Genomic DNA, 72,089 nt, shown 5'->3' with positions numbered 1-72,089 from the left:
TCTTCACGAGCTAATTTTGTTTGAATTCATCCTGTTTCACATTATCTCTGTGGTTCTTAGATTGCCACAGTTTATTGCGATAGATTAGACCAATGTAAAATCTGATGTGCATCTTGTTAGCAGGAGCTGCGTGCAAGAGTCGCTATCCATAAACTTTGGTAGAGTTGCCAACCCTCAATGCTTTAGATATAGGCAGCCTGATAGAGAACTTTACTCCAAAAGTGTGCAGTATTTCACTATTATAACTCCATCATGGTCAATTAGCCAGACATGTTCCTGGCTTTTATCTTCAAAAATGATGCTTCTTGATTATTTATGTTTCCAAAAGCTATTATTGAGTAATTCAGCATAGTGAAGGACTTCAATATGCTCCACCATTGTGACTGTAAATCCAGGTGTTAATACTCCCAGGTGGCTCATTATCTCACTGCAGATACCTAATAAAGTTGCCATTAGCTGGCAGTATACACTGAAGAAAGCAATACAGCCAGCTGATCTTCTCATTAAAGAAAGGGCTACTGGAGAATGCCAGGAGATTATCTGAGTTGTCCGAGTTTTTAAAGAGAGGAAGGGAAAGAACTAGAGAATGGTTATTTTCACAGATTGCTTCTAGGAACAATACTGGAAGTGGTAACCAACAACAGATGGAGGACAAAGAACTAATGGCTTGTAGAATAAGAGCAGACCACAGCTAAAGTAGTCAGGCTGGGTTAGAAGTCAGATATTGGTTCTCCAGTCTTTCTTCTGCGAATAACTTTAAAAATCATCTGATTCTGATAAATACAATGTAATTTGACTTATCTTGTCTCCTGAAAAGATATAGTCCCGAAAGACTCGCCATCTTCGACTGAGAGATGAAATTTGGGGAAAGTGGATAAAATATTACTAAGGAAATTGTTGATGACTTTTTTGCTTGCTACTTAAAAAAAAATATTAGATTTAATATCGTTACTGTGATAACATCTTAGCATGTATTAATCTTGTTCATATCAGGTGCAGGATAGATCTGGTCCAACTGGGGAAAAAAAGCTAACAAAAGTTTCTGTCCACTGGAATATGCTTATATGCAGAGACTGGAGAGGAACCTAAAATTTTAGGGTTTTTTCATTCCTTTTCTGATAGCAGTCAACAGATAAATTTTCTCATTCTTGTGTCATTCTGGTTTTCAAGGACAGTGATCTCCAGGGAAACCAGAGATGCTGCCAATTTCTTGGCTTGGAATGTCTGTCCTGGCTGTGCCACCAGGAAGATTTCTGGGTATTCAGATTTTCTGCCAAAACATCCTCATTTCCTAGCAAAGACAACTTAGTCATGCAACCCAAAAGGTAACCGGGGTGCACTCTGACCAGGTGAAGGTCTGGATGAGTATTGAAACACAAGTCAAAAGCTATCAGTGAATATGTGTCACATAGAGAATGGCTTCCTAATCTGGCCCAATTTTATTCCTTTGCTTCAAGTTGTCGTGTTTAAGCCCAGCCAGCAACAAAGCACCACAAGGCTGCTTGCTCACTCCTCCGCCACAGTGGGCTGGGGAGGAGAACATATAAGGAAAAGCTTGTGGGTCGAGATAACGACAGGGAGGGATCACTCACCACTTGTGGTCACAGGCAAAAACCAGATTCAACTTGGGGAAAAAACAATACCAATTTAATTTACTACCAATCAAATAAAAACAGGATAATGAGAAATAAACCCAAACCTTAAAAAACCTTCTCCCCACCCCTCCCTTCTTCTCAGGCTCAATTTTACTTCTGATCTTCTCTACCTCCTCCCATCCTGCAGTTCAAGGGGATGGGGAATGGGGGTTGGGGTCAGTTCATCACACGTTGTCTCTGCTGCTCCTTCCTCCTCAGGGGGAGGACTCCTCACTCGTCCCCTGCTCCAGCATGGGGTGCCTCCCACGGGAGACAGTTCTCCACGAACTTCTCCAACATGGGTCCTTCCCACAGGCTGCAGTTCTTCATGAACTGCTCCAGCATGGGTCCCTTCCGTGGGCTGCAGTCACAGCCTGCTCCAGTGCAGGCTTTCCCATGGAGTCCCAGCCATCTTGGGAGCATCCCCCCGCTCCGGCGTGGGCTCCTCTCTCCCCGGGCTGCAGGTGGACATCTGCTCCCCTTCTCCCCTCCATGGCCTGGGGGGGGACAGCCTGCCGTCTGGTCTCACCACGGGCTGCAGGGGCATCCCCTCCTCCCCGCTCCTCCTCCTCTCCTTCACTGACCTCGGGGTCTGCAGAGGGGTTTCTCTCACATTCCAATCTCCTCCCCCACTGCAGGTTCCCCTTCTTAAATCTGTTCTCCCCGCAGCACTACCACCGTCACTGATGGGCTTGGCCTTGGCCAGAGGTGGGTCCAACTTGGAGCCGCGCAAGTTTCTAGCAGCTTCTGAGGGGAGCAACCCCTGTAGCACCTCCCCTGCTACCATAACCCTGCCACACAAACCCAATACACAACTGCTCAAGGGCTGTGTAAGCCATGAGATTGTCAGCATAAGCACAGCATAACCACATTTCTGGGTTTCTTTTTTTCCCTCTTTGCTTTTTCAGAACTCTTTTTCTTTGCCTGCAGTGAACAGGTATGCTAAGACAAGCCCTCAAAAGTGATAAAATGCCCAAATTACGGTTATTATGCCATCTGAGTTTGCTGTCACTTGCTATCACATGCATGGAGATACACTCCTGAACACCATTCTTTAATTGAAAGCTCTTGTTTTCAGAGTGGCCACAGTCTTATTTACTGGAAAAAGGGCTGGTGCTTTGGAGGCTGACTAGGTCTTGACAAGGGGGGTGTTCATGTGGATAAACACATCGCCTCAAAAAAACCCAGGAAAACTTCTGCAGCTTCTAGAGTCAGGGTTCTGAAATCTAGTTCAGTGAAATGCCTTGTTTGTGTGGTTGGTGTAAGGATCAATAACAGTAAAGGGACAATTGCAGAGCTCATGGATCCAAAAATTTTCTCTCCCTGTCATTGCAAAAGCAGCACAAAACAAGCAGGCAGATAACCCTCAGTGACCAAATGCAGTGATCTGAAATATTAGCAACACAAATTTTAATATGCTTCTACCTGCCTGTAGCTGTTGTCAGAGTAGTTAACAAGAAGAACAACAGAAATAACTGGAGTTGTTTGAATATTCTTCTTTAAAACATTTGAAGTAAAGACTGAAATAAAAATGTAAAGGAGTGAGTGTCTGAGGCAAACTTTTTCCTGTATTAAAAACTCCTGGGCTCCAAACCTGCTCATTCCAGATGCACAGCTGGTAGCCATTGCAACAACAACTGTAATTCTGTAATATCCTCCCATGTAGGCTGTTGCAGCTTGTCTGTTTTGCATCCCCTGTTGTGTCTTAGCCTCTTTTTACTGTTTCACTGTTTATCCTAAGGAAAAGTAAACAGAGAAAATACATTGTTTTCTGGATATTTATGCAGGTTGCAGTAACAGATCTGCACTGTAGACATAGTCAGTTGGGACTGTAAGATTGACTAATATAGTATCTCAGGACTAACTTTTATGGTGTAATAAATTTTGATTTTGTTAATGAATCCTCTATAAAAGATTAACATTCATTTATAAATACTGAGTCAAAAACTATTGCTGTAATATTATATACATATAAATATAGAGTTAGTGCTTTGAGAGCAGGACAGACCTCATATAAGAAGCACAGATTGCAAAGGTCTTGTTTATACCTCTGTTTTCAGTCATGAAATCTTCACAAGGAATAAATTGTGGCTTCCTTGGCAAAATCATTAATGTCATACTCCAGCCACTATCAAAAAAGTCTAAGAAAAAAACAAACATTATGTTATAAAAGTATCCTTAAACATGACGTCTGGTGCATTCTGCATTTTTCCAAAAATTCTTGTAGGTCATTTGGGGTTTAAAAATGGCAAACTGTTGCTTTGAAGCATTTTGGTATATGCCCATATTAGAACTGATCAGAAAATAAAATCTCTGTCCCAATGTTTTGATGTTCCAGTACTTCTACATTTAATTCCACTCCAGATTGGGACAGAGTTGAAATCACTGCAAATTTACACAGAGAAGAAAGTGAGTTGGGGTTCTTTTGTCCTTTTTAGATCAATTCAGAGTGACGCCCCCAAAAAAGACTTTCTATATTTGCATGAGAAGCAAATCCAGCAAGTAAAACTGTTTTGATATTTCAGCCTGTCCAACTCTGTCTGACGTGCCAAATTGCAATTTATTGTGAAATAACTGTCCATTTTACATGCCATTTGAAGTCAAATTAACACTTTGAAATGCAATATTTTAATGTGGCTCTCAACATGTGGTGCTTGTTCAGTTTGAAATGTCATTTGGGAAAAGCAAAAGAAAAATTGTCAAAATCAAGACAGTGTTGACTAAAACACATTTTCTATTTGAAAATTATTTTATTTCCAAAGGAGAGTGTTCCAGTTGACCATTTGTATGCTTCTGAGGCCTGTTTTTTGGCTGTATTTTCATGTCAACACACCTATGAAGGGGAGATGTGGATTTCTGTGTAATCCAGGATGAACTTCAGGAAGAAAAGTAACACTCCCTGCACTTCTCCCAGCTCTTACCTGGGGATTTCAGAAAGGTAGGGAAAATCCTCTTTGAGCTGACAGATCACCCTACAGAGCTGTCAGATCAGTCATCCTCATCATCCTCCCACCTCCCAATTACAGAATACAAGTTGGAAGCAGTGATCAGTTTGAACTGGGGGACATTGGGTGAGATTGATACAGGAGAAAATATCAAAGAATGATGTAATTGGCTTAAGTTAAAGATAGCTGTGTGTAGCAAAGAGGGAAAGAGGCAGTGACTGGCTCAGGAGCTCCCAATTTGTGGTTCTGAATGGAAAGAGGATACAGTAAAAATTTAACCCATTTCACATACAGGGTCTTCACAGAGCACAGACTGTATCTTATTACCTACCTCTATGGCAAACTTTAGAATTTGCTAAAAATCCTTTAAAAGTGTCTCAGACTGGATATGTGACAAATCGACTATACTAAACATCAATTTTAACTGTGATCTCTCTCATTTGTAAACACCTTCACCCCCACAGGTCAGACGGTTTTGGAGAACTACTGCTTTGAGCAAAGAAACTTTGTAAGTAGGATACAAACCAGGCTGGGCCAACAAGAGCTGCAGAAGGTTTGACATGAGATAAATGTAAAATCCTGCTGCTAGGACAGAAGCAGAAGCAGTACAGGCTGAGGTCTGCCTCGATTAGGTGTATCTCTGCTGGAAGGACCTTAGGGTCCTGAGGGACACCAAACTTAACATAAGTCAGCAGAGTGCTCTTGCAGCTATGAAGGCAAACCGTTTCCTGAGCTCCATGAGCAAGAACATAGCCAGCAGATGGAGGGATGTGATTATTCTGCTCTGGTCAGCACTTGTTTGGATACACCTGGAACACGGTGTTCAGCTTCAGTTTGTTCTCTGCCCGAATTTTTGCTCTGAAAAAATAAAGTCCAGAGTAGGACCACCAACCAAGACGGCTGAAGGATTGCAAAACCTGATTTATGCAGGGAAGTGGAAAACCTTTTTTCAGTAAGAACAATTAAATGCTGGAATAGGCTTCACAGAGAAGTGGTGGAATCCACCTCATTGGAAATTCAGTTTGACAGCACCGTTGTTCAAAGGCCCTTCCTTTAATAGAAAGTTGGATGAGATGTCCAGAGATTCAGCCTGGATTTTTCAATGTTTCTATTCTATAATTCTAAATGTAATTATTGGTTAATAGGTGCAACATATACAAAGGTTGAATGAGCAAGGCATTAATAGCTAAGAAAAAAGAAATTTGGTGAGCCTTTGCTCAGTCAGTTGGACAAAGATCAGCTTCCATTGCTTTTATGAGTACCTCAACAATGCTAGGTTGCCACTTCTTGATTTTCTGAAGTTTTACTTAGAGTTTTTTAACTTTCTGTGTTAACAGATTTCCCCTTGAATCCTTACATATTTTTTTCTGTCTTAACAATTACACTCTGACTCTGTTTTAACCTTTCTTATCTTTTGTGGCATTTGCTCACTTACTGTCTCACACTTTAACACAAAATTTCTGTATAAAAGTGAACTAACATCACACTTGTACATCAAGCTAGAACTTGGATATCAGACAAGTGAACCCCTGAGCTGATGTTTGCCCACTTGATTTATGCTGGTCTTGCTTTGGAGTTTAGATACACAGGTATTTACATACACATGAATGCAAGTTTCCAAGCTTTTAATGTCTAGTTTTTGAGATATATGTTAATGGAAAACTATGTTTCTGTAAGTTAGTAACAATACTGGAAAGAAACCTATTGCTCTGTATGTGTATATGGTTCGGTGTGAGTTGAAAAGTATATATATACTCTTCTGGCATTCCTGAGGGAATGTCTTGGAAGCTTTTTTACCAGCTGCCCTTGGTATGTCACACTTGTTTCACAAGATCATTTTATTTGCAGTAGCAGGTTCAGGAACATCAACATGCCTTAATCAACATTCAGAATCCACTTGGCTATTCAGAAAACAGTGAAAAATGGTCTCTGGCAGAAAGAGCACATCATTATAGATTCTTACACAAAGCACAATGGAGTCAGTGGAAAGACTTAAGTGTTTCAAGTCTGTTGGCAAAGCCAGCAAGAGTCATATAAAAGAGGGAAGGAGGAATGATGGAAGGCATTCACAAAATTATTCTGTTTGGTAGAATAAGGAATTATATGACTACCCGCTCACACAAAGACATCACAAAACGGAGTAACTCTCCTGGTCTCTCTTACAGCACCAAGGACTCATAGAAGGATAAAAGCCAGCAGAATATGCTTTTGCTTATTTAACTGGGCTTATGTCAGTCACAGCAGATCTACTGAAGTCAATAGGACTGTGTTGATATATATTACCTCTAGCCATAATTCTGAAAAATGTACACTTTCCCCTGAATAGAAAGCATGATTACCTACACAGTGCATTAGCAGGCTCAGTACCAAGAGAATTCACACTGGAGTGATCTGATACTGGTAAGAAAAATTCATCTTAGTCGTCATGTCCTGGACAAACTTATAGATATAGTAAGTTTTCTTGTAATTATTACTAGGTACCAGCTTTTTGGCAAGTTTTATGTCAATTTGATTAGAGTGCTACTTCCTGACAGCTACCATGGTTTATGTTGCTTAAACATTTTCACTATCTAATCTAGGAAAAAAAGCTAATTAGTTCTAAGTATGAAACTGTAAGGCAAAGCTATCTTATACTACAACCGGCTTTTATACCTCACTCAATAATTTACTTCAGATTCAAAGAACTAAAAAAAAAAGCCCAAAAAGAATAGAAATGACAAGATATTAATTTCTTCTATATAAAATGGGTAGTTATATACAAGACTTTCCAAAAAAAGCCTCAAGTCCCTTATCCCTTAACTTGTTCTTGCAGCATGATCCATTAGTCCTTATGGACAGCGAACTATATGTACCAGCATATTTATTAATGTATTGTAATAGATCACCAGTCTATATTTCTTCAGCCCATCCTTGGTAACATATTCAGAACATTATTTAAAGCTCATTATTCACTGAAATAACACATGCAAAAGCACAAGTTGGTTAGCTGTGATATTTTATTAGAGTGAGCATTTTGGGATTTTATTCTCAGTCCCTCATCAACATAAAACATAGTAAAGAGTTCATAAATCTAATTAAGGACATTAGAATAAGGAAAAATCACTGAATATTTAGTTAGGATATGCAAGCCTCATGTACAAGCAAGCCATTAGAGGCAGTCATAAATGCCAATTGAAAAGCACTCAATAACTGCTAGTTGGTGGGAGTACAGCAAGACAGATGTACATGGAATGGTAGTCTGCAAAGGTAGAAGTGTTTTGTTTATCTGGTTGTTTGTCTACCTTCTGCCCCCCACCCCCCCTGCGAAGAACACTGGGAAATTAAAAAAAGCAAAAATCAGCATCATAGCATTTTACCAAGATGCTGTTCAGGTTTGGGCTGCCAGACACTTAGGAACATACTCCTGTTGTAAATGCTATACCAAATATACCAAGTGGGACAACAATTTAATCTAGACCAGTACCCTGCCCCTGAAAATAGCCAGTAACAGTGCCTAGGGAAGAGTACAAATATAGGCAAGCTTGCAGCTATGCTTTTCTACCTCATCAGTCTGTGATTCAGGGAGTTTGTGAACTCATGTAACTATCTGTCATCCACAGTATCCTGATGCAGTAAGTGCCAAGGTTTAAAGTGCCACAGTTTAGCTAGGAATCATGTAACCATGTTTTCTTTTTCTTTTTCCTTTTTCTTTTTCTTTTTTCTTTTTCTCTTTCTTCTTTTTTCCCCTTTTCCTTTTCCTTTTTTTTAAATATTTATGAACTGATATGATTGTTTCAACTGATGCCTCCAGTTCTTCTATTATTGCTTACAGAGAACAATAATTTCCTGTTTAACCTTTTCCATGCCATTCAGTATTTTGTACATATGGCTTTCTGCATTACTTAGAACAAATCCTTTACAGATTTTTGAAAGATATTCAAAGTGTAAAAGGTGTTCTTAATAAAAGAAATGAGACTTAGATTCTTCCAAGTTTCCTAAATGCTTAGGAGCAACTTCAACACAAATTCAGCAGCCAAGGTTCTGCACTTGGAAGCGATAAGGCCCTTAAAAGGTAAAGGTTTGGTTCAGCTAGGTGTAGGGACAGCTTTGTTAGAGTGGGATGGGAAGAAAGACTGGAAAGCACGTATTACTTACTGGCCACAGCAAAGCACTATACCATCCTGAAAACAAGAGAAAAAAAAGATAAATTCCACCCCAAATTAATTAGCAACCTATCGGCTAAGGAACTTGTCTTTAGATTTCTTTGGTAAAGGTCCAAAACTTCACTCTGCTTTGCCTCCGATTTATGTTTCTCAGATCAGATTCATACTCATGTCTCAATGCCCACAATAAAGAGATAAGGACAAAAAGAGAGAGATTAAATGTATGAGTCAGTGGAGAGGGCAGTCAGTTGGGTGGTAAGATATTAAAGTCTATTTTTCTGTTTCTAGAAAATTATTTTAATCAATGTTTCTCATACAGGCAGTCAAAATCCTCCATTGACCTACCCTGATGTGGGGGGACAGATGCAGTTCTTGTCCTACACTTTTTCTGTGAACGGGATCCATGACCACAGCACTGGGATCCTTATGCAAGACAGATAAAGAAGCTCCTTGTTTGAGGGTCACGACTATGAAGGCAGTTCTTTGCAGCTTGTTGAACAGTGAAGAGAGAGATACACTGTAGAGACCTTGCATAGGACCAACAGGAGAAATTCAAGTGCCATGGGAGTGCAGGTAGCCTTTGAGCCACTTGAGCAGTAGTTCTGAGTACATTTGTGACACATAATTGATGAAGTTAGGCACTTACACAAGCTGACAAGTCGTGAATTATCTTCGTTATTCTAGCCCTACATATTTGGGCCATGAAAGCTTAAGATTTTCCATTTTTTTTACTCATTTGCTTCCTGTTCCTTCCAAGGCAATTTCAAAGGAGTGTTCTTAAGCATACTCCAGTGAGAGTTTTGATGGCAAAACAGATGTGGAATCCCTGTACCTATGAACAAGGCTTCTCCAAGCCTGAGATCTGGAACTAGATTTGTGACTAAACACATCAGATTCCAGATGACTAATTTCCATTCAGAACACCTGTTATCAATCCTCTGCAACACAATATTGAATAAATGTAGCTTTGGTGCAGTCATCAGTCCTAGTTTTTCTAATAGTGCACTAAGATTCTTTCTCAGTCTAGATCCCAGCTGTTTGTTTGAACGTGTATATCAAACCTGATATCCATGAGCTAATGCAGTGTAGAGCAGGAAATCAGTATTAGAACAGATTTACTTTTAATCCTCTGCAATTTATTTAGTTTTTATGTGGATTTGGAGTTTGGGTTTGTTTTTTTCCTTTCTGCTCCCCCCCCAAGTTTTGGACTTTTATTTCTTTATAGCTCATAATTCTTGAAAAAAACATGATTGAAGTATCTTCTGCAATGGACCCAATCACAAATGTAATTGCTCCATTATCTTTTTTTTTAAATTATTATTGCTCTATGTAATATTTCAATTAAAATGTCCCCTCAGACTGCTCCAGTCTAAGTGATCTCAGGCTCCTCTGCCTTCCATAGCCTTATTGACTTGAAAAATAACAAACAAGTGTAAATGACATTTACAGCTCTTAATTGGTGTCATTAGCAGTTCTTATTATTCAGCAGGACAAGCAGTGGCCTTTTATTGAGAATTCAGTGATGCACATCTGCTTTGAACTCATCAGACTTAAAGACAAGTAATAAAACAGCTCAGTGAATGACTTAGGGCCATATCCATCATTAAAGGCTGCTTGCAGAAGATTTATTTTTTTTGCTTAAAAAAGATGACTTTTGGGACCATGATCATAGAAGGGTTAATGCTTCTTTAATAGAAGTAGATCTTGAAATAATGTTAATGTATTGAATCATTAATAATAACCTAAATTTTTATTGTTTATTTTATTGCCAGTGTTAATTGCTATAAACCAGTCCTTGAGGCAAATCAGGGGGGATTAGATTCATAATAGCATGTAAGTGCAAAAGGGCTATTGATACCAGTAAGATGTAGGACTGAAAAGCTGTTTGATCCTTTGAGTAAGTACTGCTGAGCACTAAAATTAATGCTTTAGATACCCAAGCCCAAAGTTTCATTCTTCAGAACACCTTTTTTAGACATTCACACTGTGGTACCAAAATTTCTTAGACTTCTAAATTTCTACTGTGAACATCTATCTGCATTTCTTCTGTGGTATACGCACATAACCAACCAGCCTTTTAGTGACATGGTTAGTGAGTTCCATTAAACTCCAGTGGAGTTCATAAAGTGGGAAAAAAAAAAATCTGATTTTTCTGTAGAATTCTTCAATGGAGGAGTCATGTAGGCTATCTACATGGTCTATGACAGATACTTCTGGAGGGCAACAGACTGCATCTACCTTTGGTAGCTTTCTTAGGGTTCTCTGGTTGACCTCATGGAAGTACCATGGACAGATTTAGGGAACGAGCATAGACTTGGTCAACTAAGGGGGCATTCATATACCCACATTTATGAATTTTAAAATAGCTTAGGCATCCTGTAAAGTCAACGGAAAGAGGCTCAAAAGGCTTATTCCTCTCATCCTAAGATGGGCAAACAAGATAGGTCAGATGAAATGTATTCCTGATTTGCTTTTGATTGTAAAAGTGTGGGTGTCCTGCTCAGATTTTATCAACCTCTAATGTCTATCATTAGATTTTTATTTTTATAACAGCAAGCTCAAGAATAAGCTGCAGTTCTAACAGACATTTCTATCAAACCAGATCAAAATGTCTTCACCACAGCTCTGAAATCACGCCTCATTTCACCCTGTGCATTTCCTACCATATGCATGTTTCTCAGCTTTATGTACTGCTTTCTTGGTGTCTGATTCTTCCCATACATTAGATGATACATTACCTAAATGCCTAATTCTGCATTTTATTAAGTGACAACTTCTAAAACCTTTATGGAGCTAATCCATACTGGATACTCTGGTAGTGGGATTCAGACAAATAGGATCTGGAGAAAAAATCTCAGAACAGATGTATTCCTTTAACAACAAGTGAAGTCCGTGAAATTTTGTTCATTCTGCATAACACAGTAGTCCAGTGTAACTACAGCCAGGTGTGAATAAAAATTAACTGACAAAGACCCAAAAAACCCTGCCAGAAATCTTAAGAAAAGTTGTCTCCTCTCATTGGAGCTATACACTGTAGCAGATAAATTACTGCCTAATCGTTCATTGCTGTGTTAACTGTCAGTGTGCTAACTATTGTTCCATATGAAAAATCCATGTTGAGAATCAAGCTCAAAAAAGTCTGAGAGTTCTGTAATGAAAAGGAAACATTTGTTAAGCAGAAGTGCTTTGTGACTCTCATATCACTTACCAAAAAAACCCTGCTCTGGTTCAGCTAATTTGTAGTGATGTCAGGCTGGGATTTTCAAAGGTGCCTAAAGAAGTTAAATGACTGGCTCCTATTGACTTTCTTTGCAGCTACAATCCTGATCAGACCTTTTTATGCTGCTTTCATTTTAATGAAGGAAAAAAAGTGAAGGAAAGGGCCAGCTAATAGAGAGAGTGAGAGATTTACTTTTCTTGGAACTTCACACATCTGCAAAGATTTTGCTCAATGCATCAGCAAATGTATTATTATTAATAGCAATAATAACAGCTACTTATCTTATACTCTGTAGGAGTACACTCAAAACCCCTCATAGAAAATCATGGTTATCTCTATTTTGTAGGTGAAAAAACATGATCTGGGTCAACAAAGCTCTATGACTTCTCTACAGGTGCCCCCCTGTGCACATACCACTTGGAAAAAGAGCACCTACAGATAGTGACTCTGCAGCAGCAGATACAATGTAAAATAGCAGCACCAAACCTTAGCTATTGGTAGCTTCTTCAGGCATCCATGCCCTTGGTCAAGGTCACTCAAAGATGTGCAACACATTCATAATGAAACGATGGATTCGCCTGGGTCCCAAACCAGAATCCAACTAGCTCTTATCTTTGGGGAGCTTGATGATAAAACAAGATCATCCTTGAACCCGGCATCAGGCTACCTCATAGCTTATACTCCAGTTAAGCACCATATTGATCTATTTTTAACCTGATAAATAAGACATGTTAGAATTCACAGTTATTCTTTGAAGGATGATGAAATTAATACAAAACTCTATGAAAAAAGAAGAAAAAATTTGGAAATTTAGATTGTTTCAAACTTTAAATTGAACCCATTAGAAAATAAAAGGTTGTTATGATCAGTTTATGAAAAAAAAAAATCCATTTCTAAGCTAGTATGAACTAGTTCTCTGAGAAAAAATCAAAGACACTATTTCTAAGTTAGATGATGGAAAATGGGTCCTGGTTTGAAGTCAGTGTTTTGAGACCATGACAAAACCAACATTTGTGGATTTTTTTGAAGCCAAAATCTGTTCCTTTCGAGACTTGAAAGAGCACAAATTTACCCTGGAGACTGTACTTTTATAACATTATTAATCCTCTACTTTCTACTGGCTTTAATGAAGGAATCAAACCCAATTTTATAGTTTGGCTTTTATTCATCTCACCTTGGCATTAGGCCAGTAAAAAATTTAAGTTGAAAGTCTTCTTGTCCTAGAGTGTAGTTAGTGGAGAAGGACAGGTATATCTGGAGAAAAATTCAATTTTTATCTGGGCTACTCATCCAGCTTTGAGAAGTAAATCTTTTTTTTCCTTCTCTTTAGTGGACCTACAGATGTAACCCAATTTAGGCATCTCAATAAACTGCAGAATTTTTCTATTTCTTGTACAGAAATTATTTATTTAGCAATTTACATAAATTCTTGTTTAAATACATTTTATGTACCAAAGAATTGGTATGATTCTGTTTTAAGAGAGCTGACATTCAATGTTTTTTTTAAACTTTTTTTTGTGTGTGTGTGTACCCAAACATGTTTTCTCTTTTCTGCACCTAACTTTCTATATCCTTTCTGAGGATGCAGTTCTTTTTTCCCTTTACATTTTCTATTTTTGTATAAAAACAAATCCATAAACACAAAGTTCACTTACACTAACAGTGATGATTATACACATATGCAAACCATTCAAAAATTTAATTTGTTTATGTTCTTGATAAGCAGTTTATTTCCTTTGTTGTTTCATGCTCAACCAGTCTTGATCAAGGTATTATTTCATCCCTAAATCCTCCTTTCTCAACCATTAGGGGCAAAAGCACAATCCTGCTCATCACTTGCCTGTAACTTAGCCATCACAGAAACATCTGAATGAAGGGACCACAACAGATCATGTAGAAAAATCCTTGTCCCAAGGCAGGATCAGCAAAACCCATATAATCCAAGAAAGCATATTAAACTTAATTTCCTTCTGGCTGTTAGTATGTTCCCACATGGATTTATTGATGTGTAAATAAGGATCAAGTACCTTCTACTATTTCCCTAACAGCCAGCCACCAGTAAGGTATGACTAGACTTCCTTTTCTCGAACAGTCTTTTTTTTTCTTTATTTTTCTTTGTTTTTCTTTTTGTTCTCATGAGACTTATAGGAAATAAGTATCTTCGAGCTGGTTACCTCCCTGTCAGCTTAAATTAAACCTGGTCAATTAGTTCATGTGTTCTTGGGAGGACTAAAGACAGAACTCTATAGGAAAATAGACTAATAACAATAAAAATAACAGAACAGCATAACAGTGTACAGCAGTAGTCAAAATGTTTCTTTAGTGACATCATGTTACTTTTAATTATTTCCTTTTTTCTTCCTAGTAAATTAATTTGTTCCCCAACAAAAAATCAGGCAGACCTGTATCCATTAGATAGCCATATTCTTTATGTTACATTTGGGTAGAAGACAAGATTTATACTTGTTTCTCTTATATAGGAAAACAGTTGAGAGAAGCACAGTTTATGTAATGTGAAATGTTTTATGTGATGCTGTTGAAAGGTAAATGGAGTTGTTGCAGAGAAGAAGACTGGAAGAAAAAAAGTAAAAATAAAAACCATAGTAGCAAATGCTGAAAAAGCTGGAATCTTTTTCACTGTTTACCATTAAGGCAGAGTACTGTGTATTAATTGGAAAAAAAAAAAAATTAAGGTATTTCCACAACATAGGCAATCCCTTAAAATGCTAGGTAAATACAGTATGAAATGAGAGTTCTATTTTTCTTCCTGTACTTCATATACAATCGAGTTGATCGTTTTCATTTGCGTGGTTTCAGATAACATCAGTCAAGAAGCACAGGACCAAATATATACTACACAAACAAGAATCTGGAATGACTGGCTTGATTTGATTACTGACTAACTACTGATTAAACTTACAGCCATTTTAAATATTTACTGTCTAAAATTAAGGTATGTTTCTGGTTTTCAGCATGTGTGCAGTCACTGGGAAAAACACAATGAATACATGGCTGTACGCATTACCTGCCATCTCCTCAGCCAGTTTGAGGTTTATGATTTCAGATATTGCCCAATAGAATTGTTCTGATAAAATCAATGAAATAAAAATGTTTCTAAAGTTTTCTTTCCTGGGGAAGGTAAGAAAAGAGGGATATGTAAGGTACTTGACATGTATGCAGTACTGCGGACTCCAGAGAAAGACAAAGAAATGATGAGGCCCTGTAATGATATTAATATTCTTAGCAGAGTACGTTTACTTATTCAGCTGATCAGAGTCTTGTTGTTCTGTATATACTCAGAGTATCAAAACAAAACAAAAAAACAACAAAGAGACAAAACCCCACATGCAACCTTCCGTAATGAAGTTTATGATCTAAATAGATAATGAAGGTAGAGGAGGCATCATTATCTCCATTTTGTTGATGGGCATAGGCTAGTGAGCAGCAAGATTGCAGCTGCAAGTCTGTATTGAGCCCAGACCTTCTGAATGACTATCATCTGGTGTCTTATCTAAAAAGAAAAGACTTCAAATTTGCAAAATGTCATGAAAGATGCCATAGACTTCCAGTGAAAGACCAGAAGTTAAGGCTTATCCTTGCCCACTAAGTGTTCTAACCATTTAAGCCTCTGAATATCAGCTGGTTTCCACATTCATGCTGATTACAGAGTTATTGCTCCTTGGCTGGTTAACAAAGGGTGATCTTGCAAATGGTCCCTGGCTGTTCTCCCTGGAAGTTACGTGCATGTGTGTTTGTTCTCCACGTCCTTAGACAGCAACAAAGCAATTCTATTGCAGTGGGAACTAGTTCAGAAGCCATTAAGTACCAATATGAGGATCTACTCAGATGGCTAAATTTACTATTAACAGCACAACAGAGATTGAAGCAGCCCCAACAGTAATTCTAGATGGCAAACAGCACCAGAGGTAGCATAACTACCACAGTTGTAAAAATGATGAGCAAGGAATGGGAGTGACAGTAGGGAATATCATTACAGTGGCTTGATCAGATGTGACTGAAGATGTAATGATATGATCTCTTTGTTACCACGAATCGTGTTGAAGACAGGTGCCTTTTCACCCTATTTTTGCCTTCCCTTTCCTTTTCTACAATGTTAAAGGAAACAGCTGGTAGCCCAGCTCTGGAAGCAGAGATTAGATTCTGTTGGGACAATCTCTTTATCTGATTTTTTGTGTTAATTATCAAAAGAGCTAGGAGCCCCTACTACATCCCTCTTCTCCAGGGAATTCTACAACTCAATTATGTAGCTCACACGAAAGGTAAGTTCTTCCAGTGAAGACACCTTGATTTGTAACTGCTAATACAAAGTTGTCTGAACAATTACCATTTCAAAGTCTATGACAATGTGCCATTCAAAATAGTATATATTGCATGTGACAACAGGACAATGGGATGGTAGTGCATGGATTAGTAGAAATATCTATAATGGAAATAGAAAACCTAGAAATGATCAGTGAAGGGTTCTGACTGGTGCTTGGTTGTCACATCATGATGAAATACTTCCTATTCAAATTGTATTGGGTTCACATGAGATTCCCTTTTAAATCATTAGGACTCACTAATTTTGTATTTAAGATTTTAAAAAGCTGGGTCAGGAGCTACCCAAACCATTAAAGTAGATTTAATCCAGTCTTTAAAACTTCAGGACATGCTAGGAGCATAATGGAAAGAATGTAGAGTAAGAAACTTTTAAAGGAAGAATAAATAGGATAATCCACTCAATTACAAGTTTCATTTAGATTCAAAGCAAAATGATGAACCGTTTGAGACAAGCCTGAATTAACAATGAATTAAAGGAAAGTAATGTATTAATGCTAGTGAATATGCACATGTTGGAAATAAATCTTTTCAAACCAGCTCATGTCAATGCTTTGACGAGAGGACTGATTCAATTCAATAAAGTTACAATGTTGAATAATAATGTAACTCCTGTAAAGAAGTTGACTTGTATACAAGAAACTGAAAAAAGTTAGAAACACATTGTTTTTCACATCACATTGAATTTTTAAAGAAATGGTTGATAGCTATGTCCCACAATGTAATTGCAAATTGGGAATTAATACTAATAAGGTGTGTTCTGACAGGGGTCTCCCTGGGATTGATTTTTGGCTCTATGCTAGTAAACATTTTATCAACAAGGTGGAAGAAAACATAAAATCATTACCAGTAAAGCTTGGAGTTGATACAAAAGCTAAAGGAATGATAAATAATGAAGAATACAGGCCACTGATACACAGTGCTCTCTGTCTCCAATAATCTAGGGACAAGGATACTATTAGACTCAGATATATGAACAAGTTATTCTGGCATCACATATAGCAAGTCAGCTGATTCATGGTAACTATCCATGGGAGTAGTCTACCCTGCAGAAAATCAAGGCTGTTCAAGGCTGTTCAAATTAGTTTAGCTCAGTGAAAAGAGGGCTAAGCAAACTCAGCTTATCTTATGTTTAACCCAGATTTATTGTACACAATGGAACAGACAGTAGAGATCAGCTGACATGCAATAATAGGTTTTGTGTCTAAGCCTGGTGTGTAATTTCAATGTAGCTAACAACAAGTAATATATTTAGGAGTGTCCTGGTTTCAGCTGGGATAGAGTTAACTGTCTTCCTAGTAGCTGGTACAGTGCTATGTTTTGAGTTCAGTATGCGAAGAATGTTGATAACACTGATGTTTTCAGTTGTTGCTCAGTAGTGTTTAGACTAATGTCAAGGATTTTTCAGCTTCTCATGCCCAGCCAGCGAGAAAGCTGGAGGGGCACAAGAAGTTGGCACAGGACACAGCCAGGGCACCTGACCCAAACTGGCCAACGGTGTATTCCATACCATGTGACGTCCCATTTAGTATAGGAACGGGGAAGTGGGGGCAGGGGATCGCCCCTTGGGGACTGGCTGGGTGTCGGTCGGCGGGTGGTGAGCAATTGCACTGCGCATCATTTGTACATTCCAATCCTTTCATTATTGCTGTTGTCATTTTATTAGTGTTATCATTATCATTATTAGCTTCTTCTTTTCTGTTCTATTAAACCGTTCTTATCTCAAGCCACGGGTTTTGCTTCTTTTCCTGATTTTCTCCCCCATCCCACTGGGTGGGGGGGAGTGAGTGAGCGGCTGCGTGGTGTTTAGTTGCTGGCTGGGGTTAAACCACGACAGTCCTTTTTGGCGCCCAACGTGGGGCACGAAGGGTTGAGATAACGACAAACCTGACCAGAGCTTGTTAAAACAAATTTGTTATAAGCATTCATTATATCGGTCTAATAGTTGCTGGTCATTATGTTGATTTATGTGTTCTTAGAGTTGTTGCTCTGGTTTTTAAAGTTCTGTTATGTATCACCTCGCTTGCTGTATGTAGTCCCTCTTCTGCTGCTTATCATCCGTGGGAGGTGGATTAAGGTTTTCGCTTTGATGTATTGTATAACACTGGTTTATGGTATGATAAAGTCGTCGGCTGTGGGATTAATCCGGTACTTGCACCCAGCATTGTCACCTTTATACTGTGGAAGCCATCTGTGGGAAACTATTAATAATTATACCATTTACCTTTCCTCCTTGGAAAACCAGTCTATGGGTGGGATACCTTTCTTCCCCTCTCCTTTCTCCTTCAGTCCAGTTACAATGGTGTTTGAGAATTTTGAAAAATTTGAATACTCTTGGGATGTTGGGACCAGCACGGTCCTAGCCCTACTGCTAGGAATTAGCATGCTTCTGAATGTGGTTCAGCTCTCGTTTAAGGTTAAACAACAAAACGATGAGCACTGCGGTCACTCAAACCTCGGCAACGGGCACTGCGGCCCCTCCAGCCCCGGCGATGAGCACTGTGGCTACCCAAACCTCAGCGACAGGCACTGCAGCCCCTCCAGCCTCGGCAATGAGCACGGCAGCTACCCAAACCTTGGCAACGGGCACTGAGGTCCCTCCAGCCCCAGCAACGAGCACAGCAGCTACCCAAACCGTGGCAACAGACACTGCGGTTATGCAAGACCCGGCGAGCGGTACTGCAACTGAACCAGCGGACCAACCTGCACCAGTATCAGTTGCCCCTGTACAGAAAAAGAAATATACAAAAAAATCAGTTCGCTTAGCGAAGGGTGAAGGCGAACCAGGGTCATCACGGGAACAGGAAGAAGAGGCAGAACCAGAGGTAATAACCCGGTCCCTATCCTTGAGTGAGCTGCGGGATATGCGAAAAGATTTTGGCCGCCGTAGAGGTGAGCATATTATCACCTGGCTCCTCCGATGCTGGGACAATGGGGCTAATAGCTTGGAATTAGAAGGTAGGGAAGCCAAGCAGCTGGGATCGCTTGCCAGGGAAGGTGGCATTGACAAGGTAATTGGAAGAGGGACACAAGCCATCAGCCTCTGGAGGCGACTCCTGTCAAGTGTGAAGGAAAGGCACCCCTTTAAGGAAGATGTTATATGTCAATCAAGCAAGTGGACAACCATGGAAAAAGGTATCCAATACCTGAGGGAATTAGCTGTGCTAGAGACAATTCATCATGATCCCGACAACCCACAATTACCCAAAGATCCAGACGAAGTCCAATGCACACGACCCATGTGGCGGAAGTTTGTACGGAGCGCACCATCGTCCTATGCCAACTCACTGGCAATAATGACCTGGAAAGACGAAGAGGCACCGACAGTGGATGAAGTGGCTCGCCAACTCCGTCAATACGAAGAAAATCTCTCTTCCTCCCTACAAGCCTGCATTTCAGCTGTGGAGAAGCTGTCTGAGGATTTCCAGCAATTCAAAGAGGAGATGTCCTGTTGCTCACCTGTAAGGACCAATGTCTCAGCTATTAGGAGTGAGCGCTCCTCTGCCCAAGAGAGAGAATATAGAAGGTACACACCGCGAGGTGCCCTGTGGTCTTACTTATGTGATCACGGAGAGGACATGAGGAAATGGGATGGAAAACCTACCTCGGTCCTAAATGCACGGGTACGTGAGCTGCGAGGAAAAAACACCACAAAAGGGGATTCTACCAGGAAAAATGCCGCTCCGGTTTCCAAACAGAGTAGAAGGGCTGATCTTATTTCTGATCCTCTTGAAGGGACTTCTGAGCCAATTTTACGAGAAGTGAATACTGGATACTCTGACCAGAATTAGAGGGGCCCTGCCTCCAGCCAGGTGGAGGAAAGGGATAACCGGGTCTATTGGACTGTGTGGATTCGATGGCCTGGCACGTTAGACCCACAGGAGTATAAGGCTCTAGTAGACACCGGCGCACAGTGTACTTTAATGCCATCAAGTTATGAAGGGGCAGAACCCATTTCTATTTCTGGTGTGACAGGGGGATCCCAAGAGTTAACTGTATTGGAAGCTGAAGTAAGCCTAACTGGGAATGAATGGCAGAAACACCCCATTGTGACTGGTCCAGAGGCTCCGTGCATCCTTGGCATAGACTATCTCAGGAGAGGGTATTTCAAGGACCCAAAGGGGTATCGATGGGCTTTTGGTATAGCTGCCTTGGAGACGGAGGGCATGGAACAGCTGTCTACCCTGCCTGGTCTCTCTCAAGACCCTTTGATTGTGGGGTTGCTGAGGGTTGAAGAACAACAAGTACCAATTGCTACCACGACGGTGCACCGGCGCCAATATCGCACCAACCGAGACTCTCTGATTCCCATCCACAAGTTGATTCACCAACTGGAGAGCCAAGGAGTGATCAGCAAAACTCGCTCACCTTTTAATAGCCCCATATGGCCCGTGCGAAAGTCTAATGGGGAGTGGAGACTAACAGTTGACTATCGCGGCCTGAATGAAGTTACGCCACCGCTGAGTGCTGCCGTTCCAGATATGCTAGAACTTCAATATGAACTAGAGTCAAAGGCAGCCAAGTGGTATGCTACAATTGACATTGCTAATGCGTTTTTCTCAATCCCTCTGGCAGTAGAGTGTCGTCCACAATTTGCCTTTACTTGGAGGGGTGTCCAGTACACTTGGAATCGATTGCCCCAGGGGTGGAAACACAGCCCCACCATTTGCCATGGACTAATCCAGACTGCACTGGAAAAAGGTGAAGCTCCGGAACACCTGCAATACATTGATGACATCATCGTATGGGGCAACACGGCAGAAGAAGTCTTTGAGAAAGGGAAGAAAATAATCCAAATCCTTCTGAAAGCCGGTTTTGCCATAAAAGAAAGTAAGGTCAAGGGACCTGCACGGGAGATCCAGTTTTTAGGAATAAAATGGCAAGATGGGCGTCGTCAGATCCCAATGGATGTGATTAACAAAATAGCAGCTATGTCTCCACCAACTAATAAAAAGGAAACACAGGCCTTCTTAGGTGTCGTGGGGTTTTGGAGAATGCATATTCCAAATTACAGTCTGATTGTAAGCCCTCTCTATCAAGTGACCCGAAAGAAGAATGATTTTAAATGGGGCCCTGAGCAACAACAAGCCTTTGAACAAATTAAACGGGAGATTGTTCACGCAGTAGCCCTTGGACCAGTCCGGACAGGACAAGATGTTAAAAATGTGCTCTATACTGCAGCTGGGGAGAATGGCCCTACCTGGAGCCTCTGGCAGAAAGCACCTGGGGAGACCCGAGGCTGACCCCTGGGGTTTTGGAGTCGAGGATATCGGGGATCTGAAGCTCGCTATACTCCAACTGAAAAAGAGATATTGGCAGCATATGAAGGAGTTCAAGCTGCCTCAGAAGTGGTTGGTACTGAAACACAGCTCCTCTTAGCACCCCGACTGCCAGTGCTGGGCTGGATGTTCAAAGGGAGGGTCTCCTCTACACATCACGCGACTGATGCCACGTGGAGTAAGTGGATTGCACTGATCACACAATGGGCTCGCATAGGAAACCCCAGTCGCCCAGGAATTTTGGAAGTGATCACGGACTGGCCAGAAGGCAAAGATTTTGGAATGTCGCCAGAGGAGGAGGTGGCACATGCTGAAGAGGCCCCGCTGTATAATAAACTGCCAGAAAATGAGAGGCAATATGCCCTGTTCACTGACGGATCCTGTCGCATCGTGGGAAAGCATCGGAGGTGGAAAGCTGCCGTATGGAGTCCTACACGACAAGTTGCAGAAACTGCTGAAGGAGAAGGTGAATCGAGTCAGTTTGCAGAGGTGAAAGCCATCCAGCTAGCATTAGATATTGCTGAAAGAGAAAAGTGGCCAGTGCTCTATCTCTATACTGACTCATGGATGGTGGCAAATGCCCTGTGGGGGTGGCTACAGCAATGGAAGCAGAGCAACTGGCAGCGCAGAGGTAAACCCATCTGGGCTGCCGCACTGTGGCAAGATATTGCATCCCGGCTAGAGAATCTGGTTGTAAAAGTACGTCATGTAGATGCTCACATACCCAAGAGTCGGGCCACTGAAGAACATCAAAACAACCAACAGGTGGATCAGGCTGCCAAGATTGAAGTGGCTCAGGTGGACCTGGACTGGCAACATAAGGGTGAACTATTTGTGGCTCGGTGGGCCCATGATGCTTCAGGCCATCAGGGAAGAGATGCAACATATAGATGGGCTCGTGATCGAGGGGTGGACTTAACCATGGACACTATTGCACAGGTTATCCATGAATGTGAAACATGTGCTGCAATTAAGCAAGCCAAGCGGTTAAAGCCCCTGTGGTATGGAGGGCGATGGCTAAAATATAAATATGGAGAAGCCTGGCAGATTGACTATATCACACTCCCACAAACTCACCAAGGCAAGCGCTATGTGCTCACGATGGTTGAAGCAACCACTGGATGGCCTGAAACATATCCTGTGCCCCATGCCACCGCCCAGAACACTATCCTGGGCCTAGAAAAGCAGGTCTTGTGGCGACATGGCACCCCAGAACGAATTGAGTCAGACAACGGGACTCATTTCCGAAACAACCTCATAGACACCTGGGCCAAAGAGCATGGCATTGAGTGGGTGTATCATATCCCCTATCATGCACCAGCCTCTGGGAAAATTGAGCGATACAATGGACTGTTAAAAACTACATTGAGAGCAATGGGGGGGTGGAACTTTCAAACATTGGGATACACATTTAGCAAAAGCCACCTGGTTAGTCAACACCAGAGGATCTGCCAATCGGGGTGGCCCTGCCCAGTCAGAATTTTTACATACTGTAGAAGGGGATAAAGTCCCTGTAGTGCACATAAAAAATATGTTAGGGAAGACAGTCTGGGTTACTCCTGCCTCAGGCAAAGGTAAACCCATTCGTGGGATTGCTTTTGCTCAAGGGCCTGGGTGCACTTGGTGGGTGATGCGAAAAGATGGGGAAGTCCAATGTGTGCCTCAAGGGGATTTAATTTTAGGTGAGAATAGCCAGAATTAAACTGTATATTAGTTGCTATATAACCCTGCTACTGTATGTTATCCTTACTATAATTGTTATATGCTATATCCGTAGTACTATAGTAAGAATCACTTAGATCAAGCAAGAAAAGAACTGTGATAAAACTGAGCAAAGCGCAGTAGCGATGGAACCAGAATTGATTCCAGCATGCAACAATCCAACGGTGCACACCATCCTCCTGCTGCGCCAAATGTCACCTGCTTGTCACACTGCACTGAAGCCCAATTCTGCTCTACCGACTGAGAGGACTTTGCACCATCCCTCCTGCCCAGAAAGACTGGTATGACAGATGGAGCCCAGAGTCGGAAACTAAATGAACTCAATGAACATTTTATGAACATGACCCATGAACTAAAGGAATGATATCTCTGTGTGTGTATACATATATATATATATATATCATTGCTCATATGTCTTAAAGGGATGGAAAGGTGATGACTGATCAGGATGTAACTAAAGGTATGGGAACTGTGCATGACGTCAATGGTATAGAATAAGGGGTGGATACTGTCCTGGTTTCAGCTGGGATAGAGTTAACTGTCTTCCTAGTAGCTGGTACAGTGCTATGTTTTGAGTTCAGTATGCGAAGAATGTTGGTAACACTGATGTTTTCAGTTGTTGCTCAGTAGTGTTTAGACTAATGTCAAGGATTTTTCAGCTTCTCATGCCCAGCCAGCGAGAAAGCTGGAGGGGCACAAGAAGTTGGCACAGGACACAGCCAGGGCACCTGACCCAAACTGGCCAACGGTGTATTCTATACCATGGGACATCCCATCCAGTATAGGAACGGGGAAGTGGGGGCAGGGATTTGCCGCTCGGGGGACTGGCTGGGTGTCGGTCGGCAGGTGGTGAGCAATTGCACTGCGCATCATTTGTACATTCCAATCCTTTCATTATTGCTGTTGTCATTTTATTAGTGTTATCATTATCATTATTAGCTGCTTCTTTTCTGTTCTGTTAAACCGTTCTTATCTCAAGCCACGGGTTTTGCTTCTTTTCCCGATTTTCTCCCCCATCCCACTGGGTGGGGGGGAGTGAGTGAGCGGCTGCGTGGTGTTTAGTTGCTGGCTGGGGTTAAACCACGACAGGAGCAAAGCATGTTTTTCACATTTACAAAATGGGGAAATACCACAGTAAAAATATAAAAATAAAAATAAAGTTAATAATACTACAGAGCTGATCTAGTGGACAAGAGAAAAGAAAGATTTATATTGGATTCTCCATTGCTGGAAATTTTTTTAACAGGATTGGATTTTGTTTTTCTCTAAAAGATTATTCTCTACAAAGCACTGCTATTGACTCGAAGCAGGAATTAAAAATCCTATGTTCTGTGCTATGAAGGAGGCTAAACTAAATAAACCCAGCGATATCTTCTAACTTCAAAATCTAAGACTCCTAGAAAGGTTCACCAGTGATTTGTCTGCATGAAGTAGTTGATGAAAAGCAGGTCGCAAATGAGAAAAGACAGCATCTGCATTCTCTGAAAGAAGTCACAAGCATTATAGTGGTGACATGGAGCAATGTAAAGCTTTATTTGCCGTTCCAATTAAGTGAAGCTGAAAGTAAATGACAGACAAAAGTGCTTTCAAATAACTTGTGATTTAGTCTCTAGAAAAATGCAGGCTTCATTCCAGGATATTTAATTTCTTATCTGACCCCATGAAAGATAAAAATCCTTCTTTTATAGAAGTTTATTGATAATAAGGGTGTAAATCATAATTCCAACTGAGAAAAAAGGAAAGTTTATGGTTTCATCATGGAATTAAAGTTCATTTTTACTTAAAAAAAAAAAGTAAAAATAAGAGCATATCAATATTATTGTGTAATTATTATTATTATTCCTACATACATTGATTTTATGTTGCACCAGCTGAAGCATTTTGCTTAGACAAAACTGAAGAATGAATCAAGGTTTTATTTTTAGACTTAAAAGTAAAGAAAAGTCTGAAAACTCAGTTTAAACAGCAAATGTGAAATCATACTGATTCACAGACTCCTAAAGTGGTGGGTTTGAATTTTTTTTGTTTGTATTATTTCCATTAAATTAAGAAGTGCTTGTAGAAAAAGAGATCCATTTCACCTCAATATTACTATTGAATTGTGATGTTTCTTGTCAGTCATCTTGGCTTCCTCTGTAACTGATGGAGAAACAAGGACATCTCATGCCTGGCTTGTAACCTTCAGGTGAGATGAATCAGCCTTTAAATATGGTTAGCTTTGTTTTCTGAAGAGGTAGTTTACAAGATTAACTAGAAGAAGATATTTAGTTTAGCTGTCTTAAAAACCAAACCAAACCAAACCCATTTAAAAACACTTAGCTGTCTTTGTACTGACAGATTGTAATTATTTTGTCTTTTTAATAGCAGAGCCTATAAGAAGTTTGCAAGTCATTGAGGTCTTCAGGTCAATGATAGGGGTCTCAGCCCATCATCCCTTATGCAATCACATCCAATGGTCTTTGGTTAAAGCAGGAGCTACATAAAAAATTATGTATGTTTTATAAGTGAAAGACAACTGATGGCAAGAAAATAGCTTTCAAGATGGACAGATACATGATCAGTTGGCACTTAGTATAGCATTGAAGCAAACTAACGGAAGAAAAATTTTGAAGTGGTCTCAGAATTTCATGTTAACCTCTGTAAATTTCTTATTTTTCTAGTGGAGATCAGTTATTTTCACCTGCATTCTATGGAAAAAAAAAAATTATCACTGTAGTTATCTTTGCTAATGTCTCTCTTCCAAAGAGTATTGCATTTTTGTGTTTTGATAAAATATATTTACACTTAATTTCTTTTTTCTTTCAAAATATATAAACCCCCCAACTCTAAATGTTGAAGAATACTTAAAATGGTTCTTATCACTTTTATTATTTTTACGTTTTTTGCAGGGAAAATAAAATATTTCAGTACCAGCACTAACAAAATGCCTGACAGGTCTGTGACAGGATGTCACAAATCAACTTCCACAGCAAGGAATGGACTTATGAACCTATTAAACTCACAGTCTTTGGCTTAGAAGCAACAGTCATCATCATTAATTGTTATTATTGCACTTCCTGACATTTTCAAGAAAAAAAAAGGCACAAAGGATTTTGTGAGAGCCATAGCTGGTCACCTTAAGACAAGAAGGCTGCTTTCACTTTTCTTAAAATGTTTCTTAAAAAAACAGTGAAATTGAAGACCCATGAGCAAATCAGATGCCCACTTTACATTTGCCTATAAGTCCTGTTGTTTCTTACCTTTTACATAAATTGTAACATCTCTGGGGCATCATTTTTTTTTTTCTTTTTTTTTTTAATTTCTACAGACAGAGCAAGGAATTTGTCTTTGACTAGGACTCCTAGACTGAACCACAGAAGAAGAGTAAACTACAAAGGAGATGCAGGACAAAGTTTTTCCATAGTTTTGGAATCTGCTTGTTTTGATCTTGAAATATTGTGCAGTTAAAGGGGTTTGTCATTTACAGGGCATTTTACCTAGATAATTCCAAGTGTCTTACATATAAAATTGGACACTCAATCCAAAAAACCATTTGCGTATTTCACCCAAGGTAATGATAATATTCAGAACTTAGTAATGAAGCAAATTTTCATTGAATCATAATGTGTATATTTCTCTCAGGTTTGAGAACTTCAAAGTAATTAATGTAAGAGTCCTGTATATAATCTGAATTTGCCATCTGGAGTCCCTACCTTAATCAACAAAGAGAGCTGGGTACCTCCACCGAACACGTCATCTCTTCCTACAACATGTACCTAGGCAGAGTAGGATGAATTGCACCCTGAAGCAGACTCTTCATCTCTGCTGACTATAGCTGACATTATAAGCATAGATCAAATTTTTAATTTTGGTAGTCTAGATTTAGGGGAATTGAAATTACTTTTAAACTTTACCTTTAAATATTTTGTTCCTGGCTAGTGGTTTCTGAAAATTATGTAATATTATTCAACCAAATTAGAAAACATTAATGAGTTTTTGATGCAGGAATGTTTTCTGCAGGTGTGTCGATCAAATTACTTTTTAAATGCCCAAGCTACTGCAGTACTAAATGAGTTGTCATGGTTGTGCCCACACATCACAGAACATCCACAGCTCAGACTCACCCCTCTTTAGGTTTTCAAAAGGTTATATATGAAAATTTATCATCTTCAACTTATTCTAGTATCAATGGAGAGAGGAAAAGGCAGCAGAGAGAGAAAGAGGCACTTCAGAGAGTGAATCTTATCTGAAACCTTTTATAAAAGATTTTTTATGAAAAGTTGTGTTAAATTTCCAGTTAATCATACTTTTAAGATTGTACTTTTTTACACATTTCAAAAACATATGTAGAGTATAACACAATGAGAAAGTCCTAGTGTTTGCTTGCCTACTACTTGTTTCACTGGGAAAAAAAAAATATTAGGGTGTAACAGGTTTATTTTTCTTGTTATTGTTCTTATAGCTCACAGACTTTTCAAAGTTTAAAACTTCAGGGTATACACACTGAAAAAACATTATTTTTAAATCACTGATCTGATTTTCTGCATTGATTGATCTCCTCTTACCATAAGAGACAGAAAAGACTCATTAGACCATCCAGTTCGTCTTAATACCAAGTCAAGATTGATTGATCCTTACATTGCATCGCTCAGGCATTTGTCATGATGAAGCACACCCAGTTGTGAAACTTGCCATGGCCAGCATATCACAATCATTATGATACATTGCATATACTCCTGCAATTGTTTATAAGACCAGATTTTCACTTAGTAAAAGCAAAGCAATCCCAAAGTGCTTCTAACACATTTGGACCTGGTTAGAAAGTCCATAGCTCACTTTCTTCTTTTTGGAAACTAAAATGTAGGGTAAGCAGAAACAAAGTGAAGTGTTGTGTGCTGGTGTCATCTTGCTATGGAATCGTGTTGTCCTGACATGCTCCTGAGTCTTCTATTTTAGCTATAGACACAATTACCTGGAAAGTGTTAGAACAATGTTGTCTCAACCTGGGGATATACCAGACAAAGCTTAAAATATTTGAATTCAAAAATTTGAGCCCCAATCCCATTAACTGAATGACAACAATAGCACTTTTGCAATCATCCTTTTATATTTCATGAACCTCAGATAAGCAACTCATTTATAATTTTGTGGCAATGTATCCCTTATAAAAACAAAGGTTATCTTTCCTATTTCTATTCCCTGTGTGTGTGTGCTGTTTTCCATGAGCCACTACAGGCATAATGTTATTTCCTCTTTCTTTCTTTAAAAAAAGAAAATATAACATTTCCCAGTATTGATATGTCTCAGGGTTTTCCCCCCATCTTGAGGAGTCAAAAGCCTGTGAAGAACTTATGTGCATTTCTACTTCCTCTGTTTAGTTTTCTTGCAGGCATGTTCATGTTGTGGTAAAATCTGAAGTCTGCTCCTTGCCAGACCATATCAGGTCTGTCATACAGCAGCAACTTTTTTCTGCCATTTCAAAGATCCCAATCTGCATGGTTTTGCTCCCTTTCTGTGTTTGTATGTGTGTATATGTAAGTGGTGAGACACTGAGCAACATATCATGTAACTGGGATGATCTGGACTCTATACTGGAACGAAACACCAATACTTCTTATTGAACACACTGATCTCAGTGTGATGTATTTTATTAATATTTTTTCTTTCACAAAAATATTACGTGACAACCATATCTTAATAAAATCATTTTACTGAGGGGAAAGCAATCAAGCAACAAAATTCAGACTCACATCCAACCTTGGGCCCATTGTTGAATCTGCATATATGTTTAAGCGTGCGTGTGTGTCTGTAGGAAATAGAGATTCAGTCTTGCATGATTCCAGTCAAAATTTCAATCCTGGCAAGAGCTCAGAAAGTTGTGGAAGGTACTTGCATCCTCTTTGCTGCACCTGCCAGGTCTAAATTCTGTAACCAGGATGTTAAATTCTGATGCCAGTAATGGAGAGCCCTATTTCCAAAGATTTCTGATGGTGCAGAACTCCTCTTTGTTTGGGGTGACGGTTTCTTAGCAACAGCTATTAGTGAGCAGCTGCAGACCCAATCAAATGGTGAACTTGGACAATCTCTTTTGTACACGTCTTGAAGAAAAATCCCTTGCTCAAGAATATAAAACATATTGACAATTATACACTAGCCCCGAATATAACTTTTCCCTGCAGTTCTACAGGCGGGTTAGCTGCACTGAGCAGTCAGCCTGCACACATGGAAAAATCAATTTCATAAGAGATATATCTTCATGTGTCATGATCCAGTGTATGATAGTGGCCTTTTATGTCTATTTAGCTTACAGAAAATTTAAAGCTATAACTTTTAATTCCTGGTGATATTAGCAGTAAAATAACTCAACAATTAAACAAATTTCTCTCTCTCTCTCTCATTTTCTCTCTCTCTTTCTTCGTTGACTGACTATAATAATCTTCCAGGAATGACCTTGAGAGATTGGACATTCTTCTTGGTTTAAGTGCCATTAGCAATATTTTTTTCAGAAAGCAAGCCACTTAGGTAGTTGGCAAAAAAAGTGCCGATAAAAATCTACTCTTGGCTACTCAGTAAATTGCATTGCACTATCTGCTTGCCAGCTGAGGGTGAAGAACATTGTATATTAAAAGATTTTCATTGTGTAATAATGTGAACACCAGCAGCAGTAATTATAAAATCAATAATTCGTAATAAATATGTCCTCCTTATATAATTACTAAATGATTGCAAAACCAATATTATGCACTAGTTAGAATGGAAAAGGTTGCCGCTAAAGACTTTCTATATTACACATTATTGTTCAACTCTTAAACACCCTTGGTCAAATGAAGCATAGCTTCAGCCTCATCAGAATTAAGCTAAATGCTATTTCAGTTTGATCTCCTTAAAAAGTATTTGATTCATGGAAAAACTAATTACCAGATTAAAATGCAACAAAAAATGACTTAAATGCACAGTGTTAAATACCATTTATTGTGAACTGGGAAACAAAGGAAGATAGTTTCTGTCCTGTAAGATGGTAAGGGTTTAGATATTTTTATTATTATTTCTTTTCTTTCTTTTCTTTCTTTACTTTCTGGCAGAGTGTTTTGATTCCCCAGGAACCCAAATAAACCTCAAGATCTCGTCATTTGTATCTGTCTTCGCATTTTTCATAGGCTTTTCTTTTTGCCTCAAGTGGTAATTTCTGCAGCTGAGATAACAAGGAACTGGGCTTTTTGTGGGTTTCACATCTTTCAGGGTACTGAAATTTAGCAAGAGCGCCAAATGTTTTATTGTTTTAGTTGTATAAATTGCTCCTAGGGCCATCAGAAGAGCCTAAAATTAACATAAACATAAATGCGAAGGAAACAAGCCCAAATGTGAATTCCAAGGCACTTTTCTGTGATATAGCTGCCCTACTCATCATAATCCCACCCTAAAGAAATAGCTTCTATGTATACAAAGGCATGGAGGTTCAAAGAACACCACCTGTTATGACAGACATTATATATGTACATTTGCATATACACAACCTCAGAGGATATACACAGGTCACTAGACTCCAAATACTGCCTTCCTTCCACTCTCCAAAAAAACACACGTATTTTTCTCCTCTTACTTTATCATTTTTATGTTCTTACTTTCATGACGCCTGGAGAAATTTTCATCTGACTAGCTATGGATCTCTACAGAGTAGAGGTCTGTGTCTCAGCTAATCACCCCAGTTCCAACATAGTAGTAATAATTCAAAAAATACAGTGAGAAAAATCCTTTTAGTGCAAAGTCTTATCCTAAATATAATATCTAGGAGAGGCCAGATGAATTAAGTCTTAAAATTGTTTATTTTGCCTCATAGAGGAGTTTAGGGTGACTAATTCAGATGTAGATATGTGCATATTAAATGAATCCCACCCCTTGCATCTATTCGAAGGAAGTGTTTTCCACAATGCAGTCATAACTACTTGTATAATATACTCTATTTTCTTTGCCTACTGCCTCCCAATAGGGGAAAGCATTGAATTTGCCAATGGCTTTGTCATGAGCTGTTCACTTCTGACTCCTCCAAATGGTATTCACCTATCTTCTGTAAAGATCTTTGGTTGCCTTTATGTGGAAACTCATGATAATAATACCCTTTTGGCAAGCCAGCTCCATCTCCAAATATAAAAATCTCGATTTGCTTCTGAGCCTAGAGTAGATAATTACAGACAATGGAGGGCATTAAAAGTGAGTAAAAATAGGACAGTATTAGATAATAAAAAAAAATATTCTTTCTTGAAAACAAGCTATAAAAAAACCCAGGGAGAAGTCATGCTGCCAGGCTTCTCCTCTTCTCCTCTTCTCTTCTCTTCTCTTCTCTTCTCTTCTCTTCTCTTCTCTTCTCTTCTCTTCTCTTCTCTTCTCTTCTCTTCTCTTCTCTTCTCTTCTCTTCTCTTCTCTTCTCTTCTCTTCTCTTCTCTTCTCTTCTCTTCTCTCTTCTCTTTGAATCTCTTTTCTCTTCTTTTCTTTTCTCTTCTTTTCTCTTCTTTTCTCTTCTCGTTGTCTCTAGCTAAGTTGGGAATATCTCATGCTAAGAAAATAACAAGGAGATAAGATTAATAACTCATTTTTATTGGGCAAACTGTTTTGACCAGACTCCTTTCACAAAGGACTCTGGTTAACTATTTCAGAGGTTTGGAAAGTCCTAATGATTATTGTAGTTGTCAGCCACTCAGCAAGTTTAATATATTTGCTTTTGTACTAGGCCTGTCAGCTAGGGAAGATGGTATCATTCCACTTTGCATTTGGGGCATGGAGATTTGAAAAGATTAAGAAATGTATTCAGACTTGCTAGTACAGATGCCTAAGTTAGGCAATGCAACTCATCTGAAATCCAAGTTCAAGCCAACTCTGTGATTCAGAGTATCTGTTATCTGTGTATGGCAGACCCTGGCTCTTTGCATTATCAATCAAGCCAAGTAGTCACAACCAAGTTAACCATCTGAACTGTGCCCAATGTAACTTACATGAGGCCTAATAAGGCATCTGTAGCAAACACAGCATTAAATCCAGCTCTCTGGTTTTGCCAGCTTCCATTCTTCAAGGGAATCAAGGTGAAATAAGGGTTAGGAACTATGCTGTGGTTAATTCATGTCTTGTGAGTATTTCTTGTGGGGCTTCAGGTATTAACTAATCACTTATTTCTCTCACGGATTCTTGAAACTTTAAATAATATAGAGAGTAATGTTTCTTTTAAGAGTTGATCTGACATGAATCCAACATTCCAGGGGGAAATTGGGCGCAAGGGATTTAAAATTGAACTTCCCTAGAATCCATAGAAATTATTAATGCCTAAGTCTTAAGGCCATCTCTAACATCAATATAAAAATATGCAGTTCTCATCTGTTAATACTGTTACATTACTTCTGTCTCTGGGGTAGTTAGATGATTTCCACATTAAAGATACCTATGATGAGTTCTCGTGAATACAATTCAACATTTGTTTATAATAACAGTTTTTCTAAGTACTTCACAATATGATCATCTTGGTGTGATGGGGTAATACTGTAATTTTCTTTTGTCAGAATGGAAAATGTATGTGGGTATGTCTAAACATCTAGATGAAGAAAAAGCAAGGTGGCGTAAGAAGAAGTAGCTTTTACTGAGTCGAAACAAGGATATTCCTTGTCCTTAATCATGTCTTCTCATGACCAGTGGTAAATATTTAGGTAGGATTCTGTCCGGGAATTACAGTTCCTAGACTGTTAAACTACATCTGGAGTTATAAATGCTTAAGGTCCTTATCATCGGTTAAGGGTAATTCAACAGCTTCATTCAAGACTTGGGTGGAAGATTTTTTCAGTCACCTTTCTGCATCAGGTTGCACAAAATCTTGTGGAGAGAACATTCAGTGGAATTAGCAAGAAAAAACATCTTAGATCCCACAACCAACCATGGAGGGGGTTAGAGGCCTCTACAACATTTCTGGCACAGGTTACATTGTAAAACTGCAATATGAAGGTGAAAGAGTTATATCTGAGCGAAAGCACAGATTGACTAGGTTGGCTTAAGGGAATTTACCTCCCTACTCCATTAGCTCCACTCACTGCAGTGTAGTTTGTCAAGGATTTATGAACATACAGAAGCCTCATCAGAGAAGACTTATGATCTCTGTGCCACATCCATGCGCCACTGAGTCAATGTGTGCATGTGCAGTAAGTCTGATATATTCAGAATGTGCCTGATTTATTGTATGTTCTTTCATATTTTTCTCTGGAATTTCTCCATCATTCAGATCAAGCCTCTCTTTGCCCTTACTGATGTGCACTTGTGTATTTTAGAACAACTAGAAGGTATAGGCTCTAAGCAGAAAAGGCTGGGTGAAATCTTGTCCCATGTGTCACCCAGGAATTAAGATAACATGATCAAAGTTGTCCCTCTGGACAAAAATGATAATATTCTATGTGGGAAAGATATCATTTTTCCTTTCTTTCTTTTTTCCTTGTATTGATTACTTTTAAACAGGAAAGAAATGGCATTTTAACAGCAACTGCGTATTGATATTTGCATCAAAGAGAGTAGACACAAAGAAACCATGCAGTTCACGCTGTAGGATTATAAAATGCAGGGCCATATAATACAGGGAAAAAATATAGAGAGAATTGCATTTGATAAGAAATATCTATAGAAATATGAACACATAAAACCACGTACTGTAGTAATATCAACTCCAGAAAGGGAAGATCTATCAAATTAAAGTATTTCCACTCATTTTAAGTTCATAGGTTTTAAGGCTAGAAAAGTACCTCTATGATCCCTTCATAATGAAGAGTAGAGCAGTGGCACCTCTGCATATCACCAGGTATAGATTTCATGCAGTGCTATCTGTCAGCCATCACTCTTCCGCTGAGGTGGTTTACACACTAGGTTTACCAGTAGAGCTAGATTTGCTGTTGCCAGCTAGACCAAAGCAATATGCAGCTGGATTTGGATAGCAGTGCTTTACAAATTTGGGTACTGTAGAAAGCAACTTTGGAAAAAGTGACATAATGGAGAAAGAGGAATATACCCCCACACAGATAAAATGATGTCTAGTAAAAAGACAAAACAATAAGAGGGTAATAGGGGAGTAAGAATGTGATTTGATAAGCAGGTTAAATGCCACATTAACTGTTCATGTGTGTTTGTGTGATTATTATTAACGCTGTTATTTGTGTGGTTTAACTATGAAGGAGACACAAGACAGAAAGCCAAGATACCCCTACTAGTTTTGTCATTGCTTAAAAGCCAGCACAGCTTAACGAGTAGGAAGTTCAGGCTCTGTGTGAGGTGAACATGGTTTCTCCTCAAGAGGAATGGGAAGACAGGTCAGGAGTCAAATGGTCCATGACCCTTGATTCCACTTGACATTAAACAGGAGAGTTAAACTCCCCTGCAGCTTACTGTACCCTGTACTATACCTGTTCCTTTTTTTGAATAGCAGTCCTGGAGGGATTTTAGCAGAGATGGAGCAAATTTGAATTTTGTCTGATCTTCCCAGTACAGCCAGTAGTTTAAAATCTAATTATGAATTAGACTGACCCAGAGCAATGTTTTCAGAAGCATCGAGGCAGCTTAAGAGAAAAAATCTCAATTTGAAATGCAACCTAAGTATATCGGAGCCTAAGTCCCTTAAGATTTCACCTTTGAAAAATGGGACTTAATTTAACTTTGGCCAACTGAGAGCACCTGATTTCACCTTGAAGTTCCCTCAGTTCCCCTATTTGTACTTACTGTAGGAAACATATTTTGAAATGGACCAAAAGACTGATTTTCTTCTGTCCTCTTTTTTCTCTAATTCTTCTTCTACATTTTATACTTTTAAAATATTATTCTAAAAGAAGGGTGAAGTTGTACACAACTCCTGTCCAGTACTTCAGTGATATTTTTTAGTTCTTCACCCTTAATTCAATTTAGCCTTAAGCTCAATTTTTTTTCAGTTAAGAATGCTCATCCTGATAAACTCCTAAGGGCCACCTCCTTGGAGAGCTTTGTTAAATCTAATTTTATTAAAACTTAGGATATGAAAATCTTGTTTGCATAATTATCTACATTAAATATTTCTACCTTTTTCTTTGGAGACCTCATTTGTAATCACTCTGTTTTTTTTCACCTTTACTTTTCAGACTATAGTTTGAAACAAATTCTGCAGGGTAATAAAGTCTAGCTACATTGCAGAACTAGACTTCACTTGTTGTGGACTTTGCCGCAGCTTAGTAGGAATTGTGATGGATGTTGTATCATTTTCCTGTGTAGTGCTGTGAAATGCAGTAAGTTAAGTGATGACAGTAATGAAAAATAAGTTTGTCAGAAGAGGATATCTTAATTCATAGAGAAAAAAACTGAGATGTTGATTCAAAAGGTAGATTTTTTTTTCTTTTGAACCAGTACTGAAGTATCATTAACGCAGCTGTGAAGAAGAAGAGCTGTGTCACAGATAAACCTGGGGTTTTTAAACCTTTAAGAGATCTTCAAGTACCAGTTTTACTCTCTGGTCAGGAGAATCCTTATACTTGAATTCTAAGGATCATTGGATTCCTGTAGATGAGAAGGTAATATGTAATGACAATTCTTGTTCTCCAGGGTTGGAAAAGATATAAAGGATGCTGTAGAAGTAATTAAACACAACCTACTCATAATCCAGAATCAATAACATGTGATTTATTTTCCTATCATACATCATAAATTAATAATAGCTAACATGAGTGGCTGGATCAATCTACCCTAGTTTTAATTTTCTAAAACTTTGGTATTTATTCTAAACCAGTTGTGTACTCTCCCCCATTAGGCACTGGAAGAATAGTCAGCTCCAAAGAAGGCACCTACTTTAGCACTGATTTTAGCTTTTCCTGGGTGACTCTCATTTTACAACAGAAAAAAAAAATCAGATTATTTGAGACAGACACCTAACTTCTTTATTATTAAAGGTGACATGAATTCCACCTTAAAAAAAAATCATAAACAGTACACAATAAATTATACATACTCATCAAATAGTCACAGTGATTATGGTTTTATAAAAAAGTAGAATCACTTAGCCAAGTTTTTGGAAGAAAAACACAAACCAAAAAAAAAATCCAGAATCTGTGTTCTACTAACTAACTGGTTTACTATTCATAAATGGCTGGCTGTAATCATATGAGTCTTAATTACCAATGACTAATTATTAACTTTTTACTATTGACCTATACAGCTGATTCAAAGTCTACTTTGAAAATATTTCAGCTGTTAAAAACCTACTCTGTTTTTCTTCCAAATTAAGATCAGACAAATAAATAAAAACAAAAACCTTACAAAAATAGTTAAATTAATTCCTGACACCTTAGAAAATAATATAATACATCTGTTAGAGTTGAGTAAAATGAGGCCAGAAAGTACTTGACAGCTCTAATTACATAAAGTTATACATTCAAACAATGGTGCAAGAAAGATGAGAATCCAGGTGTGGCCCTCAGATCCCTCTTCCATCTACAAAGCACTGTCAAGACCTACTTCATCAGTGTGTTGAGACTTCCTGAGATGTAATATAGTATTGTAATTGAGAAAACTACAGACCTCAATTATTCACTTACAACTGATCTGGGTGCTTGGTTGCTCAGGCACAAATGAACGATGTATAGGAAGTCTATGCTTTTGTATAGGTATTCTGACAGCTGATCATAACAGTGGTGTTAGCCTCACTGCTCTTTAATCATCAGCAGACCATACAGAAAGCAAAAAATCTCTGCTTTCTCCACCTGTGAACAGGATCAACTGGCAAACTGCTAGTTTAGGCTGACTTTCAATGAGGATGCTGTCACCTTTTTCCAAAGGCTGAAGGTTTTGTATTAGTCTGTTTAATGTATCATCCAATACATTGTAAAGTCAGATTACCCCAAATTTTTGAGTATACAAACCCATAATTTCCTTTAGGTAAAGTTATCTGCTCATCAGTTCCCTACTCCCTCCCTCCCATGATGGGCTCCCAAGTCAGCCCCAACTGACTCTACGATTTCCAGAAAATTGGCATGTCAGAAACACGTAGGTCTCTTGAACTGCGACTCAGATTCTTCAAGTTTATCACAGTGTGCTTAAAACACATTGGTCATAACCCTGAGCAACCTGCTCTAGCAGGGGCTTGAACCAGGCTTTGAACCTGGTTTGAAGCATGGATTTAAACCCTGCTTTGAGCAGGGGTTTGGACCAGGTGATCTCCAGAGCTTCCATCCAACCTCAGCTAGTCTGTGATCCTTGGGCAACTGAATACTGCTGATAAATTCAGAAACATCTGGAGACTTTAGACACTCAAATAATGGTATTTCTGTGAACTGTGTGTCTAAGCTTCTGTTACAGCTTATGACAAACCAGCTAATACAGTTAATGGAGACTGGGGAGGCACTTATCTGCCCACATGTAGGTGTCAGATTTGAGGTGATCTGTGCAGAACTCCCTGGAGGTACTTACAGTTATCTGGTCAAATCTAGGTGACTACAATTCTCACCTAATTCCACATTTCATTTTTTAGGGCGGATCACAGTTTCCATTTTGCCTCATATTAAGCACCCCAAAAATAAGGGCATCAGAATGAAATGGATGCTTTTGAAAACGTCTCAGTTTTTCCAAAAATTCTAGAGAAGGGAAATAATGGCTTCTCCATTTTGAAAATCTGTCAGGCTCATTAATCTTGAGATTTCTTCATGTTTTTAATCATTAAGGAAGAATTATCCTATACGTGATGTTCTATGTACATTAATTTAATACACATGAAAAAGTGACTTCTGTTCTGAAGACAGGAGTTCTAAGTTGAGTGATTAAAAAAAAATGAGATGACCAAACCAGCTTCTCTTCTCAGCATTTCCATGAAATGTAAAAAACTACTTTTGTTAGGGAAATGGTAACCTTGTCACTCTGGCCATTCAAAGGTAGGTGAAAATGTAACATACCAAGTTGCAATTCACTCCAAGTGCATCCCTCTGACAACTTTCCTTTCCATTAAATTAATTTTCTTTGGCCACTGAGATTATGAATATGATTCCCTAGAGTAGTGATTAGAACTCTTACCTGAGTAAGGTCAGCTTTCCAACCTTTCTTCATAGGTGTTTAATATCTTTTATCCAATTACTGTTTAATTTAAAGTCAATGGGATTTAGTGTTTTAAGTGACTTCAGTACTTCAGAAACTGTCCTTATGAGGAAAGTCCTTTCTCATTTACGTAAAACTAATAGCACTAGTATTGAAGTGCTAAATTTAGCACTTAAGTGTTAAATCAAGGCCCAGAAAAGAAAGAAAGAAAAAAGTTTGGGGCATGAATTAAGCAATTGTCTGTTTGGTGACAAAAAGGTCTGATTCTGCTTTAGCGTTAAGGGGTGTAAATTAGGATTAGGCTTCATTAAAGGCAGTGAGGATACATCTGGTACCAAACACACACCAGTAAAATCCAATTCAAACCTTTATTTGGGACCTTACTTTCTCTTTAATGACAAGAATTATTTCTATTTGAAATTATAAGGCAAAAAATCTCTTAAACAAATACAAAATTGATTCAGCAGCTTTACAAATAAGAATTATATTAATCTGTTGTTGTTGCTATGCACATTTTGAATTATACACACAAAAAGGGAAGTGACAAAGAAAAGAAGCAGGAACTTTATTTTTAGGTGTGAAGCCTTAAATTGGCTGATAAATTTCCTTTGCTTGCTTCAGCATATTTTTATATCTTATTGTTAACTATATATAACAAATGTCCAACATTTGTGTTTCTGCTAAATAACCTTGGAGATTTTTCATAAGTAATCACTCATAAGATATGCGTGTGGCTATTGGTTTAGTTCTTTCATTCTCCTGTGGATTGTAAGTTGAGTGTATGTGTGTGAGAGAGTGGCATTTTATATTGACTGAGACAAGTATAACAACATCCAGTGGCTCAGCTGCCATCACAGTAATTCCACATCTCATCCAATTTGTGAAGAAATGTAACTCTGTGCTTTTGAAGTTTTGATATAATAGAAACAGAATAGAAGGACCATCTGAAAGATCTGGTTAAGGTAATACAATGGGGCATACATTTCAATACAAAGGTTTGTTGTTATCCATCCTTCCCATTGCTTGAGGGAATTTGTGGCAAATTTGAGGAAGATAAGGTGATGGTTGGTGTGATGCAATGTAATGGTGCAGATCTGAGATAATGATCAGAAAGATGGGGATCTTGTCTATGGATCATAGTCCTCCTGCAAGATTTTCTTCTTTAGTCGAAGTTAAGTTAGGGTTTTGAAAACTTTATGGTACTTCTTTAAAATACAAACACATCATGCTGAACAGAAAAACTTCGTATTGCATGGATGAGTTCTGAGATGTTCTTTTTCTCTTTAAGCATGATATTTACAAAATAAAACAAAACAAACAAGCAAAACTTTGCAGCCAAAAAGCTAATGAGTACCAGTGTGAATCTGAGAAGGATAAAGTTGCTTCCCAGCAAAACATCTCCGGCCTTTTTCTAGACTGCCATGTCTCACATAGGCATGGAAAAATCCATGACTCCAATTCTTCACTGCATTTTATGGTTTGTAATTCATCTTCCCTCAGGAAGTCACCTGTCTAAGACAACATTTTCATACATTTTGCACTCATTTTGCTCAAATGTGGCTATATAAGCTGTGTGAAATGTATCTTTCAGTCAAAACTTGGCAAAATTGAACACATATAGAAAGGGTTTTATCAAAATAAACTGGGTAAAATTGGTCAATAAAGTAAACTTAGAGATCAGAGAAATCTTGAAAAATCACATCTAATTTCTCAGAGTTTTCTGTTCTTATTAATTATATTTATTATGATATTCACTAGACATGCTGCCTCACAAGTTTTTAGTGAATTTATCCTTCTCTGCAAGGCACAAGACAAGTACTAATATCTCAAGGAGTTAATACAGTTTATCACTGGGTGTTACCACTGAACATTTAAGGTCCCAGTTATCAACAGCTTTCCTCACTGTTTGTAGTCTGACTTACCTGCTTCCCTAAGTAGAGTGGTATTATACATCTGTGTTTTACTGGCACAAAAAACAATGCAAGGGGCAGCTTAACAGAGCAACAATTGTGTATGCATGTGTATGTGTGTCTATATATACACACACATATGCATGAAACCTAATGTGTATATCTGTGGTTTTATTACTTGTGTGTGCTAACATTGACTTGGATTTCCATCAGTACCAGTAGCACCTTTCTCTGCATCTCACCAATGTTCCTTAAGAGTAATACAGGAAGGCTGCTTGTAATCATGGAAATAACTCATCAGTTTATACTCACTCACTCCTTAACTGATGCTGCCAGCTATGGTGTGAGCATATATCCAGTAGAAAGTGGACCCAGACTATTGATTCATCTTGGTTAACAGACTCTGAGCAGAGTTTTCCTTTTAAAGACATGGAGTCATACGGCAGACACAAAGACCTGTAAGGTTAAGAAAGCACCTCTGCAGATTTAGCTGTCATTAAGGGTTATAAATGTGATCATGATGTTGTGTGGCTAAAACTAGGTCTCTCTCTTTTAGGCATTTTAATACTTATTCTTTGTTATCTAAACAAGGTATATAATTTCATGCAACTTTTCTTTGTTGGGTATGAAAATGCTAACACCGCTTTATTACAGCTGGAGATTCAGGGTTTGGACACAGTGCTGACTTACCACAGGATGCAAAACTAAATATGTTTTCAAGCATCTTACTTATATCAAATAAAAAGCTTAAGCATGTAACTCAAGCTTCTGAACAGAACACAGTATTTAGGCACTTCTGTTATTGGATCTATGATTAACTTTTCAGATCCTTTGGATAGCAGCATGCAAAAAAGCACTGCAGGATAAACTAGAATGCGAACATACAGCATATATGTTAATTTATAGACACTGCTGGAATATATACTGTACCTGCACAGTAAGTGCAAGTTGGTTTACTCCTGCCTCCGAGTGCCCTAACTTTCTTGTTACAGTGTTCCTTTTGTCTCTTTTTCTCTACACTTCTGTGTTCATCCCCAACTCCCCCCACGCCCCAAATTCAGATTATTAAATACTATAGCTTCAGCAGATAGAGTGAAAATCAGCATTCTCTATCTTTTGCCTCCAGCTGGAATGGCATGTTTCCTGTTGTTTGGTACATGCTTGATGGAGAAATGTTTGAACCCCATTAAAGTGTGGAATTGAACACATCTCCCACATCTTTGCAAAGTGCTTGAACTACTAAGATGTTAATTTAAAGAAAAGATGACAACCATTAATCTGCTTGAAAAGAGAGGTGGAAACCACTGCAGCGCATAGATATCCCTATTACTATAAATGCTTATTAGGCCTTTTTAAGATTGTCTTCTAGAATTAGATCCCCCAGGAGACTTGAGCAGAAGAAAGCCTAGTTGCTGCATTGTAATCAATATTAGGTATGAGTTAGGCTGCTCATCCCTGCCAAACCTTAATACAGTTATAGGTGCCTGGGGAACTTTAAACTAAAGAAGTCAGGTGGCAAAGGATTTTAAGCTCCTCGGACATTAGGGGTCAGCTAAGGATGACAGTTTAAGTGCTTACTGTACATTTTGTGTAAGTCCTAGATTAGATACTCAAGTCCTTATATCCCATTGGGTCCTAAGTCTTTGATGCATTGCACTAAGCCGAGACGTTTAGCTGACATGCTTAGTCACTTAAGCTCCTGATAGAGGGAGAGTCAGGCCACCTATAATCTGAATCACTCTTTTGAGTTCTCCATCTTTGTCAATTGACTGCAGGAGAAACCCAGGGAGAACAAGTTTTCAGGTGTAGGTGTTCTTTAGGTATGACTTTAATACAGAGTTAGGTGAAATGTGCCAAAGCATCAGTAACTTAGTGCTGAAAGTCACACAGGAACTTTGTGATGAACAGGAATTCAAAGTCAGCTCACAGAGTTGAAAACCCAGTGCTTTAACCTACCCGCGCACACACACACACACACACACACTTTGTTAGTATCTCCTTGCCTCAGTTTACGTGCTTTCATGGCTGTGCTTATACAGCAGGAATATTTGGAGACTTCGTTAAAGAAGTGGCACAACTCTTGAATGAAAGTTAGGACAGCGTGTGAATGAAGAGTGACAAAACATTCCCCACACATGCAAAATTGTTGCTCAGAGTACAGTTTTTATCACTTGATCTGAGTCGTCAGTGCAGCAGAAAAAGATTTTCTTTCATTTAAAAGTTACAAAGTGTTGCTATCTATTTGATCTGAAAGTCAGCCGTTGCTGCCAGACCACTGCATTTGTAACAGCAGCATTTCAGTGTGTGCAGTTTACTGAAATCTAGGCTGGCATTTTACATTATTAAGACTATATAAAAAGCTTTAGCAAATTGCCAAGACCCATTTCCCCTATCCTCCCACTTTAAGCATTACCTAGGCTTATATCACTGCTAATGTAAAACACTTGCTCACAGCAGCAAGTGGCAATTCTGGGTACATCAAACCCCAGGTGAGGAGTAATTATGATTCAATGTCAAGATTAATGTTGTCATAACTTTAAAATATGGCTGACATGACAAAGCCCCCCTGCTGTCTGAGGATAGCCCAGATACAAATGCGTTAGAACAACTCCAGCATTTCCCTTAGCACCCTTAGTGCCAGGCAAATCTCTAGCTGGTTCTCAAATAATGATGGAAAAAGCACTGTAAAAAAGAAGAAGAAAGATAAGGACAGATGGGATGAAAATAAAATAGAATGACCTATTCCATGCACAAGCTGCTACGTGGGGGCACGGGGAGAGGAGTGTTGCAAGATAAAACAAATAACTTTAGTTTTGTTTTAAAAGCACCCATAGTTAGAAATGTTTGGGACTTCAATGGGAAATAAATTCCAAAGAGTTTTGCAGGCTCTTTGATGAATGTGTGGAATTGTCTCCTTGTCTTCTCATTACCACTTAAAAAAAAAAAAAAAAAAAAAGAAGAAAAAAATAGAAGATCTGACAATTCAAGCGATCGTCTTTAGCTTCTGTTGTTTTCCATTAGCAACGGGAACATACTCTTTTAGTGAAACACAAAAGCTGGTTTCCAAAGCTACTGCTGAGTTCTGCAGCATGCCAGGACCTGATTCACTTGTTCTAAGAGCAGCTCAGAAAGGTGGTTAGAGACAGTTTTCAGTACTTTATTTGTCCCAATTATCTGTTCCTGCCTATTAGAGTGAATGAAACATCACGGCATTGTTTATCACAGGCTTTATATTTGCTAATAACACTGTTGTTTATTACTCTGAACGTGTCGCACACAGTCAATGCGGGTTCTGTTATTCTTTCCTGCTAATCCCCACAAGCTTTCAGACCCATTTCTTTCTTCTTTCATGATAAAACTGCACAATTCTGAATCCATGAAGCTTCCTCCCACAGTTTTTCATTTGAAACTTGCCTATGATCATTTAGATTAAGGTTTCTGGCCTTATTTCAGAGCTGTCCTTATTTATAATCCAGGCAAATCAAAATCCTGGACCTCATCTGTCCAGATATTTTGAAATTGCATGTTAATTCACTCATAATTATCATTGTCTGAAAAGTTCAACACTGTTTCACTCATGTGAACAGTTCCTGTGAGTCTGATTCTCTCTTTGGTCATTTGACTCCATTGTAGTTTCATCAGTTTCAGGAAAATACATAAGAAACTGGAGAAGAAATTGGTACAGATCCAGCTCAATAGTCCCATGGGAGTCTGAGCAGGCTTTCCTAAATGTAGAAGCAGAGCTAATGGACTTGAAGTTTAGCAGAATGGGTCCTCACTAAATTAAGATCTAATAGTATGGATAAATGGGCATAATTCATGACAACAACATGCAGAGCCATCTTGCTATAGTACTTTTAGGTTTTTACAGACTTCACAGCATGGATATCTGAATATGACTGTTCTGCAAAAATCATTGGACATAGCACCATCCTAATAGTGTAGTAAAAGATGCTGGCAGCTGAGGGCTGTGCCGCAGTGAGCTCTCTCACACAGCAGATTAATCAGAATATCATAATGTGAATGTCTGTCTCCTTTTTACATAACCTGATGAGCAGTTACTTAATCATGGGGACATTTATAGTATATCCTAAGATCTTTTTAGAAATTTACTGAGATGAATTAGTCTATTTTCCCCTAAAGTGGAAATTAGAGGGAAAAATGTGTAAAGCAATCTGTTTAGAACAAAAGGTTGGATTTGTGCAGGATGGGGGATGTGTCTGTTGTTGTTGGTTTTTAATGTGGAAACATTTCATTTACATATAGTCCATACAGTCAAGCACTTTTGTTTCAGCTGGTTAAATAATTTTATTTCTACTTTCTACAGTTGATGTATTTAGTTTCCCCTGCTTAGATTATCTTTATATGTATACCCACATAGTAATTATATTTACACACCTACTGTTATAAAATAAAACCTATATCATGTGCAATTAGCATTAATGTTTTAACAGAAACAAAAAAAAATCAACATTAGAAAAACATACTTATTTGTTTCCCTTTATTAAAATATTTTTCCTTTAGGAAAATAGAATGTTTCAACACTATTAGAATGAAATGGAAAAGTCAAAATGACTCACTTTAACATTCTCTGAGTAAATATTTCATCAAATTACAATCCATTCCAAAGAAAAGCTTCAATATAAAAAAAAAAAAAATGGACATTTTAATGCAAAACTGGTTTAGTACAGACTTTAAAGATTTTTGTAGTTGCAAATATGTCCTGTAAGCGGACAATATTTTGGTGATATTTTTCTGAGCATTATGCATATATCAGTCAGATTTTTAATGTTTCATTAAAAATGACAAACACTTTCTTTGTGAGTTAGGATGTAAAAACAGTTAAGTAACGTCTACAGAAATGTCAGACATCTAACATAACTGGGCTCTAGTCCATGACTAGGAGTCCTACAAACTATTGCACTATGAGTAATAGAAAGCAAAGTGACAAATGCACCCTTTACTCTCTAGAACTGTCGAGTGAGCTATCTCACAGTGTGTTTTACAGCTGCATGTCAATCTGGGCCATTATAGTAAAAGATCACACCACATGCTTCTCTAGGAAGTGACTTGGTTTGCTAGACCAGTTGACAGTTATCACCATTACTCTCTGAACAGAATGAATTCTAGAGAGCAAAAGACAAAGAATATGTCTACATTAAAATAAGATGTAGTAAATACATCATGCCTTTATTCTAATTAGCGGCTTTGCAGCAGCTCAGACTTCAGACAAGCTTGTACACGCCAATCAAGTCCCCTTGGCCTTGATATCAGTATTTAGATTGATAATTCTCGCTAAAGTCTGTCACAACATCTTCATTGACATTACTACTCATCCTAGAGACACTGAAGGTACCAGGTATTTCTAGTCTCATGGAACAATTCGGGTTGGAATAAACCTCAGGAGGTCATCCAACCCCTGTCAATAGCAGGGCTAATTCTGATGTTAGATGAGGTTGCATGGGGTTCGTACTTCACAGTCACATCTCCAGGTGCAGAAGCAAAGCAGAGTAATGATGTATTAAAACTGATACAGTCACTAGCAATCATTTGCTTTGTTGTTCTTTCTAATCCTGCATTTCCTTGTACTCCTTTGGAGATTGCTTCTCTCATAGTCTGACAATATGCTTCTCTCATAGCTTGAGAATGTGTCTGGCCAAAGGGGGAAAAAGTAAACACCATTATGTGAAATGGTCGGATATCTCTACAATTTTTTAGCTATTGCTCCTGTTTTTCCCACTTCCTGAATATCATTTGCTTGTCATACTTTCTAAAGTGATGCTGGTGGTCTTCATGCCATGTTTAGTTCTCTGAAGGGAGGTATTCTCTCTGCTGGAGATATTCAGCACGTTTTCTATTGTCTCAAGGCATTTAATTTACTATTTATTTAAAAATACTTTAAATAATGTCATGCATGTTACATGAGCAATAGCATTAGAAATGTTTCCCATTCTTCCACAGCCATTTTTATCTTTATCACACGGATGACTTGAATGCATATATATAAGTATCTTCTCATAAAATAAAAAGATATGTGTACCCATCCTCACAAATAGACAGCAAAGGATAGACAGTAAAAAACCATGAACACCCCCCAACCCCCCTTTTTTTGTGTGTGTGTCTCACCTGTGTCACCTTCTTCCTTTTGAGTTCCTCTATGTTATCTCTCTTCAGTTGCAAGGGGAAACAAACAAACAAACAAACAACCTTCCCTTCTATTTCTTAAACTTGAACAACATCATTAAAGCAAATCCTGAGCTGCCATTTTATTATCATTCTAGCAACAGTCAACAATGAAAGGTCAAAGGCAAAATTCAGGAAATAAGAATGTGTTCTTTTTTTATACCCCCCAAAATGTCCTTGAATGATTTTTTTGCTACCTGGTCAATGATGATAAAATACACCAACACAGAAAATACCTTTATCTGAGGGAATACCGCATTTTCTGCTGAATAAAATCTTGTCGTAGATTTTTTCACTGACTGTTAGAGACAAAACTGAGCAGAACATATTGGTTTTGTTTCTGCGCTAGATCTGTGAGCTAATCCAGCTGACTGCCCCATCTTGGCTCTAGAAGTACTCTAGCCTTGATGTCTTGCACTGTTAAGTCCTGAAGACTGGGAATTCTCACTAGCCAGGATGGAGGATCATGGGAATGTGGTAGGCTGAGTTGAGCCTTCAGAAGGCTCTGTGCCACGTTCTGTAGACTTTGAGTTTGAGCACACACGAATTTAGGGCTTACAGTTCCTGTTTGCCCTATAGACATGTATGACCCTTGACAAAATACCTTTCTCTGTGCATCAGACTTTACCTTCAAAAAGACAGGAATCAACTCCTATCTCCTTTCACCTCTTTGGGGCAGAGCCTTATTCTTTTCACATGTGTAACATGTTGGTAAACAAGACCTCAATCTTAGTGGACATCTAGGAGCTCCTATTTTACCTCTGCTAATGATACAATTCTTAACACATGTAACAGGAGCAGCTTTGGCAAATATTTAAAGAGAACCACTTTATGGTAGGGACCCGAGTGAAATAAGCAGTACTAGACAATGTTTTTTCCTATTAAATATGCCAAGGTAAGTAAACAGATTTGAATGGAGGTGTTTGTAGCACGTACACTCAGTGCTCTGGGCTGATACTTTTCGGGGGCTAAATTCTACTCTCAGTGTAGCCCAGACAAGTTTACAGGCTTTGTATCTTAATTAAATCTTTCTAATGATTCAGAGCAATTTTTTAACTCCCACTTTACATTTGTTCACTCGCTAACACGTACTGTATATATGCCTTCAGATCCCAGAATCACATTATGGATAAAGAATGGTTTGGAACTTAAAACTCAATTTAACTATGACTTAAAGTATTTATTTATTTATTTCTAAATAAAACATATTGGCTGATACTTTATTGTAAATAACCTAGCCATTCAATTCAGAACCCCTACTGAAAATAAACAATCTTGATAACAAAGCTTATTTAGGAAGTTACAATAAAATACTGAGTGTTTTTTACTTAATGTAACTCCATCTATCTGCATGGTAATTCTCAACAATGCTAACTTCTATTGCCCATTTGTAAGTTGATACAGTTACATAGTACAAACAGATGTTAAATTAGTTTATAAAAACACCTAGGAACAACTGTAGCAGCAGATTGCTTGTAAGTAATAGGCAAGATTATAAAATTCAGATTACAACAAAATGCAATATCTTCATGCACTGGCACAAATTAAAAAATATATATACCATGGACAAGGTGCAAAATGGATCAAATTAAGATAATGCCAAAATAAATGGACTCAATATTATGTTAATATTAAAGAACTTTACTAGCAATGTGATCCTGCCAAGGAATTTTAATGTGTCTTCTATCTCTACTGGTGATGGTGCCTGCAAAGTATTAGTTCGAAGGTCTTACTAATATTCTCTAAATACAAAAATATTTGCAGTGTATTCAAAAGTAAATCTATACAATGGGAAGATGGCATATCTATTGTCACAAGTATAGGAAGAAAACCTGAATTCACTTTGTTCATGTAAAAAATTTCCAAATAAGAGGCTATTTTATTCGGTAAAGCAGAGGAATTACATTATAATAGAAACACTGACATAACCCTAACTACAACAGCACAAATGTCAGTTCTGTAATGAGGCAGAATTCTCTGCTGCTTTGCTAATCTCTAGAGACATGATTCTACAACAAAACAAAACAAAATAAAATAAAATACAAAAAACCCCCTAGAAAATATACAAGAAACAGGCTGGTGTTGTTCTTTTTTTCCTTCCTAAAGGACATGTTGCCAATCCAAATTAGGTTAAATAAGATTTGAAATTAGTTCAGTCTCTATTAACAGCCTAGTAGAAAGAGATATGCATGGGGAGAAATGTGATTAACTAGCTGAAAGGTATTACAAATTACAAAAGAAGAATGGACCATTGGACAAGTGCTGGGTGTGTTCAGCTGAAATCAGTTTGGCTACTGTGCAAGGGAAAATTTTGAAGGGGAGCAGAGGAAAATGAGGTTTATTCTTACCAATTTTAAAATATACATAGACTTGATTCTAAAGCAGCTTTTTAATTCTGCCTCAGAGAAGTGTTTATTGCAGCTCCTACAAAAGGACCAGCCCTGTTGATTCTATGAGTCTTTTATACATTGTGACTAGCATTACAATGACTGACGCAACATGGTGAGTAAAAAAATAAAGTTCTCTTTCTCCCCCGATCCCCCACCTCTCTCTCCAGCAGATCAATATGCTTGAAGAAAATGTCACAGACTCCATTGAAGGTAATAGGTTTAGATCACCATTACATTTTCTATTCAATGAACTGAGTCTGTTTGGTCCATTTCTGTTGGAAAATTCACCTGTTTGAAAAGATTCATTTTCTTCAATGCAGTAGAACATAACAGCAGAGCAGTGATGCCTGCAGTATATATATATATATATATATACACACACACACACACACACACACCTGTGTTTCATGTGCTCTCTTTCTACTACATCAGGAGGGGGACTGGAGAAACAGGGAGAAAAAGAAAGAAGGGGTAGAAAGGAAGATTTAGCCAACTCTAAAATATAGTCCTGAAAAGTAAAATAAACTGAGCTGCTGCTCTGGGTTCCTAGTGCTGTCCCGAAGCAGTGGCATTTGTTTGGAAAGAGAGGGTGTGATCTTAAGACATGGTGTACCTGTTTGAGGCCTGGTGCTCCGAAGTCAGAATAGTGAATAATTTGCCTAGAATTTAATGGTGAGGGCTAGACTTTTTTTTTTTTTTTTTTCCCTTCCCCTGACTACAAGCTTATTTCTCAAATGTATAGGGTAAGACACTTCAGTACATATCTGTAGGGACTATCAGACTTCTGTTGCATGTATGGAGCAATAAACAGTTCCACACCAACTTAGGATATTATATAGGGAAATAATGTGTGGGAAAAAAAGGGCAAGAAATAGATGCTTGGATTTTTATTTTCTAAATTACAAGAAATTGCAAAATCAGACTCTCTAAACTCTTGCACAACACAATTGCCCCCGGTTTTAACCATTTTTTTATATGTTTAACATCTTTTCCAAGAAAATTTGCAATCGTGATGTGGAGACACCCATGACGGAGAATCTAGAACTCCTTGTGCAGCTTGTTCAGTCTCTCTCACTGCTGAAGAAGTCTGCTTTACTGCTTGAATTTGTATGACTCCCAGCACTTTTAAGGGCTTTCTCTGCTAAATGAAAGTGCACTTTACTAGCTAATATTTTTCCTGTCAAGGTATGTGCAGATTGCAATGAAATTACCCCAATCTTTCTCTCTCTTTTTGTCTTTCCTTTTTTTTTTCTTTTTCGTATGCTAAACTTGTCTGAATGGTTATAAACTTAGAATTATTTTTTAATTAGGTCAGGGTACAGGTATGCCCTTTAACTCTAGAGCTTTAGCATACAGACATCTCCACCAAGACAACTCTACAGACTATGAGATATTAGATATCTTCATAGCAATAGAGAGGTGTAATAAAATAAACAATATAAGGTATGATTCATCTCTTTAGTCTGTTTACTAAATCAGAAATAAATTAATTTCCCCTCAAAATGTCTGCTTCTCTCCATGAACTAAAAGGAGAGTCAAGGGCACTAACTCAGATGGACACGTATACACTGCAGTCCAAACCAGTGTCGATGGGTAATGACACATACCACCTGCTGCTGGTAGAAATGGTCAACATGAGTTTCCTTTCATTGTATTTTTCTTTTCTGCAAAGGCAAAAATATGGCTTTTTATTATTTTGTCAAAGTCTTTTTCATCAAGAACATTGAACTCCACAAACATATAAGCTTTATTGCCAAAATATCAGTATTTTTTAGTGATTTTTGACAAAAAATACTTTTATTTATAGGGCTTGATTACTTCCTCTAGAATGTTTTGTATTTTCAGTTTTTGACAAAAGCATTTTTATATTAAAGTCATTTTATTTTATTTTTACATTTTGGAAGGGTACAAGCTACCTTTTGAGGGAGAGAGATAAAAGATTGTGGGGGTGTTCTTTCTAATCCTCCTTTTTCAAGATGTTTTTGTGAGTCCACATCAAAGGGTCATCCAACATCCTTCCCCCTTCATATTTATCCAAGATGCCTATTTCTTAAATTTAATTAATTTCACATTATGTTTTACAATTCCCACCAGTCGTCTTTCCCCTTCAGCTTATTTCTAACCATGTTAGAACAATGACTTACAGGTGTATGGTGACCCAGGAGGAGTCCAGTAGCAGAAATGGGATATGATTCAATCAGAAAAACACTGTTTCGTAATGTATACATGCAAGAAAGATGAAGTAAGATCAAATAAGCAATGCTGTTTTTTTTAATATTTCCTAATTTTGAGTGCTTACCTTCATATTTTGGTATTCTTTTAATTTAGTACTGCTGGATATAATAAAATATTGGAATGCACGCAGGAATGTGTGAATATATAAATATCAGGCAAAACTGAATGGTTGTTAACAATTAGACTGGATAATTTTAAGGATGAAACCTCCATTACCCATAATTCCATGAGATCATAGTGTAACTCTTACTAATTCTGAAAACACAGAGAGTCAACTTCTTTTTGGTTATGAGTTCTGTGTGAGCTGTGATGATTTTTTTTTTTTCTTTTTCTTTAGCTGTTGGAGGGAAAGGAAGGGAAGGGAAGGGAAGGGAAGGGAAATTTTCAAATTTTATGGTTCAGAGAAAAACATGAAAAATGGGAAAAAAAGTGCTAAGCAATTAAAACCTGAATGAAAGGAAGCATTTAAAAAACTGCTTTCATTTTTGAGTTGAACTCATCACAGTGGCTTGTGGTGCATGACTATAAGGGACTAGTATTGGTTAAATTCTCTTCTCTCTGTTAACAGAGTTTCTAGATTATGGTGACTAAAAAACAGGAGCACTTTTGATTACAACTTAACTATATGGTCTCTGTGCTGGTTAAGGATCAGTAAAAGTTCAACACCAGATGCTTTGGGCACATGCACGAAATACCTGAAATCATTTAGCAGTACAAAGAGAATTCTGATGCTAATGAGGGCTAAAAATTGGATTCACAAGTTTACAGAGTACACCAAACTGAACAAAATTGTCAGCATAACATTTAAATTACTTTTTTGATAAGCTTGGCTATTTACAAATCATCAGACAATTACATCTTCCAAAAACTATTTAACATCAATTCACTCTGCCTTTTCAACAGTGCACTTGACTAATTCCAAATAAATTGAAAAAAATTACCTTGCAGATTGCAAGAAACTGACCAAAAACAATTGCTACAGTTTTAAATTGTGTATCGTTAAACTAACTCTGCATAATAGTTTTCATTTGCATTATCTTCCCTGCTCCAAACGTTAACTATTTCACAGAAAGACAGAAGTGTTTGGGCTTGATTAGTTTGATACACTGAAAGGACTGTGTTTACCCCTGAATTATCTGTTTATTTTGCCAATTAAAACAATGCCATTGAGTAATGAAAGTATTGAAAAACTACATTTTATCTTTTCCTTTATCCGGCTGTTATTACCCCAGTGGATCTTGCCTTGCTTCTAGCTGGCTTTCTAGAAGGTTATAGATCTCCGCATCATGTTTTCCAGCATCATATACTTGTCTTCCTTGACATCAGCCCCCATTTTTACAGTCTTGGATGAACGGGTACCCTAACAATTCAGCATTATAAATGGTATTTGGACTTTGCAGTTGCTGCAGTTGCACAACTGCAGTTGCTTCAGCTTAGCTTTACATTAAAAGAATAATTTACACTAAGTAAAGACATATTGACAGTCTGTACTTTAAAGTAAAAAAAGAAAAAAAAGAAAAGGAAAAAAATGTCCACTGCAGACATTTTCAGTTTTAGTGTAAATGTAATTAGTTTGATTTACTATAGCTATAGGCCACCAACTCCACCTAAGCTTCCAATGAATTACTAAAAAGGAGAGGCAAAAAGCCAGAGGCAGCCAGGGGAGTAAAGAAATGTGCGGGACCAGCTCTGACACCCTTTCTCAAACATCGCAGTACCCTTGGAAAAGATTTTCATAAAAAGGACCCAGAGGGGTTTAGTGCTTGCATTTCTTTTTTTTTTTCCTTATTTGAGTGCTTAAAACTCCTTAAGACTCTTTGTATTGGGTTTGCGTGGCAAGGTTTTGCTAGTGGGGGGGCTACAGGGGTGGCTTCTGTGAGAAGCTGCTAGAAGCTTCCCCAGCTCCAAGTTGGACCCGCTGCTGGCCAAGGCCGAGCCCATCAGCGACGGTGGTAGCGCCTCTGGGAGAACAGATTTAAGAAGTGGGGGAAGTTACTGTGCAACAAAAAAAATGGAAACAGAGAGAGAAGTGAGAACATGTGAGAGCAACAGCCCTGCAGACCCCCAGGTCAGTGCAGAAGGAGGGGAGGAGATGCTCCAGGCGCCGGAGCAGAGATTCCCCTGCAGCCCGTGGGGAAGACCATGGTGAGGCAGGCTGTCCCCCTGCAGCCCAGGGACGTCCACGGGGGAGCAGATCTCCACCTGCAGCCTGGGGAGGACCCCACGCTGGAGCAGGTGGGTGCCTGAAGGAGGCTGTGACCCTGTGGGAAGACTGTGCTGGAGCAGGGTCCTGGCAGGACCTGTGGCCCCATAGAAAGAGGAGCCCACGCTGGAGCAGGTTTTCTGGCAGGACTTGTGACCCTGCGGGGGACCCACGCTGGAGCAGTCTGTGCCTGAAGGACTGCAGCCCGGGGAAGGGACCCACCCTGGAGCAGTTTCTGAAGAACTGCAGCCAGTGGGAAGGACCCACATTGGAGAATTTCGTGGAGGACTGTCTCCCGTGGGAGGGACCCCACGGCGGAGCAGGGGCCGAGTGAGGAGTCCTCCCCCTGAGGAGGAAGGAGCGGCAGAGACAAGGGGTGAGGAACCGACCCCAACCCCCATTCCCCGTCCCCCTGCGCCGCCGGGGGGAGGAGGGAGAGAGAACCGGGAGTGGGGCTGAGCCGGGAAGGAGGGAGGGCTGGGGGGAAGGTGTTCTAAGATTTATTTTTTTGTTTGTCATTATCTTACTCTGATTTGATTCATATAAATGAAACTGATTTCCCCAAGTCGAGTCTGTTTTGTCCGTGACAGTAATTGGTGAGTGATCTCTCCCTGTCCTTATCTTGACTCACAAGGCTTTCATTATATTTTCTTTCCCCTGTCCAGCTGAGGAGGGGAGGTGATAGATCAGCTTTGGTGGGCACCTGGCATCCAGCCAGGGTCAACCCACCAAACTATTCAAAAAAAAAAAAAGAGGGGAAAAAAAAAAAAAAAGTGATTTATTCCAGGTATAGTCTATGTAGGATATTTGCAGAATAATGCTCAGTGATGTTAAGAATAACAGAAGCCTTGTTTTTTGGGAGAAAGAAGAGGGAATACAGAAGTGCACCACCAGAAATGCTATTAACTAGCAAATGTGAATATAAAAACATATAATTATACCCCTTCACATTCTTTGTTTCCTAATAGAAACGACACTGATCTGGCCTATAGTCTTGCAGTCCTTACCATGTAAAATATCCCTGTTTCGCAGACAGAAAGGGCAGAAGGCACTATTTCAGAAGTCCTTTCAGGTTTTCTTCTTCTTGTTTAGCCTTAATTAAATCTTTTCTCCCACTGCAGGACAGCAATAGTTATCTCATAGTTAACCAGTAATGAATAACTGCTACTGGTTAATGAGTAATCATTACCTCAGCTGAAGCCAATGGGAGCCTGGGGTTTCCTAAAGCAGGCCCCCTTCCTATTTGCATGCTGCAGGGTAACATCCCTCTCAATTTGGCCCAGAGGCTTCACTTGCTGCCTACCTTATCAGCTGCATAAATGCCTCTGTGGTAGCATGGGGTATTTGATAAGACTGTGTGTCACATAGCACTCAAACTCCATAATCATCTCTGAGCCACAGGAGCTTAAAACCAGAGTGTGAAGTCATCTTTCAAGTTTGAATGCACAAGTAAGCAAAGACAGTAATTAAACTTCAATTGGTATTTTATTTTTAATTCAGCTGCAAAGAGCAGAATCTCGCCTTCAAATTTAATTAACAGCCTTCCCCTCAGCCCCCTCCCACATACACAGCCAGCCATCTATCAACAGGGAGCTAAATTCTCCTTTCGCACAACCCCACTGAAACCACGGTGGAGAATTTGGTCCAGCAGTTTACAGAGTGCTGATGAGAGCCCTGTCATAAAAGGAAGCACATAACTTTAAGCTGAGACTCCCTCCTACTGTTAAGAAGTAACAGAGGATTTTTTTTTTATTATTATTATTAAGGATCAGTGTGCCCTGCCTCACACCAAATGAATCTTTCTTATCCACTGATTTTAGTGTGTCTCTGTTTAGTACATTGCAAAGCAAAACAACAATAAAAAAAGCCTTTTACATCTTACTATTCAAAGGTGCTGTATCTGCATTTTTTCTCCTTGAGACTGGCCCATAATATTACAGGCAGATTCTCATAGACAGGATTGCCAAGTATATGTCAGAAATGATTAGTGGGAAAGAATGGAAAACTCCCTCTATTGACACCTTGGGATGGGGCTAAGAAGGAGGAGTGCTGCAAAGCTGAAAAAAAAAAAAATTACTCTTCAAGTCAGGAGCTATGGATTTTCCTTCGACCCACCTCCTTTTCTGTGTGGATTTCAGACCTGTTCTTTAGGCAGTTAAGACTTCTAAAAAGACGGGTTTAAGACTTTTTGTCAAACTGGGGTCAAACACAGGTGTCAGAAGGTACAGTCAGCTTTGCCTCAGAAATGGGATGAGAAGAGTCTGTAGGAGTGTTCTCAATGTAAATGGTGGTGGAGCAGGGGAAATAATGGTTATCAATGGGAAGGCAGGGGTACGACGTGCCTTAGCCATCGGCTTTCTGTTCTGCTATTCCTTCTGCAATATTGGCACGCAGCACTTATGGATTGCCTGTTGTCATGCAAATGGCCAACCTGCCCCCCAAACTACCTTTTTTCCCCTCCAGTATTCGGAATTAGTGTTCACTGTGCTTCCTTCTTGCACCTCACTGTTGAGGAGACACTGGGAAGTTTTTGTGCTTCAGAGAATAATTGAATGCTAGCAGCGTATATATCCATAGGATTTCCCAAGGAGATCCAAGAAAGCAGTGCCTAAACTTTAAATCAGTCACTTTAAATTATCCAGGTTTGAAAGATCAGCTGTGTAGCCATGTTCAGCACAGATGTACATTCAAGCTGTGTAAGTCTGCAAAAAAAAGTGCTTATTGGGATTCTGGTGAAGAACTGGTTATGTCTGGACTGCTACAAGTCCAAGCTCTCCCTTGCCTGCGATATGTTATGCAAGCAAACACAAAAAGCTTGAGGAAGATATGAGATTTAAAGGAAATTATATATGGCAGCTGTTCATTGCAGGGTTTCATGTACCATCTTCCTGCATTCTTATAACTATCTGCTGTCAGAAGCAAGCTGCTGAAATAAACAGGCCAATGGTCTGGTCCACTCTGCTAATCCTTGCTTTTGGATATACCAATTACAGTGAGTTCAGACTAGCAGCAAAATTAATTAGAGGAAGAAAGCTATTAACTTGTGCTGCAAAATTAGGTGAGTTAAGCTCCCTCTCACACACACCCACACATAGGTACAGCTTTGCTAATTGATTACTGAGGAAGGCACCTGATATTATTACCTATATATGCAGTGTACGTTTTAAACTCCAAGGAGGGATTGAATAATTTTTTTGTTCCTGAAGGCACTACTAGAACTAATATTAAAAATGAGAGAATTGAATTCTGCAACAGCATGGCGTAGCACTTTTGGACTAAATCCTCCAAAATCTTGTGCCTATGTAAATCTAACAACCTACAAGCTAGGCCTAGCTCAAATTGCTGGCATTACCTTGATTGTAGTGTATTTTCCAACTATTTAACTTTTATCAAACATACAGGCTCAGGATGGCTTGCTCTGTTCACCTTCCTCCTGTTAAGAGGTCTGTTATGTTCCAGGCTGCCCAAATCTGCTGAAGTCATGAGAGAGCCCTCCAAGATGGAAGAAGCTTCTTGTTTGGTTGGTTTTTTTTGTTTTGGTTTTTTTTTTGTAAAACAGGCTGTTGCTTGCAATCTTCACCCAGACTGAAAAAATTCTAGTGACAGACCTGCTTACTGTCTAAACCATTGACTAAAGATTAAACGGGAAGGGGCTGTCCCCAATATTTTCTTTTAATTGATGAGGTCCATTAGGAATCAATCTTCAGAAGAAGACTGATCAGATTGGATCCCAGCAGTAATTACTACCTAACTTATTGTATTGGTATCCTATGCAATCAATAGAGAGAAACAGGCATTTTAAAAAGCATATGCTAGTGTAGGTTATTTTAGATATCTCCAGCTCACATCATCTCAAAGAAAGCACACCCATTAATGCAAGTGCAGCTTGTTGATGTATCAGTGAGTTCTGATTTGTACAACTTTCTGTATTTAGACGTGTTGCTTCAAACAAGGAGATATTAGTAAAAGGTATAATTATAAGAATATTTATTATAAAAAGTATTCAATATAGAAAAATCTATTAAATGGTCATGGCATTATGAGAGGTTATAAGGGATACCAATAAAAGCATGCACGCAATATTCTCACATGTATGCCATCAATTAATCAAAGATCTAATCAATGTCAGACTCTAGTTATGGTAAATGCAGTCTTACACTACTCTTCTTTTTATTATTTTTGTTTGTACTATTATGTTCTGAACGTAAGCTTGAGAAGTTTATAAACATGTTTATATGACTGTGTTAAGATAATTTCTTTCCTATCAAGGTCTGTAGCTAACAGGGTGACACTCAACAGAATCTTGTTTAACCGGCATTAGGTAAATATAAATAGCCTTCTAATAATTATAATATGTTGAATAGCAAGAGAAGCATATTAGAAGTGAAACAATATTGCCAGCCTAATTGAGTAGTGGAAGTAAGTTAACAGTCCAATAATGCAATATAAATTAAAATGCCATGAAATCATGATAATATAATAGGAGTCTAAATAAGATTCAGTGACAGTAATATTTCAGACAAAAAGCTTCTTTAAGATAGTTCTGTCTAAAAATACACATACAAAACTGCATTAAAGGAACATTATTAAGGTTGCAAAGTCAAGCACTCAAAACAAGTTAGGGAATGCTCGAATTAAGTTTGCCTGCACAACATTAATTTGGCACCCTTGTGTGGGGGCATTATGGCACAGTCTTTAATTACATCATCACATGCTATTTTTTCCACAGGGTGCCTGCCACCTTCAGCTAATTAAGGTTCACAGGAAAACTTAATTTTCACATTCTCTAATTTCTGCAGGCTTGACTTTGCAACCTTAATGATGTTATTTTAACATAGGCTTTTGATTTTGTATCTGTGTGTGAGACAGAAAGAGAGACAGAGGAGGAAGGGTGAAGGGGCAGGTGTGCATGTATTTCCCTAAGTTAAGAAAACAAACATTTTAAAGGAGATCACCATCCCATGGTCTCATACTGATAGTCAGCTAGATTTTTGGCAAAGATGAAAATATAAAGTTAAGCTCAGAAATTAAGCTCATTTTCCTCAAAGCAGTGCTACTAAGGAAAATAAGTAAGGGGTAGAAAAAACGGTCTGTCATCTCCATTTGGCTAAGGAGTTGAGGATGCCTATTTTCCATCACTTTCTACCAGTATTGACTGGCTTGCTAGAAATGGTTGAATTCAATATTCTTGGGCTCTTTATTACATTTTAGGAAAAAATATGAACGGGACTGTTGTAGGCCTGTTCACCCTGCCCTGGTCCAGTTTCTCTTCTGTGAGGGCTTTTAAGTTCTTTACATATCTTCTCATGGCAGTATTTATATACTGTAAGACCATTCTTGATCTCCTTCTAAGTAAGTTTAACAGTCTGAGTCCTTGGAGTAACAATACATATAATTTTCTCCTCCTTACATTTCTTACATCTCTTTACTCTATCTTCTCTGATTTTAACATTTTCACTAAAAATTTGCTATGGCCGCAGGGTGGAGTATTCCAGCATGTAGTGGGTTGACCCTGGCTGGATGCCAGGTGCCCACCAAAGCCACTCTATCACTCCCCCTTCTCAGCTGGACAGGGGGGAGAAAATATAACAAAAGGCTCGTGGGGCAAGACAACGGCAGTTTTGCATTAAACGTGCCATAGCTAGTTATTAAGTGGCAAGCTCCTGTGCAGGTCACGGAGCTTGTTGGCTGCTTGCTTATCTCTACCTTGCTGAGTTTGGGAACATGGTAACGCAAATAATGGCTGTGTGCTTTGCCCTGGCACTGATGGCTTTGTTGTGCTGCGGGAGCTATCTTGTGGGGAGAATGAAGGAACTCGGGAACATGCTAATACAAATAATATCTATGTGCTTTGTCCTGGCACTGATGGCTTTGCTGTGTTGTGGGAGCTATCTTGTGGAGGAGATGAGGGAACACATCTCCCTCTCCCTACCGGGCATTGATGTGAATGGTTTTATTATGCAGGCTCCTGAGGTCCTTGTTCACCCTTATGTGAGTTGTTCAGTACTAATAATTAATACTGGTGGTATATTATGGGTATTGTGGAATCTGGTCTCGTCCTGGTATAAGAGAAGACAAGTTTTGGGTGAGGCAATACTGAAATGTGCCCTCAAGCGACCGGTCCCTGGGTGGCAGGGTATATGGAAGGATTTGGGCAGATTCCTAGGACGGTTATCACCTCCCATAATCTGGGACTTTACACCTGAACAGGCAAGTAACCCTGGCAAACTGACGCGCCACCTGATAGAAGGGTGCCTTGCCTATCCCAATGAAAACCAGCAGCTTCTCGCACTGTACTGGGGCCTGGCCTATGCCTACTGAGCCATATTTCAACACTCTCAGAGGACCACGGTTGAGGCAGGGACCCAGACTGCATCTGAGGACACCATGCTCGAGGCAGGGACCCAAACAACAACAACAACTACAGTAATTGCCCCAATAGTGAAAAAGAAACAGTGGACAAGGAGATCAACAGGTCCATACCATCGATTAGTGAGGGAAGAAGAGGAGGAAAGGCTTAATCTAGAAGCTGGTCCTTCGATAAAGAAATTGGAGGAAGGAGTGAGGGAACTTAAACAGGAAGCGGAAACTACCCGGTCCCTGACGTCCTCAGAACTTCGGGACTTGCGGAAAGACTACAGCCGCCAGCCAGGTGAGCAGATTGCTGCCTGGCTGCTCCGATGCTGGGATAACGGGGCCGACAGTCAGCAACTGGAAGGCAAGGAAGCCCAACAACTGGGATCCCTCACTAGAAACCAGGGAATTGAAAGAGGAATTGGAAAAGAGGCAGCAATTTGCAGTCTCTGGAGCCGGCTCCTCTCAAGTGTGAGGGCAAGATATCCATTCAAGGAAGATCTTGTGAATTCCTCAGAAAAGTGGACTACCGCAGATGAAGGCATCCAGTACCTGAGAGAGTTAGCAGTGGTGGAAGTCATCTACAGTGATCTAGATGATAAGGAAGTCTCCAAAGATCCAGAGGATGTCCTGTGCACACGGGCCATGTGGAGAAAGGTGATTCAAGGTGCCCCAGCATCGTATTCTAACAGCTTGGCAGCAATGTATTGCCCAGATATGGAAACACCAACTGTGGAGAAAGTGTCGTCTTGGCTCCAAAACTTTGAAGAAAATCTCTGTGTCTCCTCATCCCTACAGGACAGTGCCTTGGCTTTTAGGGATGCTCCAAGAAATCAGTCCTCTCCTGCCCTGGTCAGAGGGAAAGGGAGCCCAAGGCGTATGCCACATGGTACACTCTGGTTCTTCCTGCGTGACCAAGGGGAGGACATGAGGAAGTGGGATGGTGAACCTACCTTTAAGCTGGAAGCCCGTGTACGTGAACTGAGAGGGAAGACAGCTGTTAAGAAGGGGTCACCCAAGAAGAAGGCTGTCAGTGTCGTTGCTGTAGAGGCCCAAGAAAGCAATCAGCGATCCTCCAGGCATAGAAGAACTGAAACGACCTCCCTTGACTCTGGTGAGGGGACTTCTGGTCTGGCACCGCAAGGGTCAGACAGTGAATACTCTGATGAGGAACAGCAATAGAGGGTCCCTGCCTTCGGCCAGGAGGAGGAAAGGCATGAGCGGATATACTGGACTGTGTGGATTCGATGGCCTGGCACATCAGACCCACAGAAGTATAAGGCTTTGGTAGACACTGGTGCACAGTGTACGCTGGTACCGTCAGTGTACAGGGGCACAGAACCCATCTGGATCTCTGGAGTGACAGGGGGATGCCAGGAATTGACTGTATTGGAGGCTGAAGTGAGCTTGACAAGAGACAAGTGGGAAAAGCACCCCATTGTGACTGGCCCGGAGGCCCCTTGTATCCTTGGCATAGACTACCTCAAGAGAGGGTACTTCAAGGACCCAAAGGGGTACCGATGGGCTTTTGGTGTAGCCACTATAAACGCAGAGAAGATCAAACAGCTATCCACCCTGCCTGGCCTCTCGGAAGATCCCTTCATTGTGGGACTGCTGCAAGTTGCACCGCCGGCAATATCGGACAAACCGAGACTCCCTGGCTCCCATCCATGAGCTGATTCATCAACTAGAGAGCCAAGGAGTCATCAGCAAGACTCATTCACCTTTTAATAGTCCCATATGGCCAGTGCAAAAGTCTGATGGAGGGTGGAGGTTAACAGTAGATTATCACGGCCTGAATGAAGTGACACCGCCACTGAGTGCTGCTGTACCAGACACGTTAGAGCTCCAGTATGAACTGGCATCAAAGGCAGCCACGTGGTATGCTACAATTGATATTGCCAATGTGTTTTTCTCCATTCCTTTGGCAGCAGAGTGCAGGCCACAGTTTGCTTTCACATGGAGAGGTGTCCAATACACCTGGAATCGACTGCCCCAGGGGTGGAAGCACAGCCCTACCATTTGTCATGGACTAATCCAAACAGCACTGGAACAAGGCGATGCCCCTGAACATTTACAATACATAGATGACATCATCGTGTGGGGCATTTTTGTCTTCCAGAGCAACCACTACGCGTTCTGAAGCCCTGCTTCCCAGGAAGTGGCTAGACATCGCCTGCTGATGGGAAGTAGAGAATAATATCATTTGTTTTTCTTTGCTTTCGCGCGCGACCTTGGCTTTCAGTTTATTAAACTGTCCTTATCTTGACCCACGAGCCTTTTGTTATATTTTCTCCCCCCTGTCCAGCTGAGAAGGGGGAGTGATAGAGCAGCTTTGGTGGGCACCTGGCATCCAGCCAGGGTCAACCCACTACACAGCAAAAGCCTCACACCTGGTGGTTACAGCATACTCCTGACTGCATGCTCAAAAATCACACAAACTTTTCACACCGACACGTTTTTAGTAAGAGTTTATGTTTCAACTGTTGAGGCTGGCTCTTCCCCTTCCGTAAATATGCCGTTGTTTCTTCTTCACGTTTTGTATCTGTATCTATAATTGTTCATTAGTCTGTATGTCAGTATGCATGTGCATGTCGTATATATTTGGCATTTTGTTATATGTGTATATTGAAAGTATACACACATGTAAAAGCACATGGACAAACCTTACGTCTGACCACCTTAAAACACATCTCATTTGAATGCACTTGTGGCATGCTAAGTAGGATTTTGGATTTCAGGTACATCCAGCAGCCTGGCTGGATTAATTTACTGACAAACGTAAGCAGAATGAAATTATGCTGGTTAAGTTTATGGTCTCTGGACACCTCAAGGTGTGGCTGAGGGTAACTGTGTGCACAGTAGAGGTGGGTGATGTTAGGCTGTGCTGTGGACCCTGTTAGGGAGCTCACAGGGTTTTCTTCCAGCTCACTGTGCAGCCTGAAGATGCGCTTGATTCTGCATGATCCCAGAGTCACCTTTTCACTCTTCCACCAGCTGTACTTGGACAAAACAGTTTGGGAATAGTTCTGGTGAAGCTACACTTTTCCAGCATATATAAGGTCTAGGAATACCCTGCAGTCATATGGCTATTTGAAGCATAAATTAGCTTTAAATCAACAAACTCCAGAACTGACTGCTCACAGGAGCTGAAACTTAAATGTGGACTATTTTTCCATGTATGTATTCAGACACAAAGTAGACTTAAAAGCTCACGCTGGTTTGGTGGTAGGATACTCGCACAACTTGCAGCATCTGAGCTAGTATCTCTTATATTTCTGTAAAAAACATCAGTCATTTCATAGATTTCAGCAACTGATGGAGTCTGACTTGAGCATTTGGGGAAATGGGAACTGGAAAACCAGAGTAAGATACTGAGGCACCCTCCAGTCACCTGAAGATGGGTGAAAATGTTCAGGGAAACAATACCTAGCATCCTTTAGGACTACAGCATGGATCACATAGTGGTCTTGTATAGTGGCTGTTTATTCAGCTAAAACCAGAGTAAATAAAGCTTTTCCCTCTTCCTTCCCCTCTCCTGCATTTTTGGAGGGTTGGGTTTTGGTTTGTTTTGGTTTTTTTTTAATTATTATTGCTATACCTCATTATTTCAAGTGAAAACTCAAGACTGATCCTCCAGCTTCTTCCTAACCAGTCAGATTAGGATACTTGTGGTCAGGTTAAAGTCTTCTTAACTTGTTTGTGTATATGGGTTTGCATGCATTTCTCAGAGAAAAAACCCTCCTGTTTTCCTTGCGTGTATATTAATGAAAGGAATGATGGTTATTGCAGGACCTGTCGCATTTTCTTTTTAAGTGAATTAAACTGGTGACACTACCAACATCTTCTAGACTCTTATTTAACTTTTCAGATATCCTTTTGTTTTTTCCCTTTGTTTATTTTTTAAACAGATGATGAATGCCTTCTCCTGCAGTAGCAAGGTTCACGTTGCTCTGTACAGCTGAGGGAAGTGACCTGTGGCCTTTCTCCAACAACAGATTTCTCTCCTCTTCTGGAAAGACCTATTTCTTTTGGGATAACAAATGCAGTTGTATACCACCACATTTTCCACTTTTTTTCTTTTTTTTCTTCTCCAGGCGGAACATTCTAAACAGTGCATTAGATAGCTGTGTGATGCTGAACTGCTTTATGCAGAAATGTGGTGGGAATGCTGTAGCTTTTATTTGGTCTAAGACAACTGGAGTAGGTCTTCAGACTGTGTTTTCAAACGGATAAGAACCAGTGCATTAATCTTTGCCAGCATTACCTCCATCTCTCTTTCACTCCCTTCTCACAGTTCTTTCTTATTTATTTACTTGGTTTCTTCTTTCCTCAAGGCTGGTGGAGTTTCCCAGCCATGGGGAATAGAAGGCTTGCAAACCGAATTCTCTGTTGAGCTAAAACATGATCCAATGTCTCTCATTCAGCTGACTTCCTTTGACTTCAAAGGGACTCAGTCAAGCCCACAGTGTTTGAGGACTCCTATTAGATCTAATTACAGCTGCATGTATTTTCTTGACATGAGTATATGCCTGCAAGCCAAAGGACTGTGAAAAGGATTTCATAAAGGCCACTCAGTAGCCACTATTAGGTTATATAATTAGTTTCTCTAATTTCTAGAAATGCTTTCAAAAGATAATATTACATCTGCTAAAGCAAAATAGTGATAACAATTAATATTTGGCCTTTATATATAGCTTTTAATTCTGGTAATGAAGGAATTCTTACAGAACAGAAGCTCTGTTAGCTCTCATGAGGAAAAAGAGGATGCCAGTTGTAATGTAGTGTGATACAAGTTTTGGAAAAAATACATGGTGTTCAATGTCACCTCTTTTCCTTAAAACCAACAACAACAACAAAAAATTCCCTTTGGTGCCAGAAGACCCAGCTATATTCAGATACAAACCAGCATTAAAAAAATCTAGTTCCCATGTTTGAGCCAGATCCTGGCTTGCAGTATGTGTGGCGCTTCACAGGCAAGGTGAAGATAACTCAGTTCAACCTAAAGCTTACACTAAAACCACTAGCCATGCCAAGCTGACATATATCTGTCTATCCATCCAAACCTTACTCCCACTGTAAGGAGAACAGGCAAGAAGGAATTCAACCATGTTCAAGCAACCTCTGTTAGTGCTGTGACTCGGCTCCATCAGGGCACCTAAAGAGAGTTCTCACCAGGCTTCAGTTTGTGCTGGAAATGGCTGAGGCTCTGCTGATTACCAATGCAGCGAGGATCAGCAGAAAGTGTATTTCTTCTTTCATTTTTTTCCTACTGACCTTCTTGCAAGGTTTAAGGTTTAAAGTTTGCCTTGTTCCAGAGGATTGGAGTTTGCAGTCTTATAGCTACAAACTCATACTTGTGTAAGAGCAGATTTGATCCAAAGACCTTATATTCCCTCACCAATTTCATGAGCCATTGCATTTCCCCATCTGTAGTGATTTAAAAAAAATACGTTATATTGCAGGATATGCAAAACATTAGCTATGAAAATGGTTGAATCTGAGCTTTTATGGTTTATCACAGAAAAAAGTCACATCAGCTAACCCAATATGCAGGGTGTCCATTTATGGAAATCACTGCTAAACCTCCACGTATCTAAGCCTAATTATTATTTTTTAATTATTTATGGAGTTCTTTTTCCAGCTCTTATACCACCTACTTAACACCCGAGGCTTTTTGCACCAACAAAATGAACTGCCTTTAGTACCTGAAAGAAATTATGATTGCTAATGTACTCCTGTTCTGTATGTGCTAATATACTCTTTTACAAGAATGATGAGCCAGGTACTGAATGAAGATCAGAAGCCAAGGGCAGAAATTCCCTGGCACATCATTTTCTAGGCACCAAATAAAGGGAGAGATGTAAGAAGAGTTTCGGCATGGTTTGTTTTTGTTTTTATTTGGCTGTGGGACCAAATGGGGCACTTCTAATAAGGACTCATTGTCTTGGCAAGTGGAGTTCAAATAGAAAATGTGAGCAGGAAAACAACAGGGAAGATTTGTACCCAGATGTGACTCTTGTTCTACATAATACTGTAAATGTCAAAGTCCTGGCTCCTATGCTATTGTAGACTGCCATTAGCTAAAGTTGCTAGCACACAGAAAAGGGAAAGGTGCCATCTTTTGAAGCATATTTTTTTAGTACATTGGAATCACCTCAATCATTTTTATGGCCATGACATCCTATTCTAGTTACAAGAGCAACTTCCTTCTGAGATCATGTGATTTCTTTGGTGATTAAATATATGTTAAGACAATTCTTGAAAAAATCTCTTTGCATTAGGTGGGGGACAAGAATGAATAGTCTTGCTGTGAAGAATGAGGTGAGAGTAGACCTTAAGTTTAATAGATCTAAGGAGTACATGTGATCCTTAGACATATATTTGTGGTATGACCAATTAATGGTAGCCCATTAATGCAGTCTGTATTTCAGAGAAGGCTCTATGTTTAATCTACTAATAACCATTGCCTTAGAAATGACCCACTATCTGAATTTGTAGATTACTTTATTTGAGATCCAGACACTATGCATGATCACCAGCCAAGATTATGGTCTTCACTACAATGGATTTTTTTCAGAAATACCCTACTTTTGAAAGAACTCTGTCCAAGATACTTTTCTTTCTCCTTCTACAATAAGAAAAGACAGTACCTGGGAAATTATCCAGCCATCTAAAGGAAATTTCAGGACTTTGTTGTTTCAGCCAGGAAAAAAAAAAAAAAAAAAGAAAAAAAAGAAAAAGAAAAAAAGAGAAAAAAAGGAGAAAAAAACTTTTAGTCTGCTAAGATGATGGGACCAACTATTAGTCTTTAGACCAATTTATAGGTAAGCAGCAGTATTTTTGCTGACTTTGCAAATTTCCTAACTACAAAGTGATAAGAAAACTAGGTCCATTACTTTTTCCAGATTAACACTTTAAGCAAGAAGGAGTTACAATGGATAAGTAAGACCTACTGATAAATAATAAAATTTTAGTATACCAAGTTCCATGATGGAGTAAGGAAGCTCCATGATTCACAGACATGGAACAGAGCTGAAACAAAACCTTTTCATATCTGTGAAGGGCAAACACATCATTGCTGGTGCTGGAATACTTCTCAGGAAGCTATGGGCCCTGAAGAAGGAGTGGGCCGACCTGAAAAAATAATGCCAGTGTGTTCTGTTATTGCCTGGAGGATCAAAACACAGGGATTCAGCTTGGTCAACAAGTGCTCAAGTTAGCTCCTGTGAAATAGAATGTGCCTAACTAATACTGCAGTTATCTAGCCATGAATTTCAAGGAGAGCCTTACACAGCCTTGCTGAGTTGAAATACAAGGCTGATTGGGCCAGCAATCTCGTTTGAGGTTTATGCACAGCAGATCTAGCCTTTTGTGATGAAGTAGGACCTTTTGACTAAATTCAGTCAGACGGTTTTTGCAGGAGAACACGTCCTCAGTATTAGAGTTTAAAATGCTTATAGCGTGAGGGCATTATCTTGTACTATACTGGTCTGAGTAGAGTGGAGTTCTCATGACAAAGGTACTGGTCCTGAAATAGTTTAGCATATAAATGACTGAGAATCAGAATTTTTGTTCATCATATTCATATCTATTCCTGTGTTGAAGCAAACAGACAAACTATTAAAATGCTTTGTAATATATCAAATTGACAATTTGTTAAAAATTGACCGGAATCCACTTGAGTCCAGGTAATTTCTAATGAGATTTTCAGAATGGAGGCCTCACGTTACTATGGCTCAGATCTGTATCTGGAGTAAATCACCCATCATTGGGACTACAGGATCAAAATGTATCATGGGATGTAAAATTCAGCAGAAGAAGCCAACACATCTGAGCCAAGATTACAAGAACTTTACAACAACTGCTTCCAGGGCAGCTGAGATTAATACTTTCTGACTTTGAACTGACATGAAATGTATCACCTCATCTTTGTTCAGTGAAACAGGAAAATTCAAATCAGCGTGACCCAAAGACTGTCTATGAACAATTTTTTATTATTATTTTCCCTAAATCATGCTTATTAATACAAAAATATTTTATTAGAGAATTTTAATCAAGTTTAACTTCAGAAGCACGTTTTTGTATTTTTAATTATTATTATAATTATTCTTATCTACATTTTTCATTCGCATTTACGCTTAAATATAATAAAAATATTATTATTCATACCAAACTTTGACCTTTTTCTTTTCTGTATAACCCAAATTTGCATCACCCTACTTAAATGATATTGCACATCTCTTTAATTAAATTGATGCAGAATGAATAAACAGCATCAAGGACTGAATTTTATTGTGAAAAGACCATGCCATGACACCGAGTGTCAAATCCCCTGTAATAATATGTGCAATAGAGATGTTCACCCACTGTCAATCACAAACAGGAATCACTCTGTTGCCTTTCCAAGCTCTTCTAACAAATTTATATGTTTTTATGTAAGGATGAAGAATAACATTTTCTCTCTTCTAATGCAATTATATTCCAAAGCTGAACATTATCATATGATGAACAATGCAAAGGATAATGACCAAGAAATCTGATTTTTTCTGCTTCTGAACACTGGACTCAGTAGCCCACTCATTTCAAGTCAATCACTCTTTCACTCTTTGCTGCTTCTTTTATCTGGGTTTTTTGTTTTTTGTGGTTTTTTTATGAGGGTTATTTTTGTTGGGTTTTTCCTTTCCCAAAATTTTCTTTAGCCAAGGCTGCAGTGGTTTGTTAGTTTTCTTTGTTTGACATCTACAATGTTAAGCAAAATAAGACTTTATTTAAAGGAAGAGGTAACGTGTTTTCCCCCATAATCTTAATAGTATAAATGTAAGAAGAATTCATATTGTGCTCCAAACTTCCTGCAGTAAGTGCAGACTGAGCCTAAATGCACAATAACCAACCTCGGAAACTTTGCAAGGTATTAGAGTACATAGACATCATGGGTATGTCTTTGTAGAATGAGCCCTTAAAACAGCTCCCTAACCTATATAATAATATTAATAATAAAGCTTTCAGTAGATATCAACCTCCTGCTAAGTGCACTCTTTCTGTTTGAAAATCTTGCTAATTCAAGACTATTAGAATAGATTCTCTTAAAGATTCCATTCTGTCAAACACCAAAACCAGAGATATATAGAGAAAGGGATTTAATTATCACTGTTCTATAACTCGAAGTGTGAGTTTTTTCTGAGTAATAATTGCCTAAATTTGTCTTCAAAGGGCATTTTAATAGTGCTAATACTAGTAAATATTGCTCGTTTTGGTACTGATGTGCCGTTTTAATAGTTCCCACGGTTTCTAAAAGTCATTTCTTATTGTTTTACTGTAGAAAGAATCTCACTTTAATTATGTCATAATTGTTTGTAAGCCATAGAATCTTAATTAATGCCAATGGCTTAAAGGCACACACTGAGCACAGTCTTTGTGTTTGTTTTCCAGGCTCTTCCTTCTGTAACAAAAGCCCCAGCATGAGTTCCTATGAGCTGCCTATTTCCCCTGGTCCTTCCTGTTTGTTGCTGGCTTTTATATTAATATTTTGTAGTCTTCTCCCTCTTTCTGCTTCTCTGCTCCTGTCCTGTTTATTTGTAGGCTCTTCCTTCTCTTTTTAACTTCATTTCAATATATGATTATCAATAGATTTCTAGACACAGCACCAATATGGGCTTCAAAACTACAAGTAGGTAGGAACTACAATAAAACCATAGAGTCTGAAATTATGTTTCCCTAAATATCTGTTTTTCCATGCTGGGAAAGCTTAGACACTTGTGTCAAGCTTCCATTAGAAAAACAGATGAACAGAAGAAAACTAAGTGACTTTTCTTTTTGCAGTATATGTGGTACTGGAAGAGCTCAAGGAATTCTTATGATTAATACAAATATTCTGGTCACGGCTTTGATGTATGAGCAAAAATATGAAAAGATATTGCAGAAAAAAAGCTTCCAAATTTTCTGCTGGATGTTAAATAGTCCTGCTTCTCCAGGTGAATCAAAGGTAAAGAGACAGACAATGGCTACAGCACATTCCCACCTGGATTTACTTACAAATTATTTTCATCACAGCAGTAGCTCAAGGTCTTAAATGCAGAGTCTCATGTTCTAAGTGCTGCTTAAACACAGAAATTATTCTGTTAGAATGCAAAGCTGAGAAAGACAACATTACCATTTTACAGGACACAAAGAAATGATACATGAAGAGATTAAAGAACTAAATTTTCAAAGGAATTCCCACATGCAAGTAAATATATAAGTTTTATTTGGTTTGGTTTATTTTCTTAAAATGTCTTAGCAATACACACCTGAGTGGTCTGTGTGTCATTATTTTCCACCCCAGTCTCCATCCATATCAAAATAAGTATCAACTGGTATAATGTCAGACAAAATTCACATTACATTTGCTAGCTGGCTTTTGGTTGGGTTTTTCATTGTTTTTTGCTTTCGTGGTTTTGGGGTTTTTTTTGTTTGGTTGTTTTTTTTTTCCTCTGGAGTATATTTCTAAGCTTTTGCTTAAAAATTATGTGCTGGCACTTTTTCTTTCCTCATGGGAATATATTTCAGCAAAAAAAAATTTACAATACATGAAATTGTGTTTGTTCTTTTTTAATGTAATAACAAAAGTGGGCTTTAATTAAATGGCATACACCCCAAGAAAATATTTGCCTTCCTTTCTTGTTTCTCTCAGAGCTCATTTATTAGGTACAGTATAAAAGTTGTTTCCTTTTGAAGTTTCCAAATCACAAGTCATACAGTATATTGCTTGAAAGCAGTTTGTGTCAAAACTAGTGTGAAACCTGTGTTTGGAGCTAAGGCAGTATTATATATATTGTTCCTTACTCTGAAGAGCCTGAAATCCATACTGATCTTCCATGGCCAAACTTGACTGTCTTTGTGTAGGTGTATAGGTAAAATTGAAATCCCACTGGGCATCTAGCTGAATCTTCTGCTGGTCATGTGTATTTCCAGTTCTGAGGACACTAAGATTTTGTGGCAGAATTGGGAATTAATACAGTTCTGTCATATTCCAGCTCAGCGATTAAGCTTCAAATTAAACTTCTTTACACTCTAAAGAGAGACTTTTTAATTTTATCTATTTTGGTGCCTATAGATGCAAAGAGATGGCTGTTATTAGACCTTGAGTAATTTAGGCTGGGAAGATTCCTCAAAATCACAATGCATTATATTTCATCCACTTACCACTGAGTAAACTTCTGTTTGTCTTTCACATGTGTGCAAACATATAACCACTCTTGATGGAAAAGGGAGAATGCACTGCACTACTGTTGTTGTAGAAGCTCTGTTAACTAATGCATTTCAAAATGCTTTACCATTGGTAGCTAATTCATGAATATCCTATCCTGGTAAGCACTGTGTTTTACAGTCTAAGGACTGAGTTTTCCCTAGTGATGGAATAAAAGAAAGAGTTAATTATATGAATGACTCCTCAAGAAATTTAGCAGAATTTCAGATTGACAACTATTTTCCAATAAATTGGAGAATTCATCTTCTGTGAAGAAGCAGGGAGAAAGACAGAGATTGGAACAAAACCTGCAAAGGGAAGGTCTTAAAATTTAAAAAAAATCCCTTGCCAACAACAACAACAAAATATTTTGATTGAAATATGTCTTATTTAATGCACAATTACAAAAATAATAATCCAACATGAAAAGCCACTTCAGAAGTGTATTTTATTGTGACTATGTCAAAATGTGATTCATGATACTGGAAGAATCTGAACTGACAGGATACATTTAAGAAAACTAGTGTTAGCAAAAGTTAAAAAAGAGCTGAAACAGCTCAGCAGATTGAAATAGGCACTTGGTACTAAGCAGGATCAAGCCTTTATCATACGGCCTATCCGTGCAGCAGAAGTAGTGTCTGTCTCTCCAGATTTATATTACCATCCTTGCCGCTAAATGGCCACAAATGTCTAGTTAATAGTAGTAACTGAAAATACCAATTATTTAAAAAGGTGCAAGTTTCTGCTGCCAGAAATCTTTTTTTTGTAGCAAGAAAGACGTATAACAAAAAGAGGGGGAGCAGGGGGTAGAGGGAATACTTTGAAAACACTTGGGGTTTGAACTCTGCAAAGTGTATGATGTCACTTAGGATTGGTATAAATTCCAACACTTTATGACCTGTCATTAAGTCCAAGAAACTTGCAAACAGATGTCAGTAACATAAAATGTCAGAAGGAGAAGTGTTAGGGAGAATTTGTGTGTGTTTGTTTTCTGCAAGAAAATAGTATAGTTTTAGTTCTGTATTCAAATAAATGGAATTTTAGGCAGAAGTAACTTCCCTCCTGTGCTTAGTTTTTTTGAAGAGAGCTGCTTTCTTTTCTGCCTTCCTCTGTCTTCGGGTACTTAAACTCACCAAAGGCAGAAATTGCTGGATGAAATTCCCCAGCCTGGATTATAAATAGAAAAGAGGATAAAATATTCAAGTTTGTCATTCTCTAAGCTGCCAGTAGAGACTTTGGGAAGTCAGAAGCACTTTTCCTGCAAAGAG

The sequence above is a fragment of the Harpia harpyja genome, chromosome Z, assembly GCF_026419915.1.
Source record: "Harpia harpyja isolate bHarHar1 chromosome Z, bHarHar1 primary haplotype, whole genome shotgun sequence".
In the NCBI taxonomy this organism is placed as follows: domain Eukaryota; kingdom Metazoa; phylum Chordata; class Aves; order Accipitriformes; family Accipitridae; genus Harpia; species Harpia harpyja.
The sequence above is the reverse complement of the archived record's forward strand: the minus strand, read 5'-3'. Positions refer to the sequence as shown.